Genomic DNA, 72,089 nt, shown 5'->3' on the forward strand with positions numbered 1-72,089 from the left:
AAACTCCTTGAAATTGAACTATTTACAATGTCTTTTGTTTAGACGCTTTGAGATCCCTCGCCCTCCTTGTCATAGATGTCTGCATTGAACAATGCCAACATCTCTCTGGTTGGCTCGAACTGGTGGCAGCAGATTCTATGCCTCTGCATGAAGGCCCGAATGCGGAGAATGTTCTCCAGAAGGCTGTCTTTCATTCTATTACGCAATTTTGTCTTGATCAAATTCATTTCTGAAAATGTGCGTTCCACAGCTGCGTTACTGAATGGCAATGCCAGAAGTGAGAGGGCAAATGATCCAAGCTCAGCAAAGTCCTTGTCACCGGCAGCATCCACGTGATTTTTCACCTCAATCCAAAACTGTTCAGTTCTGCAGCCTTCTGTGTTCTCCCACTGAAGCGTGTCCAGCACTCTCCACTGCTGATCGAGCTTGTCGAGGTTTCCTGTGTACAGGTGGAGAAATGACAGAGATGCAAGCTGGGGTTTTTTCTCAACACTGAGCACCGTAGATGGATTCAAAGCCCCGAGAGACTGGAGTTGCTGCATGTTATTAGGCAGACGTTGTTTCATTTGCCTCGCAAATTCAAGCAGGTATTCTTTGCAACGTAGCTTGACGTTCTCTGCTGCTGGTGCTTGTAAATTTGCTTTCTCCAGCTCCATCTGGACACGAATGCCATAATCAACAGCGGAAAGAGGCAGCTGGTTGGTTTCAATGGCCCCGTCAAAGGCCGCGATCTCTGTCCACTTTGAGCTGTCCAGGACCACGGTGCTGATTGTGGTGACTCTTCGTAGCAGGCTCAGATAGAACGTGATGAGTTCGTGGAAAAGCCTGCTTGGATTTGTGTTTTCCATCTGGAACATCTTGTTCACTCTGTTTGCCTCCTGGACGATGGGCTGAAGGAACAGTAAGTACAGTTTGTTGACTGGATCTGCGTACATCTGATAGACAATCTCCGCACTGTAGCATCGGTCCTTGTCTTTTGCCAATTGGAAGTGCAATCTGAGCTCTTCATATTGGTCGAGCACCCGATTCAGGCACGCACTGACAGCTAGCCACCTTGTCTCTGAAAGTTGGAGGCTTTTTAGTGGAGCTTCTCCAACGTTAATGGTTTCGTAGAGTCGCTGGTAGTTTTGCTGGCGGAGAGTGCTGTGTGAAAACCAGGCATAAGTTTGCGAAATCTGATACTCCACATTTCTCGGCAACACACGCATTGCATATGAGGAGCACAGTTGGATCGAGTGACACACACATTTCACAAACACGACGTTGGGGTTGTGCTCTCGAAATTTAGTGAGCAGCGAATGGTTCTTGCCGCACATAGTGTTGCATCCGTCGGTTGCGAGCCCCATGAATCTTTTTGGACACAGCTTGCATTCTTGCAAGAAATTCAGCAATGCATCTGTTATGGCATTGGCATCTCCGCCGTCTACATTTTTGATGCCAACAAAAGTAGACACAATGCGCTGCTGTGCTTGGCTGTAATACCTTATTACAATAGCAAGCTGCTTTTGCATGCCCACGTCGGTACTTTCATCGATAACTAAAGAATAAAGTTCTTCCCCTATATCCTTTAGAAGCTGGTTCTGCATGTCTGGGCCGATTACATGTTTGACTAGTGCAGAGCATTTTGTCCTGTGCAATTTAATGTCCCTCTGCGCAATTTGACCAACAAGCTCTCCCAGGTGATCCACGGTCAAAATGCTTGAATGGCAAGCAATGTGCGCTGCCATTCTAAGCTCAGATAACTTCACAGAGTGGTCAACTTTCACTGTGGTTATGCCACTGTCAAATAATGTACGAACCCGATTATTAGAGAACGGAGCAGCATTTCTTGCGTGTTTCTCCGTTTTGCTGTGATTTTCGAGATCACTGTGATGAGCGCGAATCTCGCTTCTGCAGTAGCGACAAAATACTTTGGAATCATCCCCAGCCACACGTTCTATCCATTCCTTTATTCCTTTTTCACTTCCCCATTCTTTCGTATACTTCTTCCCGTATTCAGCCCACTTTCCAAGTGGCATGTTTATAAATTCTACCAGCCAGGGGTTGCTAGCAGCTACACTCACTACCAGAGAGACCAGAGTTGAGATTGAGCCGTTGGTGTGTGGGACTCGTCACTCGTGGTCACTCACTCGTCATTCGTGGTCACTCACTCGTCATTCGTGGTCAGTCGCGGGAGACTGACTGAGAGCATGGTGCTTGTGTGTATGTGGGCGTGTACCATGTCGTGTCTTGTCGCCACCAGGTCTGTGTGACAAAACCAGCCCAATGGCCAGTCAAGTCCAACAGCATTGCCAAATGTATTGTAATATCTACAAAGTAACACCAAATGTTTAGAATGCCAGCATTAAAAGCAGTTATTTCACCTAGGTCCTAAATGGCCGTGTGTAGCCTACTTAGATACAGAATATTATTGTTAAGTCCACACACAGAGTTAAGGTTTATATCAAAATGAACTTTATTTGAGTAACAAAATAAAATAAAATGAAACAACTTCTCAAAAGGCAAATGAAACAACGTCTGCCTAACATGCAGCAACTCCAGTCTCTCGGGGCATTCAGTAACGCAGCTGTGGAATGTACAGGCCCAGGCACCAGCTTCTAAAGCAGGGCTCTTCAATTAGTTTGGAGCTGGGGCCGGTTCTTGAAACTGAGGCGAAGTCAGGGGCTGGAGTATATATGTAATCACGGTAACTTATAAAGAAAACGCATACCGCCACCCACTGCACGAGAGAGTGTACAATTAGCAATAGTCACAAACTGAATGAGGCTACCGGAGCTCACTCTGGGGGCCAGTCCAAAGCATCACAAGGGCCGGATCTGGCCCGCGGGCCGCCTATTGAAGAGCCCTGTTCTAAAGGATATAGGGAAATAACTTTATTCTTTAATGATTGATGAAAGTCCCGACGTGAGCATGCAAAAACAGCTTGCCAAGCACAGCAGCGCATTGTGTCTACTTTTGTTGGCATCCAAAATGTAGACGGTGGAGATGCCAATGCAATAACAGAACCATTGCTGAATTTCTAAAATTTAAAAAAATAAAAGCTGTGTCCAAAACGATGCATCTGGCTCGCAAGTGAGCCGACGGTAGTGATGGGAAGTTCGGATAATTTTACTGACTCGAATCTTTGAATCTCGTTCAGTAAAATGAACAAATCTTTTTTCGAGTCATTCGTTCAATTCGTTCATGGGGGCGGGGTGCTACTCAACATTTTTAAATTGTATAGCTAATTCACTGGCGTAAATACGTCGTATCATATTTGCATGGAGGTTACTACATGTAAACCAGCAGATACTAATTCCTGCATTCAAATAATATATTATGAAAGTTTGGATGAAATGGTCATTTATTATCACATAAGCATTTAATTATCACGGCAAACAATAACGCTGCACTGAACTGTAAGTAAAGTTTTAAAAAGTTAAAATAACTAAACCTGTAATTATTTCTTGTGAACTAATATCATTCACGTCTTACTAAACATAGACACTCGAAAGTGAACGAGGTTAATAAGTCCTTCCTGTTTCCTCTTCTGAGCCTATGCAGGTTACGTGAAAAAATATCCAGAGCCCCGTATCCGAAGACCCAGTCAAAATGAACGAAACATTTCGGTTTTCTCTAGCTTCCCATGCTGAGCCTATGCAGATCACGTGAAAAATGATCCAAATACTTGTAGCCGGCAGATGACCTAATCGTTCACGTCCTAATCGACTGGGTCTCTCGGATACGGGTCTTTGGATCATTTTTCACGTGACCTGCATTCAACAAATCATTTCTGTTTCCTTGGCTTAGCCAATGCAACAGTCCCAGTTGTCCCGATGCGCGGTCATGAACAAGAAAAAGAACAAATCTTTTTTTGAGAGGACTCGTTACTCTCGAGTCGTTGTAAGGATTCGTTCAAAACGAACAAATCGTTCACGAACGACACATCACTACCCGACGGATGCAACACTATGTGCGGCAAGAACCATTCGCTGCTCACTAAATTTCGAGAGCACAACCCCAACGTCGTGTTTGTAAAATGTCTGTCACTCGATCCAGCTGTGCTCCTCATATTCAATGCGTGTGTTGCCGAGACCTCTTCCAACTTTCAGACACAAGGTGGCTAGCTCCTAGCTGTTAGCGCGTGCCTGGCTCGGGTGCTTCCAGTTAGCCACAGTGCGGAGATTTTCTTTTCCACAAACTGTATATTCTTTCAGCCCATCGCCAAGGAGGCAAACCGAGTGAACAAGATGTTTCAGATGGAAAACACAAATCCAAGCAGGCTTTTCCACGAACTCATCACGTTGTCTTCTGAGCCTGCTACGAAGACTAGAGTCACAGTCAGCACCGTGTGGTCCTCCTCCTGCCTTCACTACTAGTCTAGCTTTCATGTGATCGAGCGGTGGGTCTGGGAGTCTCGTGGCAGACTGAGAGAATGGTGCTTGTGTGTATGTGGGCGTGTCCAATGTCGCGTCCCATGCCCCATGTGTGTACGTGCTGATCTGAAGTCCGTTTGGTAGGATTTGGGTATAAATAAATAATTTAATTTAAAATATGGATTTGTATTCATGTAATTTGCATGCAAAATAGGTCTTCGCGAACCAGCGGACAAAGAATTTCACCCGCGGCAACACTTCAAAAGAAGCCCAATTCCGCGGTAAAACCGCGTACCTGGCAACACTGCCAGTGAGAAGCAATGGTTAAAATAGGTGGAGGAGGCTAGGCAGTGTTTGGTGCGTCCCTCCTAGATTGCTGAAGTGACTCTCGTGCTCAAGGGCGTAACCATGGTATAGACATTGGGGGGGTCCAAATAAAAAATAAAAATGACGTGCATTGCCTACAATTCTATATTTATATATGAACATTCGCACATTTAGAACATAGTTTTTCGAGGACTACATTGACCACTTGAATTCACATCTAAAGGAATAGTTAATATCTCTGAGATATTATGTTCTAAATGTGCGAAAAGTAGGCCTAGATTAAAACTAATGTTATAAGTCTAGTCTTACATTCAAATTTCACACCTGATCACCCGCATGTCCAGAGCATGTCACTGTCTAGTCTGGCCAATGCTTTCAGCATGCCTGTCTTGTTACCACTTGTCATTTTATAAGAAGAACAGCGACTAACCTTCATGGCAGGGGCAAATCTAGGTTCCCATATTTTGGGTCGGCTAAGCTCCTAGATAAAACCTATTATTTTTCCTGTTACCCAGCAAAACTAGGGGGGTCAGGGGGCATGCTCCCCCATAAGATTTTTTTGAAAATATCCTTTTAAATAGTGTCCTTATATAATAAATATCCTTTTAAATAGTGTTGAAGACATCTGCTTAGAAAGGTGCTAATTATACTTTAGCGTGATAGGGATTTGCAGCTCAAGTGAGTAGGTTAACGTTGTAGGCTAGAGTTCACTAGCTCTATCTACCATTTGCTCGTGATGATTTAACAATTTAGTTTCTTTTACTATGTTAAACTTCATGTGCTTTACCTTTATATCCAGCATCTGGTTATGGCAGCTTTAACCAGCTTGGGTCAGGTCTCCTAAGTCTGTTTACTAGACGTTATCACTGACTGCACGCTAGCGAGGCTCACTCACGACCAAATCCGTGCACTTGCCACAATAATCTCATACAGGCGGGAGTCCTGTGCTTCTCGGGACTATTTCATTTCTAACTCTTAAAATTAAACAAAATAAGTTCACTAAATCGGTTGCAAGGTGCCCCTGGTTTATGATCTATCATTTTATATTCTGATTTTATGAGGCTACATGTTTTATCTGCTTACACATTAAGCTCGGTATCAACTTCCTTACTGTCTGGAAAAGTGTTAGGTAACCATGACAACGCAGAACGACGCAAGGTGGATTCAAACAAATTCACACAAGTGAGGAGGGGGGAGTCACACGCTTATGTTTTTCTTAACAAACGGAAATACATTGAAAATAAATAGGACATAACGGGAGACCGATCCATTGACAGGGTTCATAAAAGGAGAACAAATATTTAACATATTTTCTGTTGTATATTGGGGGGGACAGATTGGTACTTTCTCACGCCCTTGCTCGTGCTAGCTATCTTTTAGGAGGGGTATCTACAATGCTTGTGACACATTAGATATTTGCAGATTAAGATCAATTGCTTTATATTAGTGCTGTCAAACGATTAAAATATTTAATCGTGATTAATCACATTTTTGTCTTAGTTAACTCAAAATTAATCACGATTAATCGCAAATTTGTATCTATTTTAAATGTCCCTTCAATAATTTTTTTCCATCATTTTTATTTTATTTTAATGGAAAAGTGGATTGGCTTGCTTTATGCAATGTTTCATTTTATTGAAAAACAACATTGCCAAACAGAGCGGTACAAAATTAAATTATAAAGTGTTTCTTTTTTTCAAGTTTGCTGTGAACATGGAAGTCAGGCCTCTTATTTAAAAAACAATGAACCGTAACAGTTAGGTTACCAATAAAAGGTAAGCCTACTACTTCTGTGCTTTCAGCCAGCTGCCTGTTGACATTTTCATCCATTTTGCTGTATCGTGCTCAGCATTCACTCAAACCGTTACATTAGCCTACTACACAGTTTGCGAGGCCAAAAAGAACACGTTAATCGCGGGATAAAAAAATTGACGTAAATAAAGTGTTAAACTGACAGCACTACTTTATATATGTAATGTGATTATAGTTCCAAGTGCTTAGTGACTTAATTTTCCTTTGAGCAGTTTGTTTGCAAATATAGCCATTAGCCCATCTTTAGCACAAACTAGCCATTGCTTATGCTAGCCTTTTAGTCTTTAGCCATGGGCTAGCCTAGCTTGGTAGAAATGGCCACTGCATTTGCCATACATTTTTTGTTTGCATTAATGGGGTGTATAGTCCCTTTTCAAATAGTACCAATATTGGGCCAATATTAATGTGTTCGTATTGCTGATGATGTTTACTCTTCTTTTTGGCAATGATGTTACAACCTGCATTACAATTTAAAATGTGTTAAAACGGAAAATAATCCTGGTACCTCAATGCCTTACTTTAAATTGCTGTGGGTGTTTCTATGAAAGTTTGATCGCCTAGTCTGGATTCTTACATTGACCCTGGGTAGCTCTGCATACTATGGTCGGTTATCACCACCTTGTGGTGGAAAAATGTAATGTTTTTCTAAGATAAGCGCTTTCACAGGGAATTGTCCACCCTTATTTTAGTTTGAAAGCAAATCGCCTTCTATGCAAATTACTGATGAAGTTTATTTAGCTTTGCACATTGTGGGAGTTTTTTCTGGCTTTTTTAAAAATGAATTATTATTTATTTATTTTAAAATATACATATTTTTAAAATTGTTTTCCACTCTTCATTACGGAGAATTCAGGGATATACGTAATGTTTTGAAAGGTATTTATGTGTGTGGGGAATTGGCTTGTAGTGGTAAGAAACGGAATGAGTTTAGGTGGACAAAAGAATGTCTTTGGTAGCTTGCTGCTGTTTGCATCATTGTTTGGATACGGGTGATACGGGGGGGGGGGGGGTATATGGGTGATACTTTTTTGGAGCAGGCAGGGGATTATTTTATTTATTTTACTGACCTTAACTTTACTGACCTTGCTTTAAATATGTTACACATGATTTCTAGCCACTTTGTTTATGAGATAAATGGTTGCAAAGCACTAGGCGGCTGGTGGGTACAATACACTCACCCCTGCTCTTATGTCCTTGATAGTAATTCTGATGAGCTGCAACCTTAGGTTTTTAAGATGGAATGTAAAGGGATTAAACCATCCAGTGAAGAGAAACAGGGTCCTTTCACATCTGAGACAGTGAAAGACCGGTGTGGCTTTCTTACAGGAGACTCACCTACGACATAGTGACCATTCTCGCATCCACAAAAGCTGGGTGGGGCAGCTTTTCCATTCATCTTTCCAGGCGAAGACAAGAGGGGTGGCTATTCTGATTGATAAAGCTGTGTTGTTTGTCCCAAGCCAAGTTATAGCAGACAAAAATGGCAGGTTCATAATTGTCTCTGGTAAACTTGACACATTTGTTACTTTTGCTAACATCTATGCCCCAAATATAGATGATGTAAAGTTTTTCCAACATGTCCTGGGCATGCTTCCTGGTCTGAACTCCCAACCTCTTATAATTGGAGGAGACTTTAACTGTTGCTTGGATCCAGTCCTGGATCGCTCTTCTACTAGACCCCACGTGGTGAGTAGGGCTGCTTCCTATACCCGCGACTTCCTTTCAGAGTACAGCATAGGTGATCCATGGCGCTTTTTACACCCCACAGAGAAAGAATACTCCTTTTTTTCACATGTTCATTACTCATACTCAAGGATTGATTATTTCCTTATTGAGAATGTTATGATATCAAAGGTTCACTCTTGTGCATACCAGAGTATTGTTATTTCTGATCATGCCCCTCTGGCCTTAGATCTATCATTTCCCTGTGTAGCCAAACCAAGGAGGAACTGGCGGTTAAACTCAACCCTCCTAGCAAATGATGATTTTGTTGAATTCATTTCTGAACAGATCAGCTCTTTTCTAAGCATCAATATATCCCCAGAAGTTTCAAATGCAACTGCCTGGAAGGCCCTTAAGGCCTTTCTCAGAGGACAGATTATTTATTTTACAGCCAAAGAAAAAAATCGTAAATATCAGCAAACACACCTTATAAATCAAATGAAAGATATAGATAGGCAGTATGCAACCAACCCGACGCCATACCTGTACAGGGAACGTTTAAAAGTGAAAACTGAATTTGACCTTCGTTCCACCCAAGACACAGTTCACCTTTTGCAGAGGACTCGAAGTGGTTTTTATGAGCATGGGGAGAAGACAGGCAAACTTCTTGCCAGCCAATTAAGAGGGGCAAGAGCCAAACAAACTATAAGTGCTTTGAGACTTGATGATGGAGAAATTACCTCTGACCCAAATGTGATCAATTCTAAATTTAGAGAGTTCTTTAGTAACTTGTATACATCTGACTCTAAAGTGAATATTAATGAAATCGAGGATTTCCTTGGTGGTTTAAAAATCCCAGCTATATCTTCAGACTTTAAAGAACTCCTTGAACAACCCATTACACAGCAGGAGGTAATATCAGCTATATTCTCTATGCAGTCTCAAAGATCTCCCGGCCCAGATGGTTTTACTGTGGAGTTTTCCAAAGTTATCCAAAGACCAAAAGAACAAGGTGGCATGGCTCTTCCCAACTTTAAATACTACTACTGGGCAGCCAACCTACGGTGCGTGTTATACTGGTGGCGTTATCATCTCAACCTTGAATGTCCATCTTGGGTTTCCATGGAAAATAGTGCTTGTAGGCAGACCTCTTTGTCAGCATATTTGGGTGCTGCTCTTCCCGGGATTAGTCGTACGACAAACAACCCAGTGGTAAACCACTCTCTTAGGGTGTGGCTTCAGTTCAGGAAGATATTTGGCTTTCAGAGAGCGTCCCTACTAAGCCCCATAGCATCGAACCACTTCTTGTTCCATCGATGCAAGATAAGACATTTATGGCATGGCATGAACTAGGACTACACTGTTTTAAAGACCTATTTATAGATAAGACGTTTGCTTCTTTTGAGCAGTTGTCAAGACAGTATGGGCCCTATTTTAATGATCAGAAACGCAAGTAGGACAGCGCAAAACGCAAGTAGCTGTGTGGGCGGCTCTATGACACATTTGCTATTATAACGGCGGAAAAAACACACTTGCGCCCAGCGCAAATGTCAAATGGGTTGGTCCAAAGGAGGTTACTCAGCCATAGGTGTGGTTTGGGCGTAATATGCAATAAACCAATCAGAGTGCCATCTCACATACCCTTTAAGAGCGAGGAGCGCATATTCCATAGCGGCTTGTTATTATAATGGCGGAATTACCTGGAGGAAGACCGTGAGGCCACCAGAACGTGTGTTACCAGAAACAATCACGGCAATATTTTCCCATGCTTGTTTGGAGAAATGTTTCCACTTTTCATTTCTCGTTTGTATTTTTTCAGTTACTAGCATTCGTTTTTTGGTGGCAACATATTTGAAATAAAAGCCACAAAAACATACTTTCCGATGTTTTGGGTTCACCCTCACTGAATCACTAGGTTATGTATGCATGGTAATAATATTGCACCCATCGGCACATGCAGTTCAACCTCACGTCTTCTAAAGTCCTCTAATCTATCCTCATTTATGTCATTGACACATCCATGATTCATGGCAATGTTGTGTAAAACACTGGGGGGGCACGTATGTGAATATGGGTGCAGTCTATAGCGCCAAGGACCCCAGGGAACCCATACTTCTGTACCGGATTCAGCACCCTCCGTGGCAGATGCAGACCCCCTTGAGGGAGCGCGCACCACTGGCTTGATCGGAAAGGAAAGCAGTTTGCCTAAACAAACGCAGGGAAAAATACTATATTACGATTTCATTATTTGTGAAAGAGATGGAAGAGAAGAACACAAGTGATTACAGTCTTTAGAACTGTTCTAAAGAGTACAAACAACCAATGTTTTTCTTCCAAAAACCTCGGATAATAGCCAACGCAAAAGAACACCTTTTTGTTCTGTGGAAATATATAGCCTACCCCAGCCATGACTACAAAATTAATTAACTTAATTTTCCTTTGAGCAAGTTGAATGTATTTGACACGGCGTTTCACAAGACTAAATATCGAGGGGGTGCATCTGCCGCGGAGGGTTCTGAATCGGGTACAACACTGCCATTACAATTAACCTGAATCATTTGGGTCAATGTGTACGCTACATGTATGCCTATTTTTAAAATATCTTGGATATGGATATCACAATGATTTCCTCATGTGGTAAATACTTTATTTTCCTTGTAATTATATATGGCTTGCCAAAAAATTGGTGTAAATCTCTTGTGTAGACGAGAGAAGTAAAGTGTAGGCTACTGGGCAGCCAAGCACGCGTCCTTAAAATAGCGTTCTGAATACCCGCTACAGACTTTACACATTGCGCCTCTGACATTAGACTAGCTTTTTTCTGGTCAACAGCGCACGGCGCACGGCGTTGTTTTGAAACTGCAAAATACCACTTGCGCCAGAGAAACGCCTTCTCTGTTCCGCCCCCGCCCATGTCGGCGCAAGTTCATTTCGACGCGCGCCTCTGGAGGGAAAATCCCGCTGTGCGCCGGGTGCGAGATAGGAATGATACATGCGTCGGTGACAATGTCAATTGCGCTGGGTGCAAGATAGGGCCCTATGACTTGCCAAAAACACATTTTTCAGATTTCTCCAGGTGAGGCATTTTGTGCAGTGTCAAGTACCAAACTTCCCATCTATGCCACCTGTGAACCCTTTGGATGCCTTTCTCTCTGTTGACCCATTTGCTCGGGGATCTATTTCAAGATTGTACAAATTAATGTCGGGTCTGGACTCTCCACCTTTTGCTGCAGTCCGGGCAGCCTGGGATCAGGACTTATGTAAATGCCTTCCAGATAGTAGCTGGGAATCCATTCTTAGACAGGTACATGGATCCTCTATGTGTGCACGCCACTCCCTGATACAGTTTAAGGTTGTGCATCGTGTCCATCTGTCTAAGGTAAAACATATACCCGAAAATGTCTCCCAAATGCGATAAATGTAAAAGTGCAGATGCCTCCCTAATTCATATGTACTGGTCCTGCCCCTCTCTAGAAGATTTCTGGCGTTCAGTGTTTGAGACTCTCTCTGGAATTCTAAACCACAAGATTGACCCTGACCCTCTTGTGGCACTGTTTGGGGTTACCCCGGAGGGACTGCAACTACCTGTAGCAAAACGTAAGACACTGGACTTTGCTTCACTTTTGGCACGCGGGTTCCATCTTGTTGAAATGGAAAGAAGCTGCCCCACCCAAACACACCCACTGGGTCAAAGATATACTGACTTTTTTTCTCATTAGAGAAAACTAGATATAGTCTCAGAGGATCAGTGAATACATTCTATAAGATCTGGAGCCCTTTTCTTGACAGTGTCAGCACTTCAGACATAACTGAGGACTAGTCCTCTATAATTGATGGTTTACCTTACTGAGCACTGTGGCTTTTCTGATTTTGATCACAATAGAGTTCAAGTTTGGTCAGTTTTTTGTTGTTTTTTACTCTTTCTTTTTTTCCTGTATTGTTTCTCTGTGTGTTGATATTGTTTGGGGTGGGAGATGGTGGGATTTAAATTGTATACTGTATACATGTCTTGTTTGCAATGTGATGAGACCAAAGACCATTGATCAAAAAAACTCTCACTAACTGCCACTGGCACGCCCCCGTCCTCTGATCGCAAATATATATATATATATATATATATATATATATCCTTCGGAGGGGCAACTTCAGTCGAGGTGGGCAAACGGGCAGTTGCCCGAGCAACCTTAGCCCACTCCTGTGCACGTCGTCCCTGCTAAATAGAAAGCCAAATATGGCAGAAATAATGGATTATTATAAATATTTGGTAGTAGTTGGGTTAGGTTAAAGAAACCCTTTAATTGCAAACACAGAACACCGGCATATCTATGCTTTGACATTTTGAGGACACCTATGAGCATACTTGCCATCTCTCCTGTTTTTCCCCTGTATTCGGACCCACCTCCCGCCCCCCTCCCGTCTTGTAATTTCTCCCGGTAATCTCCCATATTTTACGAGGTCCAAACGTATTTTATTAATAATCAAATCAACATGTTTGTCCAATGTTCTAAGATGTCAGATCATGTATGAACAAAATAAATACACTATACCATTTTCAACTTATTTGTCAATCTGGCAACCTACATCCTATTACGAAGTTGATCTTTCTGCTTGTCGTATTGATTTCAATATAGGGCACAGCGGGGATTTCAATATAGGGAAAGATGAGCGCTTCATAGGCGAATGAAGGCATTACTTTGCATTTCAAATAGCAATGCCTCCTCAGAGAGGACTTTCAGTATGGTTAAAAAAATATAGTTAAAGAGAATAAAACAAGTTTGAACAACAGCACTTCGTGCTCTCTCTTGTCTTCCAAAATAAACTACACTATACTATAAGTACACCCAGTGGTGTAGTGGTCCCTGGAGAAGTGGGTATACTTTTTTTTAAGCAGCCCATACAGCACAGGATAAATGCCCTGTTTTGAGAAGTGGGTATACGTAATTGTTACGTGCCTGTCTAGGGCTTTAGGACGTAACAAAACATTTTAAAACACGGGCAGACAAAGGAGTAAAAATAACCGTGCATTTATTCCACAAATACTAAAATAATTAACTAAGGCTAAAAAATAACGCCACAAGCAAAAACACAAGGTCTCGAGATCAGGCCTCAACAGCCTGGCGCTCTCTCCCGGTCTCTCACTCCGGTGAGTAGCGAACATTATGGTAGAGGCGCGGGCAAGGCCAGAGGCTGGGCCTAGCAGCAACGAATGCTGGCAGACAACAGAAAATCGCTATCCCCAAAGCAAGCCCTGTGTGATGTCAACCAGCCACTTTTAAAGGGCCGGTACTTCTCTAAACCAATGGGATTAGAGCCCCAATCAGCAGAGCACCAAACCGCATGCAAGACACCAAAGACAAAACAGAACGCACAGGCAAAAATAGACACAGACCCACAGGGTCCTAACGGCAATGCTGACTGAAAAATAAGTGGGTTTACTCCGTATACCTGCGTATACCCTGGACTACACCACTGAGTTCAGCCCATATAAGAAAACACTTACTAAGTCAACTAATATGCACCACATTCTTCAAAACCAACATTTGCCTGCCTCTGCCATACATGACACCTTCAAAACTCTCCACCCACCACCTCCGCCGAAATCTCCCGGATTTTGCTACTCAAATGTTGGCAGGTATGCCTATGAGTCAAACTAACCCATGAACAATACACCATACGTTTGTAGCTAAAGTGCAAATCATAACATTTCAGTATTCCATTTGTAACAACATGTTAATGTTTAGGGGTGCACGATTCAGAAAATGTCACGATTCGATTCAATACCGATTTTTAGGCTCACGATTCGATTCAAAATCGATTTTCGATTCAAAAACGATTTTCGATTCAAAAACGATTCTCGATTAAAAAAATTGATTCACAGTATGTAAATGTTAGTGCTGTCAAACGATTAAAATATTTAATCGCGATTAATCGCATTTTTGTCATAGTTAACTCAAAATGAATCGCGATTAATCGCAAATTAATTCATCGCAGATTTTATTTTTATGCTCTTATCATGGAAAAGTGTATTGGCTTGCTTTATCCAATGTTTTATTTTATTGAAAAATAACATTGCCAAACAGGCAGTACAAAATAAAATTATAAAGTGCACATTTCAGACTCAGCCTATAGTGCAGTTAAACCATGGCTTAATATTTTCTTTTTTCAAGTTTGCTGTGAACATAGAAGTCAGGCCTCTTATTTCAAAAACAATGAACCGTAACAGTAAGGTTACCAATAAAAGGTAAACCTACTACTTCTGTGCTTTCAGCCAGCTGCCTGTTGACATTTTCAGACAACAGTGAAGCTTGCTTCTTTTGCACAACACAACTTTTAAAGGTAAACTTTCTATTCAGAAGCTTTTTATCAACCATTTCGCCGTATCGCGCTCACCATCACTCAAACCGTAACGTTAGCCTACTACACAGTTTGCGAAGCAAAAAAGAACGTTAATCTTTAAAAAAAAAAAATATAAATATGAACCGATTTTTGGAATTCTATGAATCGATTCTGAATCGGGAGCACTTGAATCGCGATACGATTGTGAATCGATTTTTTTGCACACCCCTATTAATGTTATTCTGTTTCATCTGGTCTGTTGATGCACACACCCTTTAAGATTTTGTGGCATATTTTAACAAACACAATTTTGTAGATATTCTCATTGCTTTTTACTTTCCAGCTACGTCACTTCTCAAAGTCCATTTTACAAACGTGCTGTGTAAAAGTTCACATCATCTTGTGTTGGTGTGGGGGAGAACTTGAAATCATCCACACAATGATAGTACTTTTTGAACATGGTACTTTCTGTGCTGCTAGTGGACATCCCCCACTTGTGGATTTTAGGCCACCATCAGCTTGGCTTCATGATGACCACCTTTTTATCTGTTTCACTCTTATCACTGGAGATAAGGTTTGAAGCGGTTTCCTGTAAAGCTGAAGAAAGCATTGTTTATGAATCAGGTCTTTTATGTGAAGACCAACTATTAAATATTCGATTCAGGTATAGTTTGAGGGGTGCAATCTTTAATCTTTCCACTAAAACTGATTTGTTGTGGGAGCCAATGACAGTGATGGTGTCTTAAAAACCCAAAACATTGTGAACAGCTGTGGGAAAGAAAGGGAGAGAGATATGGAATTGTGTTCAATGAAAGTGTGCACTTCATCAAGTAAAAATTACGGTTTCTGCAATTAACAACAGTTAAGACACACAACTGATGTGTGACCTTAAAAGCAACACTATGCAACAATTTGACACTTTTTGAGTAATGTTTTTTTAGGCAACTAGTTTTGGTACCATCCTCAAATTCATTTTGATAGCATATGTGAAGGACAGATACACTCCTATGTCTTTCCCACTAGCCATCCAGGAAATGCATTATGTAGTTCTTTGTTCCAGGCTGGAACACCCTGCAAAAATGGAAGAAAAGCTTTCACAACATGACATTGCCACCTATACTGCCAAAAGACCTCTATCCGAGCCAACTGGGCTAGTGGTGTTTGCAATGTTTTTGCATGCCTTTTAGGTAGTTAGTTTGCGAATTTTTCGAACAGAACGCTTTAAAAAGGATACATTTGGAACTTTAAAAAATGGGGAAAATACTGATTGCCAGGCTGTGATTGTGTAATAATAAGGGTTCTTAACGGGAGGAGTCAAAAGGTAAAAGTTGCGAAGATAATTTAGTTAGCAAGATCAGTCAACTTAGCTGACTAGCAAACTAAAATGTGCATTTCCATAAAAGTGCCCTTAATTGTACCTAGCAAGGTTGAGCGTGCCTTAAAGACTGTTACCAATAAATTACATTAGCTCGCTAGATAAAATGTACTCGTGTGAATGGTCGAGTAAACAGGCACATAGCCTACTTAAGGACTGGAGAAAAGAAAAACAGGGTTTCAACTCTTTGATTAAAATGTTATGTTAGCGTTAAATCTACTATAACTAATGTCAGCTATGTTTATTATACTTGCTATATATGCTGTAAGGCATAAAGAACAAAGTTAATGAACCTTATTGGTAGCAAGTAAAGTAAACCTGAAATGTGACTGGTTTACGGCAAACTTTTTTTAAACATAACGCTTATTTACAGGGTTTAACGTTGCATCAAAACGTTCTCTGTTAATACTCACCAAGCACACAATTAGATTTTTCCTTACCTGTCTAGCTGACATCTTCCCCACTGTCATGCGCTAGTGACGTGCCCTAGTTTGATGTTAATGGCCTGTGGTTTGTGTTTATCTGTTCCGGATATGTGAGCTAACACGTCTTGACTGAGGATACCTCTGGGTATTAACATTACATCTCATATTCCAGATACGGACCGATTACGCTCTGTGGGGTCGCATTAGAAGTAGGCCATCTTGTCAAAATATCTCTAGATACACGCCTTTCTCCCAGTGTCATCAATGATTTGCTGCACCATTTGCCTGTGCCTTAAGATTGATAAAAGTACAACGTTGTACCGTTTGCTGTCAGCAGTTGCGGATTAAGGTGGTCATGGGCCCCTAGGCTACTGTTTGTGTGCCCCCCACCCCTTACTCGTCATACTTTACCAGTTCTGCTGTGGCAAAATCACAACATATTTACAGACACAAATCAAACTGCTGAAAAATTCAAATAAAATATACATTAAACACAGCAGCAGCACTTAATAACAGCAATAATGCAACAGAGGCAAAATTATTAACATTAAATACTTATTCCTACCTGTTTCTAATCTAATCCAATTAGATTTTTCACCCAGTATGTACTCATATGTTCATGATTTGTATCTCAGCATGCAGCAGCAACAGGTTAGGTTTTTATTATTTATTTTTTATTGAATCCAGGTACAAATACAAAAAAATATTAATTAATACATTTCAAAATCTCTTTCCATTCACAGATATATTAGAAAACTGTACCACATTGAAAGTTAACAAGGGATTAACTAGTAACAACAAATGTTTTCTTCTATCAAAATTGTTTTAAATTGCCTGGCTTTATATAAATGTTAGCAACAGGTAAGGTGAGGCAGTCATGTAGGGATTTGTGGTGCTTACTTTAATTCCTGCTGTGTTGGTGGTTGGTCTTTGCCATACTTAATCCTGTTGCAGTTGTTTCAACCACTATCAATATTTGTGTTTTCGGTACATTTAAACTAAATAAAAAATGTTCTGGCTTTGTACACGTGGAGCCCTTTAAATTTAAACAAAGCTCCGCAATTACCACTTTGAGAACCATTTCTGTACAGGGGTACATTTCTGACAACAGAAAGCATACCTCTATTTCTCTGTGTGCACATATTATATTTATTTTTATAAATGATGATTCATGAATGATTTCAAAATAATATCAGCAGTTCCTTCATCTTATTTGTCTATGTGCATTTATTTGTGTCTTTGTGTGTGTGTGTGTGTGTGTGTGTGTGTGTGTGTGTGTGTGTGTGTGTGTGTGTGTGTGTGTGTGTGTGTGTGTGTGTGTGTGTGTGTGTGTGTGTGTGCATGCATATGCATTAGGGCCAAAGGCATAGGGGGTGGATGGCCTGCTGTCAGAACTCATGTGTGTTGGAAGCTCTTGGGAAGGGAGAAGGAATTTAGGGGAGGCCAGAGAAAAGAGAAAGAGGGAGTGAAGAGGGGGGTGGGTGATTACATCTATGCATCTTTAACTTTATGCACAAAGTGAGTGATGCTACTGCTGTGTTGTGAAGGGGAGATGTTTATGCTCTAAGGGTGTATGACATCTGGCTATTTAATAAAGAAATACAAATAATGTTATGTTTCTGTAGAGGATGAAACAAGAATTAGAAACTAGTGAACAGTACTTCTATTGTCTGGGCTTGGGTGATTGAAGCTTGAATTCTTCATGAATGCTCCCCCATTAAAGAACATTGACATGTGAGTTCCAACACTCCAATACATTCCAACACTCAGAAGTGATAATGGCCAAATGTAGATATTTTTGTGGACCAAAGGTCTGTGTTTTACTTTGTTCATTAGACCGATGTGAGAATGATAACTGTTGGTTGTTTCATGAACACCTTCTTTTGAGAAATGGTCCATATGGAGCTAAGGTGTATAGATTTTCAGAGGCCTTGTGGATTGAAAACACTCTGAACTACATTTGAATGGAAATACTATGTTGAATTTTGACTATTGTTCGACTAATGACTCTATGTATTAGAAGTTGGGATGTGAAACACAAAAATAAACATATTGCATTACAATCAAGTTCAAGTAGGTTGGACAATGTATTTTAAACAAATATCACCTCTTTTTATCTGAATCACTACTGCTGGTCAGCTCACAAAACGATTTGAGTTTGGTTCTCAGTAATGGATTTGAAGGAATCTAGTCCACCAGTCCATATACTGCCTCATCACACATGTTTCTTTATTCTCTCTTTGTCTTGGTCATCAGCAACATGATTATCACACATGATCAGGGGGAAGGTGTTATTTACCATTTAAAGTGTTTTGATTGAGCAAATTAAGCATTTTAGGACAAAGCATGCCATTTGTCAGAGCAGCTCAGTATTGTCTCTCACTCATTTCACAACCCAATGGTCTGGATACTTTTATTTAAGCATTAACTTGACAACGAAATCATTATATTAAAGTCATGTTTTTTATATGAAGTCTAAATATTTAGTATAATGGTTTACTGATATAAGCCGTCTGTCAGTCTAAGCTGGATGAGCCACAACCAGTCTGAATAGGTTTCTCTCCCCTCTCTCTATATCCTGTGACAAAACAGGTACGTTTTAATTTGATGTCCAACTATGTGAGGAATGTGAGGATTTGCAATTCATTCAATCCACTTTTTTGGAACTCATTATCATATACTGAAATTTGCAAGGGAAATATTACTGGGTTCAGTCTTTATTGAAGTTTTAATTAAACTACTGTATATAATATATTCTTCTGTAGTCATATTAGTTAGTCTTCTCAAAGTCAAATTTGACCACAAATAGAAATTCCCATTTAATGAAAAAATACTTTTTCACAACGTTTTCAGGCATTCACATACAGTATACCATACAGCTCAAGTCAAGTGGTCTATTTACTCTTATTACCAGCATTCATCCATGTGCTCCTCAGTGTGACAAACAAAGTTGTTTTCTTTTTGACAAAGTGGCAGCTGTTGCTGGCCCTGCTGTTTTGTAACATGCTGGTTCCAGCATCCTCAGAGGTAATAATGCCCTACCAAATCAGCAGTGGCTCGCCTGTCCTTTGTCATAGCAGAACAATAGGAGGAGAGTGGGAGGCCTCAAAAATCACATGTGCTGCTTTGATTCACAGCAGAAGCCTGTGTGGAGGAAACAAACAAGAAAAAAATAGTCAGAGAAATGATCCAAGGGCCAGATCATGTTTTTAAGCTTCAGTCAGAAAAATACATACTGTATAATTTATATTTTCATCTTTCAATATTAATTGACTCAAAGTGACAAATGAATCTAACAATCATATTCCACCAACTCAATTTAAGGAATTCTCTGATTTTGTGTGAAGGATTTGATGCCATTTTGTCATAAAAAAATAAATTAGGATAGTATGTCTATGTGACTCCTATATCAAAATGTACCTTAAGGTTCACAACAGGATTAGTTCACACATATGGCACTGTTAAGACGAAGTTATTTTTAGAAACTCGGTTAGTTTAACTTTCAACACAATTGGCTCCACTGGTTCAGAACATGTGTCAGAAGCTGTCAGAACACATGGAGAAAATTGTGCGAAAAGTAAAATGAATTGAGAACTTTGTCTCAACAGTAGGATGTGTAAAAGCATCTTCATTTGAACATGTTCAAAATAACATGAAACGATTTCATTCAATAAATTAAACATTAAGTCCCTTGTCCAGTAGTGTAACTAAGGTTCTGAGAAAAGAACTGGAGACAGAGTGTTGATGAATATGTTTGGAGGATTGAAGAGAGGATGGTAGTGGGGAAGGAGTAGTTCTTACTGCCACCACCAAAGTGCATTGTCCAAGGAGACAGAGGGAGAGAGTGACTGGTTTCCAGGCGGCTGCTGAGGCTGACAGTGGTCTGCGCTGGTCTGTTCCCTCTCTCACTGCTGCCAGCTGGTTGGGTAAACTAAGAGTCCTCTCTTTGGAGACCAACTCAGTTTGTGTCCCTTTCAAACATCATTCATGAACTATGAATACAGGCTAAAAGAGAGGCCAGGACCTACCAGAGATTAGAAGGGGGTAATTGTGGTTATTTTAGACATGTATATTGTATGCGTGTCTCTCTACTTTGCAGTATATGCGCTCAGCTTGCATATCATTACATTCACAGGCCTGCTCTAGTATCAGAGTATTGTAAAAGAAGACATCTTCCCTTTCAACTTCCAAGATCTCTGGAACCTAAGCATCAAATCCCTGCTGCTGTTTTTTGTATCTCTATTTCGGTAATATCAAATAGATTTCAGTTTCCATGTTTCAATGTTCCATGGAGACATTTATTTAAAAAAAAAAACATGCTTTAATACAAACATGTATACAAAGTGTCTTGAATAGTTTTTTTACTGAATGTGGTGATCCCAAACCCGACCCAGGTCAGAAACTGTTTTCATTTTATTTAACAGTGCAAGACATATTTTAGTATTCCTAATATAGTTTTATTGGACAGTGAACTGACATAAGGTACACTCCAGTATACTGGAAACCAGGTATGCAGAAAACAGAGTAATTACTTATCACATGTTGTGTGACAGAGACTATGGTGAAACTCTCTGTAATAACTGCAGAGATTTTCTTTTCGGGATATCCTCCAAAAGACACAATAGTGAACGTTTGTCTTACTAAACATGATTAAAATAGGGCATGTAAAGCACAACTGTATAAACTGAACATTTGGCTAATAGGCAGTTGTTTCTTACAACTACAGAACCGCGTCACAACACTGTAAGTTTGTGTCAGTTATGTACAGGACAAAAGGGAAGTTTAATGAATAGTCTGGAAAGAAGCACAAGCTGTTGAAAGGTTTGGGTGTGGGTGTTAGTGTGGGGGAAGGGCACAGGCAGGGGCTTTCTTTTTTTTTTTTTTTTTTTTTACATGTGTGATAAAAGTGGAAAGGGTCTTCACTACCTAGGGGAGGGTCAGTGTTTTATGAATGAATGTATCTGCACGGTTATAGTGTCAGCACATTAGACAGTTTGTATGTCATGCTTTTAAGGGTAAAATAAAAGACTCAAACACTAACTCTAACTGAGTCCCTTTCATATGTGATCCAGTGTTATTTATTCTAACCATCCTTCTACGATTTTTTAGCCTACAGTAAATTCCTGGCATTAAATGCATTGCCATGCCATTGCCCAAATGCAGGTGATGAAGAAAATGTAATGCAAATATGTGACGTTGTCGAAATTAAAGCGTAGTGCTGAACAAGTAATTAACGTTGGTGTGAAATTTAGGGTAATTCTACAGATACATTCTCTAGCAACACTTTATTGGCTAACTTCACTGAGTGAACACACAAGCCTTTACATTGGCCAATACAAACTCAGTTGAACTGAAATCCATAGGCTGTAGGCCTACGTTGCGTTACTACGAATATTTTAGAACAGGAAAGAAACAAATGACAAAGTAGGCTACCCTGCAACTAAATACGGTAATATCAAAAACATGCTAACATGCAATGACAACAAGACAGTTTTATCACGTCTTTAGTCACTAACGAGTAAAACTGGAAATTGAGCTTGTATTAAAACAATTGCTTGTGTCTAATTCGGCCCAGATTCCACATACCCCTTAGGTATACACATCGTTGGCCTATCCCAGACGAAGAGAGTAGCCTATATATACACACACATATACAAATCAAAAAGCGTTAACTATAAACTAGTTTTAAACTACAAGATTTCCTTGCACTTTTTGGGAATTTACAGGTGAAATGTCCTACTTAACTAGGTTTTAGCACCACCCACTTTTGTGATGAAAATTAATTAGATTGTCTAGCCCATATAATTGCAAAGTAAACCATTTAAGAAGGTGCACGCTTACATGTAAGCCACTGTTTTTTAGAATACGCTAGTATTATAAAAGCCTACCGAAATTTTAAAAGAGTAGATTTAGAAGGGCATTAACCTACCCCCACGTGACTGTGGGCTACTGTTGCGCCATGAACGCGCAGAGATATGCTGAGTGAGCGCGCTCAGTGCAACAGCTGCATAGTGAGAGATTTGCAAACATTGAATGCAAGCAATCTGGCTGGCTAACAATTGGCTAACTTAGCTAACCAGGACAAAACTTCAACGGACATTATAACGTTACTTATGATAAACTGACTTTACCATTGAATAGATTTCTATCAACCCTTGTTCTTATCGCATCTAAACGATTCTAAGAACCTGTTAGGTGAGTTTCCCCATTCTGTTAGACACTCTAAACACTTAACGTAAACGTTATAGCTAGCCCAAGTAACTTTTAAATGTGTCTTTCTTACAGAAGGGTTTTCTATAGTGTTCATTATGTATACCTCTAGTTATGGTTAATGTGTTCATTCATTTTCGTTAACATCAATTTGAAAGTGGAAGCTGATGTGGAACTTTAGAGCTCTTCTGCACTCAAAGCAGGAACTGTTTGTTGAATGCCCGTTTCATGCAATGAACTTCTATGGCTTAGTTCGCTTTTCTATCAGCCTCAAAACAACATAAAAGTTAGTAGTCGAAGTACTTTAACCCTAATTGTATAATAAACGTGAGCTTGAGCACGTACCCAAAATAAAACCTACCATCACTAATTTCTCGATTTACAATTGACCTAAGCCTAATTGATCAAACGATTCACCAGAGTCCGTCTACTCGGAAATCAGCCTCATCCATTGGACAAGTGTAAGGGGGCTTTGCTAGCAAGCTAGTAACTCGTTTGACCGTCTGTTTTACAGACAGGTATGGCCAACCTATTGGTCCAGATCATGTACACAATTGTATCAAATCTATCCTAAACCAGTTTTTTTTGTCATAGTTGTATTTAATAAGTAGTATTGGACATTGTATGTGAAAACTCCCAGGTGTCTTAATCTTTAAGTAATCTTTACTACCATGCTAGGTAGCTAACCCAATAACCGTTGAATTAGAGCATCAATTGTCCTTCTCATCATGTTGTTGTAAGAGACCCTGGAAGAGCTCTGGAATAACACATGCAAGAATGAGATTAGGCAAATACTGAAGTTCGTTCTCTTAATTTGACAAACATGCAGTATTTCAATGCCCGTTTACTCTGACACAAAATGTAAAAAATAAAGTAATATTATTTTGCTTTGGATGGGGCATTTGGTCACCTCGTAGTTTGTAGTCTTTTCGGTCGTATTTGCCTTGTGACTTATTGCCTTTACTGTGTTAACATTACATTCAATTCTGTGTATGTTTGAATATCGGAACGTTAACCGTTTTGGGTATGCAGAATAACCTGGGGCCATTTATCACAAATGGAAGAATAACTTTGTTCCAAACACGTCTCAACGCACGTGTCAGGAAGTGAATTCATATCAGATAATCTTAGTGTTTTTCTAGAGAATTTCTAATAGGGGTGACGGGCTCTGGTTCCACCTAGAGGGGGACGAATAATCAGGTAGGCTCCACATGAGAGAGCCAATATTAAGTGATTTGCCAGAGTCTGAGGTGTAATATTTGTATTCGTGTAATACATGTAAATCATTATCAGATAGGGTTCCTGGAGATCATACCGTTAAGCAGATACAACAATAGTTGTTATCTTAACTTTGACGTTCAGCGTTATGGATAGAGTAGACAGAATGTCCTATAAGTCACCACCGTTCTTTTGTATGTAAGTGGAAGGTTTGCTAAAGTTATCCTATAGAATAGAAGCCATCGATTCACGGGAAACAAAGCTTTTCAAGACTTCCGTTTCACCGTATGTAGCGAACTGTCTTTGTGAGTCTTTAAATACCAATGACTCTTAAGTTGTCCTTGCAAAAGAATACTAAAAGTTATTTGAGATCCAGTCAAAGACAACATTTTGAGATTATATATTTGAATAGGGCAGTTCTGGAAGCTACCAGTTGAAGTAAAATCACCGTCGATCTCAAGTGGCCAACCACGACACAACGTAGGTGCTGTGCCGTAAATTTGAATACGCTTGTGTTGGGTGTAGGCACAAACATGCTCGCTTACGTATGATGATGGTTATAGGTCTGGGCTGTCTCATAACAACGAACAGTGCGTAAACTGTAAAGCAATTGATTGCATCGGCGAGAGAACCACCTTTTTGAAGATTGTGTGAAATGTTCTGTCTGCTGATGGTTTCTATTCTCTCTATCTTTGACTTGTTAACACACTGTTATCAATGCTTAAGTGAGATTGGCCCTAGGAACAAGTTTAACCAGGAGTTTGCATTACTGCTTTGGCGTGTACACACGTTTTTGTAACTTGTCAGGTATATTACACATTAATGTAACCACATTAGAAATGCACTCTTCATTATGAACTATTTAGGAAGCTCCGTGTTTGTGAAGCCTAATTCGACATACTGACCTCTAATTCAAAGAGCCTTCTGTCTAGAAGTTACTGAAGTGGAACTGCCTTGTATGCTACAAATGAAATCTTTTTATTTCAAGTGACGCTGGCTGTGGTTAACCAATACATTTGTTGTTTTTTGCTAGACATGGTCTCTTAGACATGATTTAAAGAAAGCTGTTTGTTCAACTCCACTTAATGTTTTACCCAGAAAAAAATGTTTTGTCCCAAAAAATTACCCTAAAGTATTTCAGTATAGTAGGATCCACATTTCCGATGAATCTATACAAATTTATTTCATATTTGAACTGTTAAAAAAAGAAGTTAGCATTTAAGTTAGAAGTAAGCATTTAATGTAAGCCTGAGCTTTTCAGTATTTGGTATGGCTGCCATTTGTTTTGGTCACACCTTAAACACAGCCTGGTATGCACCACTGCAGTATTAAATAGACCTGGAGAGATTGACGGACTAGCATATCACCTCGCCTTAATTTGCGCCTGGTTTAATACTAGGAAATGAGTGGCATTGGCTTCTTTGTTTCAGCAAGCTTTCAATTGTTGGCGCAACGTGAAATTCAGTCACCTGATGAATGTTTTGCTCTCCTTTTGGCCAAAATGGAAGATAATTGGAACTGAATGGGTAATGAATATAAAGTAATTGAAGTGATTAAATTGCCATTTGGAGAGCATTCTAATAACACAATCAGGATAAAAAACTGACTCTGAGTCTGTGCAGAGAATTGCTCTTGCTAAGATTATTCATCTCTTGTATTTGTCTAGCATGGAGGTGTTGGCAGAAGTTACCAGAACAAACCTGTTCCTGTGGTGATTGATTTCCTTAAGCTTACTTGCAAAAGTTAGAAAGTGAAACTTTGAGGCAACAGCTTGATTTCTCAAGATACTTGCTGCTGTGTAAAATAATGGGGGTTCTGAGGTTTTGTAGTGTTTTGCCTATAGCTTGAATTGTGAGTACTGTCTTCAGGTTCCTGGCTTGTTTCCCGTGTATTCACAACAACATATATGTGTGTTTATTCAGGCTAGGAGTACTGGACCATAACACCAGGGGGGGACATCACGTAATCAAAAGATCTCATCCAACACTGACCCTTCTTGCCCTTCTTCACATCAAGCATAATTGCCTCAGTTTTTCCCACTTTTTAAATACCATTATGGCTAGCTGTAGAACCATGCTCCAACTTCTCTGGCAACAGTTAAACTGACTGTTCTGACATGACTTTTAACTGAAGTGAAGGGAGAAAAAAAATCCTTTATTGTCTATCCAAAAGTCTTCCTACTTTGACCATACATCGGAAGCAATTTGTAGTACTTTTTCAGTCAAGTAAGGGTGAAGAGGCATTCAGTCAAGCTGCAGTACCACTGGAGCTTGGCTTTTGAGGTGCGGAAAGATGCCCACTCACCCACTAATCCCATTCATGGAGAGTCCTGATGGATTAGGACAGGACTTCCTCAGCAACAGCAGTGCCAATATGCCTGGGGCCAGCTCCAGCATGACTCCTCATGCCAGCCTTGCACAGAAGAGCGATGTCCAGGTAGTCGGCACCACCCTACCAGTGGACTGCATGTTTTGTGAACAGAGCTTTCAGCAGCATGAGGAGCTGGGGCCACATGTATTGTCCGAGCACCCCACCACACTATTTGGCCCAGCTGTTTTACGGGTGGAGGCCGAGTTCCGCACCCCTGGGGAACGGCCACGTCCCAAACAACAAAATGTTTGTGGCCCAAATAGTCTCGAGGAGGAGCCACTGAGCTGTGTGGTGTGTGGACAGGAAGTGGTAGACTCAGCTGACCTGGAGATTCATATGAAGAGCCACAAGGACTGTTACAGCTACTGCTGCTCAATATGTGGCCGCCGTTTCAAGGAGCCCTGGTTCCTCAAGAACCATATGCGCACACATGGCGGTAAGGTGCGTGGCCGAAGCCTACAAGACCCTGACGGTCCAGTCACCATCAATGAGGTTGTGCAGGACCAGCCCCCGCCCACTGTGGTGTCATCCTACCGGTTGTGCATGATTTGTGGATTTTTTTTTGCTGACATTACAGCACTTACTGAGCACAGCAGGGTACACTGCCACAAGCCAGAGTCGTGTGAGGAAGAGGAGGAAGGGCCTTGTGAAAAACGCCCCGACCATGCGGAAGAGACCCCTACCTCCCAGGATGCATTCCTGGGGCTGTTCCAGCTGCAGCCAGCAGCTCAGACCGTGGAGCAGCAGGCCAGCCGAGGCATCGCCCTAAACCCCTTCAACACCTACCAGGCCTGGCAGCTGGCCACCAAGGGGAAAATCACAACAGGGGTGAACGTGGCTAAAGAGCTCAGCCCGGACTCCATATCAGACAATGAGGATTCCTGCTCGGACAAGGAGGAGCTTGGTAGAATCTGGGGCTCTGGACACGGGGGAAGAGAGGAGAGAGTCGGAAAGGATGGCCTTCGCAGTCACCTGAAACCCAGCGGAGCCGAGACGCCATCCCCAGAGCCAGACCAGAAAAGCCTCAGGAAGGACAAGCCCACACACTGCCTGGACTGTGGGAAGACTTTCCGCACCTACCACCAGCTGGTATTGCATTCTCGTATCCACAAGAGGGAGCGCGTCGGAGCGGAGAGCCCGACCCCTTCTCTGGAGGGGAAGGCCTACAGCACCGGCTCAGCGGACAGCTCCGTGTTGGACAGAGCAGACGAGTATGCAGAAGAGGGCTGTGAGGATGGCAGGCGAGGTCACACCTTCCTTTCAGGTAAGATGGTGGCCTTACACACACACATTTGCACTGCTGTAACCATCCAAAAAAAACACTTTACTAACATGTGGTGCATCCAAGTTTGGAAGGTTAGCCTTTTCATGTCTTTTATGGAAACATGCACTTTCATAGAAATATATCTGAAAATACAGAATTAATTAAAAAAAACCTTTATTAAATGGAAACACATAAGCTAAATAAGGAGTGTGTTTTGTGAATAGCCCCTGATCTGATTTTATACCAGAAGTTCTGCCGGTATTTCTAAACCCAGTACATACATTTGGGCAGCCATGGCCTACTGGTTAGGGTTTCGGGCTGGTAACCGGAGGGTGGCCGGTTCGATCCCCGACGAGTAGGAAAAATGTGGGCGGGTGAAGTGGTAGAGCACTGCTCTCCCATGCCCACATCCACGGCTGAGGTGCCCTTGAGCAAGGCACCAAACCCCGATCACTGCTCCTCGGGCGCTGCTGAAGGAAGCTCACTGCTCCGGGTTAGTGTGCATCACTGTGTATATCACTACCCTGGATGGGTAAATTGCAGAGATAGAATTCAGAGTGTGTGTGTGTCACTATCTCTGCCATTAACATAGTCACTAGTCACTAGGGCTAATTTCCATCCATTCCATTTCCATTCCATAAATGTGATGGATGTTTCACAAGACATAAAAAGGTGTGTCAAATCAAGAGCAAACAAAACCTGTCGATCTTGATCATCTAAAGCCTTCCAGCACATCTGTCCTGAAAACATTTGCTGTGCTGAGACAAGTCTGTCAACCTGTTTGGTGAAAGGACAATGCACTACAATGTACAAAACTTCACTTAAAGAAGCATTCCGGATCAATTGCTATTTGCTAACGATATGCTTGCGGGTAAAACTAACGAAATCTCTTTAAATGTGCTGACTTTGACATTATGACAAACTAGTTACTCAACAACTGCCCTAACACAGTCAAACATCAAGCAAGTGCAACACAAGACAAAGCAAGACGGCAAATAAGCTACTTACTAGTTCGGCAGACAGTAGAAAGCCGGGCAGCGTCAGGCAATCTTACATTTAGCAGTTATAAGCCTATGGACCCTGGTATAGCAATGGCACGGAGGCGATTCTCCATATTAAAAGTCATTGTAGCGGCCCCATTTTTTTCAAGCTGTTATTTTAAGGTAAAACTGCTTATTCTAACCCTAATCCTGAAGTATAATTGTTGCATAGTGTTACTTTAACAGGGAAGTCAGAAAATAGACAATATAGAGTAATGCTAGTTTCTCAATTTAATCTCAACAGCTACCAAAATGTTTAAGGTCATTTGATAGGTCTGGGTTTGTTTGTTCACAATGTCTAATGAATATAAGCCATCCAAGTTCAGAAAACGCATCTTGCTTTCTTGTCTTGTCTGTAATTGTTTTGGGTGCAATTCTAACATTTGTTACACCACATCATTTGAAAGAAATGAGCTCCACTGCATGGTCATGCAGATGTCATAATTTCCCTTTCCTCACTATTAGATAAAAAAGATGACAAAATGAAACTGAAGATCCTCGCACCCTCACGCACATGCACATATTGTGGCAAGACCTTTCGCTCCAACTATTACCTCAACATTCATCTCAGGACACATACGGGTGAGTGCAAACAAATCCCTCCAGTCAGTTCATGTAATATAAACAAGTCTGCAACCAAAGTTGTATGTGTATTAAATGTGCACCTGTCTCTGTGTACCTGTCTATAATTTTGCACCAATCACTAATGAACTTTAAATTTTGAATTCTAGTCTCTTAATCAATTTTGTGCTTTCTAGTGATGTAGGCTACGAATAATAAGGTTTGTGGGTTTGTGAACAGGTCTGAGGAAGTGAAACTATTGAGAAGATTAAGCCTAAATGTTTTTTTTGTCCTCCCCAGGTGAGAAGCCATATAAATGTGGGTACTGTGATTATGCAGCAGCTCAGAAGACCTCACTGAGGTACCACCTGGACCGCCGCCACAGAGACAAGCCTTACACTGAGATTCCAAACATCCCTGTGTCATACACTGCCTTCACACCCAGTGCCAAGGAGATGGAGCCTTCCCCCAACATGACCCAGAAGTGCCTGTCCCCCAGTGTCCCCAGCACCGGGGACACTAAGCCCGATGCCTGTGATGGTCTGTGTCAGCAAGGCACCACGGTCAGCGGTAGCCCACGGTCACAGGTGAAGTCTGAGCCGGCAGACAGGGTGTCAGAGGGTACCACAGCATTGAAGCCTACAGCCAAAGATGAGCAAAACCTGAAAGTTGAGGGCAATGAGGAGTGCAAGTCCCCACTGGACTTGTCCCTGAGAGTGGCGGTGGTGGTGGCGGCGTCTGGTTCTGACCTTTGCAGCCAGCTGCCCACCAACACCTGCTCGTCCTGCCCCTTCACCTCCCTCTACCCAGAGGTCCTGCTGATGCACCAGAAGCTGGTCCACAAAGAGAAGCTGGAGCAGATCAAGCGCCAAGCGGGCAGAGCCACCAGCACGGCCCTAAAACTGAGACGTCACACAGGATGCCCCCCAGCTCTTGAGGGAAGAGATGTGAGCCCATTGATCACTGCGGATCGCAAGCACCCCCGGCGGACCTCTTCTCCCCCACCCCTTCCAGCACTGCCCCCTAAAGCTACTGAGAGGAGTCAACTTAAACAAGTCTCTCAGTCTCTGCCTAAATGCTCCCCTCTCAAAAAGCCAGAGCTGGACAGACAAGGCACCAGGTTGATTGTCCCCCACACCACCCATGGCCCCTCAAAACTGGGTCAGGGGCCTGTTGACTCGCCGTCTGACGGTGGTAATAAGCAAGGTGCGATGCGGCTGGACCGGGACAGAGGAGCGAACCAAAGGGGCAGTGCAGTGGCTTCGGCTCACAGTGGGGTGGTGTGGCCTTCTGATGCGGTGCGTCTCTGCCTGTCCAGCAGGTTTGCTCGGCTGCCACAGAGGGACTACCATGAGCCTGTCACCAAGCGGTCTAAGCACTGTGACTCTGCATTGGATCTGCCTAGAGCCAGACGGCCACCAGAGGAGCACCCTCATCTCCGGTCCCCAGACATGGGCAATGTGGCCTCCGCAGTTGGCCTAGGAGGCAAAGCAGCGCCCTCTGCTGGCCCAGTGTCACGAGAGTCAGACTGGAGTGTGATCAACCTATTGCGCTCTTACACGCCCAGTGACCTGGCCTCCCTGTATCGCAGCAGCCCCAGCCATGCCAGCCCACATGGAACAGGTACAGCCCTGCACGTCTCATACACACACTCTCTCACACACACACACACACTCCTCACACACACACGCTCTCAAACACACACTCTCTTACTCAAGCTCACAGTGAAAGCTGAGTACAACGCTGTAGTGAAGCTTGCCAAATGAGTTCAAATATAAAGATGCACTCTTACATTAATTAATTATCAAATACCCTTTACCTGATTTAGAAAGACTTACACTGAAGTTGACTCACCTCATAGACAGAGTGTCCCAAAATGACTTCATGCTGAAAATATTGAACACTTCTTGAGAAATGCCATTAATATGTAGCCAAGATAATGTGAGACACCGTTGAAACAGTGACTGACTGGCTCTACTAAGCTATTGGGGATGTTAGCTAGCCAACTCTGGCCTACATGATATGGTTGAACAAAGTAAAGAATTATGTTGAAAAGAATTGCTTAGCATGTTTTTTTAATTGTATTTGACTAATCGTCTGACTGATTCCCACTGCACAATACTCCTATAGTATCCATGGTAACAAACAACATGAGTACTGAATCTTCAGCTCTTTTAGTAACTATTCCTTTTCTTCTGTGAAGTGAACAGACCCATGATGTACTCTCAGTACCCCGGCAGCCTACTGCAGAGGACAGAGGCCCCGCGGCCAGTCGGTCAGGAGCCCAAGCGCTGCCAACCCTCAGAGAAGAGCTCTTAGCACCCATCATGGTGAGTTCACCCCACATACATATAAGACACTAGCTTATAGCCTACTTACCGGATGTATGTGTCTTAATTATCTGATGAATTAACAGTATTAGAGGATTTAGTTCATTCTTAAGAATTGGGCTATTGTTACAGATGAGGTGTCAGTGACACAATATGGTTATATTGATTAAATTGGCTAGTTTGGGAGCTAAGTCTTGTTTGATTGCCAGGGGCTAGTGTGCATTGAGCGCACACGAATATTAAATGTTATGGTTGTACAAAATGACACTTAATATGCTGCCAAACTTACATTAGAGAAGACATGTTAGTTCATTACAGTCTAATGTCTCTCGGTATCTCTTAAACAGCAAATAACTTGCGACTGCATAAAAAGCACATAGTTGGCTGTTGTGCCACACACAGACATTAGTGATGGTACTCGGAGATAAAATGAACGATACAAATAAACATTTCAGTCAGCTGATTCATTACTGGGATCTTTGGATGCTGCATTAGTTGTAGTTCTGGCAACCAGTGCTTTGATCCTAATCACTGAAATAAATGTATAGGTTATATTTTAAAAATGCCTTTTTCAGAGGACATAGTGAGGCTGCCTTTAAAAAAAAGTTGTTTCTTTTCTTCTCTTCAGGTCTTTAGTGTGCAAACCATTCCATGCCAAAAACCTCACCTACTTAAACGGGACTGGAAGCAAGGTTTACACCTCTACTAACAAGCTGTGACCTTTTTTTTCTGTGTGTGCACATGTATCTCAACTATTTTATGAGAAGTGGTTGAGAGTCTGGTAGTTCTATGATTGTGGTTGTCAGTGGATGAACAGTGTATGGAACAGACATGGGCGCGTGCACTGGCGTGGTTGAACCTGAAACCTTCTCAGTCTCTCCTCACTGCTGCTGATGTGTTTAGGTGTATAGTCTATCATCAGCAATAGGCATGCTCCTCTTGAAGCCTCTTTATTCCATTCATCTTGCAGATGACCGTATTGGGAATATGAGTTACATTTGAGAAGGGTCCATCTAAATAAATGAACTACACATCGTTTTGATGGATGCAGAATCTCTTTTGATCACCTCTTTACAAAACTAAGCTTTATATGCACAGTCTACTTGTAATAATGTTGAATTAATCAGGAAACGCAATTCTATTCTTCTTTTCAGTAAAACAATGATGTTGGTTTGAGATGAGGTTTACCAAAATGTAATGAAGACAACAAAATATAAAATTCAAATATATCTGTCAACTCTTATCCATACATAATAACCCTCTCATTCTTCAGAAACGTTTGTGTGTGTGTGTGTGTGTGTGTGTGTGTGTGTGTGTGTGTGTGTGTGTGTGTGTGTGTGTGTGTGTGTGTGTGTGTGTGTGTGTGTGTGTGTGTGTGTGTGTGTGTGATTAGATGGTCAGCTTAGGAGCTGTGTATCTTGTGCATTGGATGGAAACGAGAATGAGGGAGATGTTAAAACCTGTAGCTCTGTCTGGAGGCTCCCTAAAGTCCAGCTCTGACTCCTGCAGCACCTATTGGGGAGCAGAGCTTGTTGTTTTTCAGTCCTTTAATCATCTGTTCCATAGCAGTGAACATACCAGCCTTTTATTTAAAGTCAAAGTGTTACATATCTCATTGTTTCTGTTTCTGTTCTATGTATATTTATTTTCAGTATGTGGTGTGGTTTTCTACTTGTCGATGTGAATGTATGCTTGATGTGGTCTGTATCATTTTTAGGGTAAGCTCTGTAGTGTGTCACTAGTCTGTTTCACCGGTACAGGGTTTACCTCTCAATCTCCACCAGACAGGCCGATCCGGTCATGTCATATGTGGACAGTCTAAGAACATTGACAGACTCATGCCTATCCTAGCCTTCTTGCAGCCTGATTTATACTTGAAACCAGCGTATCTGCATCAATCTGAGAAGAATATTACTTTGGTTTTTACTTGTGTTGATTGATTTTGTAACTGTACGTGTAATGTTGCCCAGCCAAGAGGATGTTTTCGAGCTAAAGCAGCCTGGCATGAACCTGCTATGTCTGGAGTGACTACTGAGGTACAGACTGATGCTATGGCAGAGGGACTGTTTACTGGATGGAGGGTCTGTTTGACCCTGTGCTGCTTGTACATCTGAATTGTGTTCCTTGTCTCTAATATTGCATGGCCTGTCTGAATGGACTGTTGTTAACTTCCACTGTCACATTAGTTACCCCTGTATCTCCACCTTGAGCCCTGGTAAAGAAGACATGCTGGTGTGGTTGTTTGTCTTGACATGGCACTTTCATTAGGCTGTTTCTTGTTTTTTTGTTAGTTTTTTTTTGTATTTTCTTTTTTTTTTATGAACAAAATGTCCTCCCTCTGCTATACATGGCACTGCTTCCAGAGTGATGCCAAACAGTCTGGGCCAGCTCTGGAATTATTGAAACTCTGTTGTAGATTTAGGGGGGGAATCTGAAGGACAGTAATTTATTTTCCATTTATTAAAAATGGGAAGTTTGTAGAATTGTCCCCTTTGGTAGGATAGAACTGTCCTGTTTCCCCCCCCCCAGATTAGGACCTGTTGTGTTACAATGCTGCAACTTTGCTTAATGTCTGAGATGTGGATGAGGCATGTGCCTGAGTGACTGTCAGTGTTATACACTGATGGCTTTTGAATTTGTTTTTCTCTTGTTGTTTTGAAACATGGGGACCACTTGAGTATTGTTTCTATCCTGTGACATGCTGTCATCTTCTGTGAACCTTTTCTATATGTTTAAGCATCTATGGTTGCATTAGTTTGTGTAAATATTCCTTTAGTTTTGATACATTTTCTTCGGGATGCCTTGAGTGTGTCATTTGTAGTACAGATGTGTCATAGAGTGCACAAGGCCATCAGGGCCTGTGAGCGGTTGGTGTGGAGGAGAACATTGCAGATGTTGGTGTCAAGTCCTATCCATTAAATTGATGTAAACAGTTTTGGTGTTTAAATGTATGTTCAGCATTCAAGAACAAAGTCCATTATTTCAAATGTTGCCAATGAATAATGAAACTGATTTGGACTTCGACATTTCCTTCTTTTATCAAGTAAAAGAAAATGTGTCCACGTGGTGATAATGGTGCAAGTGAGATGAAGTTGGAAATAAATATGATGACCTGACCAAGTGGCTGCTTTCTTCAGAAGTGGCTGTTATGACACAGGGCGTACTCTAGAGGGCACTGCTGGCAAAGTTTTTACAATTGTGCTGAAGCAACAAAGAGAGCGGCATACACAGTGTTTGGGCATAGTCAGACTTGAACTCCGTCATAAAGCATAAAGATGCGTCACTTCTACATTATTGGTAGATTGCACAAGCATCCAGAATACCTTTTTCAAATGTTTTTCTATTTTCATGGTGTATTTTAAATTCAAATGTTGTTATGTTTTTAGTTCCATGATGGCACAGGTTTGAAGAAATGCTCCCACATTTGCTCTGTGGGTGGCATACTGGCATCTGGGCATACCACAGTCCATGTGACCCCACACTCAGAGGTGACTGGCAGAGAACATCATAATGGTGCATTGTGTCAACTGTAAATTGCATGGGGCAGTCTCCACATTAAAACACACCCCACACACACTCCCCCCCCCCCCCAACTCTTGCCTGCTTTTCTTTTTTAGTGTAGCACATCTGTTTTGTGTCTCCTCCCCAGGGCCTGTGCAGTGTAATCTATTGCATTAGCTCACATTAGTGCATATTGCCCATGGGCCTCCATAATCACACAACGCAAAATGAGCATTTCACTTAGCATCACCCTCACAGGCACACACACACACACACACACACACAACCATGCAGACGCTTGCCACTAAGGGAGGAGGAGGCCCAGACGCAGCTGGACGTCACACGCTCTCTGTTGTCACGGCTCCCAGTCAGGGACAATGCCCTTGAATTCTTTCAGCTTTCAGAACCCGCTCAAGGATTTACTGACAGACATTTGACTTTAATGAGGCAGGATCTTCTCTCTCTGCTTGATGAGTTCTGCTATGCTAGTTGGAGAACTGGCATAGATGCATATTAGCAGTTTGTTTAATTCGATGTCATCAGATACTATGTCATCAATTACATTTGTTGTGCCTCCTTAATATAGGAATTTGTATTTTCCCACCAATATGGTCCCAAACTGTATGGAGTATATCATAGTTTACTTAGATCACCTATTGCATATGAAATTAGTGATATGTATGCAAGGCCCTATTTGTATTAAAATAGATGAGTTGATGCATGAGTTCATATACAGTATATGTTTGCTTCTGATTTCTAGTGATTGCTTATGGTCTGTTTTGCTGAGGTTCCTCTTGCCTGTGGCCTTTGTGGGCAGACCGGCTGTGTTTCCTTCTCCTGGTGGCTACTGCTCCTGCTGATACAGGACCGAAGTCAGCAGCCCCGACTCCCACACCATAAAGCCAACAGCAGGTACAGGCCCAGAATAGCAGAACAACATCTTAATTAGACTCCTGTGGCACACACACGTGGAGCTGCAACACAACAGCTTGTCCCACCCATCATTTAGTAAAAGAAAAAGAAACGCCTCAGGATGGAACTTCTCCCAAGACACAGTGAGGTCATGTATGACCATGAATTCCATTCAAGCCTCTTAAAGAAAATATTATGCACGTTAAGTCAAGCATTCCCCCCATATGTTAATCCTGACCCTTAGTCTCACTCTTTCAATCTGTCACATTGTTGGACATTTCTATAACATAGCCTCTGAAGTAGGTTTTGCATTATCACATGCATACACAGATGTTGGCATAAGGTGTTGAGATCTGTTGGAATTACCAATTCTATGCACATCCAATGTATTGTGTTAGACCAAGGTTTCTATATTTCAGAGAAAGTCGAGTGAGGGGTAAACATGTGAAGTCACTGGTTTGACACTGGATAATGATGTGGCTAAGTGTCGGTCCCTTATTCACGTGGGTCTCTGGGCAAGGATTCCACCATTTGTGTTGGTACTCTTCTTTTTAGTCTGTCCTCACTGAACCTATCATGCCATGCCAACTCGCTGAGCTAGTGGACAGATTGCCTGCAGTAGACTGGGACAGTTCATCATCATCACCGTCGCTCAACCCCATAGAGGAAGAGCTGTAGCCATGTGGTGCACCCGGAAGCAGAACCCTGGCTACCCGAAACCCCACCCCGTCTCCGAGCATCGGGGAAGGGACTTAGGCGTCAAGAGACGGCCAGGACCATATGGAGCAGGCAGAGATAGCGCAATTCCTGTGCTGAGAATAATGGATGATGTGTCATGTTTCATGTCGCAGGGAAGCCATCAAGAGACCCAGAGCAGGGAAATCAAACCACGTTGCCAACAGCCAAAGCGACTTCTGCAGCATTTAAAGATTTTGGTCCCCCCCCCCCCCCCCCCCCACCTCCCAAGGCTGTATCTCAGAGAGAGGCCCATGGCATGAAGTTTTGTCTTCGAAAGTTGATCTGGCGGTACATAGCTGTGCTGTATGTCTTATCGTGAGTAATGGCTGTCTGGTAAGTGTTTCGAGCACTGATGAGAAAGTACAAAAGCAAAGGTGTACCTCTACATTCTGAATAACATTGAAAGTTTTGAACTGTTGTGATTTTCATGCTAACACGTGGGCATCAAAATGCAGTTAACAGAGAGACACAGATGAGTAAATAAATAGATAAATAAATATTTACAAAATGTTTAAATAAATACATTTTACAGTGAGTGATAAGCAAGATCAAAAAGATATGTCTTAAGTGCATGTTTAAATGTTTCAACCGTTTCAGCCATTCTTAGGTATTCTGGCAGAGTGTTCCGAAGGCTGGGGTCATAGAAGCTAAAAGCTGCTCTCCCATGTCTTTTAGTCCTGGCTTTTGGAACTGTTAGGAGATCAGTGCCGGAGGACCTCAGGGATCTACTGGGTGAGTACCTTGAGAGCATGTCTGTTATATATTCAGGTGCATGACTATGGAGTGATTTATAGACCAGTAAGAGAATCTTGAAATCTGTTCTAAAACTAACAGGTAACCATTGCAGGGATTCGATGTTGAGCCTCCTTATTACACTACCAAGGGGTAACATGTATAGACTGAAAATACTCATACTCATCTGTAGTAGACATACATGTTTCCATAGGTCTATTATACTCATCTGTAGTAGGCATACATGTTTCCATATGCCTATTATACTCATCTGTAGTAGGCATACATGTTTCCATATGTCTATTATACTCATGTGTAGTAGGCATACATGTTTCCATAGGTCTATTATACTCATGTGTAGTAGGCATACATGTTTCCATAGGTCTATTATACTCATGTGTAGTAGGAATACATGTTTCTCACGCCCTTTTGTAATCTTCTGATTCTGCTCATGTTCATCTTGTCCTCCCTGCCCATATAGCCAAATGGTGTTGAGAACTGAGAGCCTTGCACCTCCCGTGATTCCACTGTTTCCTCTCTGTGCCTCTGGCTTCCCCCGCACTCCTACTCAGCTGTTCTGCTCCTCACACGGCTCTTATGCCTATTATCTAATTCACCCTTAACTCATTTCAATCTGCAAAAAGGAGAGAGAAGGAGTGTATGACAGGAGCAGCAAATCTCTTCTTTCTCCCTTCCGGTCTGCAAGGCACGGGATGGGGGAGGAAGTCAACGGGGACATTTTTTTGCCAGCGGGAAAGACCACATGCTTGTTAAGTACCCCTCCCTCTCTCCTCTCGTCCCCACCCTCCTTCTCTTGTTCTTTCTTTTCTTTGCCTTGCGCCCCCCACCTGCATGAGAAACCCGTCGCGCCCCTCCCCACTCTGGCGCGCCCCAGTGTCAGAATTACACTTAAGTGCTGTTGGCAATACACATGAGTAAGCCCTATAAAAGCCCAGGCATGGGCCCGCGCGTTATTGTTTCTCGCGGATGATTGATTGATGGATGGCTGCTGACACTTCAATGAAGCTGTTTCCACTGCCATCTCTATCCCATGATGTGCAGCGTATATTCGCTATCCACGCCTCATTGCTCGGCTGTGTCATTCCTGGAAGTTCATTTACACCGCCTACCCTGAAGGACCTTCTCTCCTCTTTTTTTCTCTTCCCCCTCTTTCTCATTCTCTCTCTCTCTCTGTATCATGTCTTCTTTTTGTCTGCTCTTTTCCCCTCCCTCTATTGTGTCAAAATGTTTCATTTCTTGTCGTCTCTGCAGGGGCTGGAATCATTTGCTTGGGACAATAAGACAAAAGGTGCAGAGAGGTTATGTACAGGGAATGTGTGTCTAGCATGGCTCTACTGTCCGTGTGTGTGTGTGTGTGTGTGTGTGCGTGTGTGTGTGTGTGTGTGTGCATGTGCACGTGAGTGTGTGATTGTGGACTAGGGGGTACAGTCCCAGCTTGAGGCTACAGTAAAATGTTACAAAAACCTACCTCTTTTACACAGGTACCTGAAAGATACAAAAAGTCAAATATCCGAATCATTATTTCTCCATCTTCAATGCCGGAATGCTTTACTCATAATGCGTAGCGCTTAAGAACTGTTACTGTGCTGCAGTAGGAGAGAGTGTGTGTGTTTTTTTTTTTTTTTTTAAAGACAATTGCTCATTTTTCTCTCATATGAGGAGCAGATGGTGGACTAGCATCGGAGCAGTGGCTTTCTGGGATGGCAGCCATGAGATGCCCCCTCAGGTGCCATCCAGTCCCACACACAGGGAGCATGATGGGTAGGACATGGCACCTCCTCTCAAATCATGCCCGTCTGTTCACTTTGCTATTTTCCTCACGCACTTTAAACACTTCAACAAAAAAAAAGAACCTCATGGACTCTACACGGCTGACTTTGATTCATATTGTTTGATTTAAGTCGGTTGCCTGATTGGTCTTGTTTAGGTCACCTCTATTTAACAGACAGAGACAAACCGAGGACACTTCATGCTATCATTTTCTTAATAGCCTTCTGGCTTTTGCACATTGGCACAAATTAGCTATGCGTTCGACTGATTCATGCTCTTTTTGTCATAACCTTTAGTTTGATGAATGATTCTCATCACACTGAAAGATGCGAGCAGTCTTGATGCGTCAGGGTTTTGCTGCGTTGTTGCAGCTGTGCAGGTGACATTTCAGGGGGCTAACGTGCAAGCTCACAGCTCAGGAGGAAGAGGAGAACAACAAGCTCACAGCTCAGGAGGAAGAGGAGAACAACAAGCTCACAGCTCAGGAGGAAGAGGAGAACAACAAGCTCACAGCTCAGGAGGAAGAGGAGAACAACAAGCTCACAGCTCAGGAGGAAGAGGAGAACAACAAGCTCACAGCTCGTGAAGAAGAGGAAAACGACATACACCGTGAGGACGCAGGCTGAGAGCACAGAGAGGCGTTTCAGGAAGGCCTGTTTGATTCAGTCTAGTGGAGAGACATGCTTAGATGTCCTTCATGGTCCTGACCGCAGGTGTCAGGGGACTCATTTCAGAGCAGAGACCTTTGATATTTCATAGAAACGTGGGGGTCTGGAAATGAGTCCTTTCAGTAAATGATGTTGATGGGGTAGGGGATGGGGATGCTGGGTTGAGTGTGTGTGTAGGTGTGTGTGTTTGTGTGTGTGTGTGTGTGTGTGTGTGTGTGTGTGTTGTGTGTGTGTGTGTGTGGTGTGTGTGTGTGTGTGTGTGTGTGTGTGTGTGGTGTGTGTGTGTGTGTGTGTGTGTGTGTGCAGGCGTTGCTGTGTATGTGTGTTTAGGTGCTTTGTGATTGGAAGGGGGGTTGCTGCTCTGCCTGTATTCGGTCTCCCTGCCCGTGCCCTGGCTCTGGCCTGAGAGGAGATGAGGGGTCCCCTAAGGAGAGGGAATAGGTCTCTACTTCACTGATATTTATACATTAGACCTCCCCACTGAGAAAAGGAGAGAGAAAGACAGAGAGAGAGAGTGAGTAGAAACAGGAGATTGAACCCTCGGCTGCATTTCCCACGTGCCTCTGCTTGAGTGTCATTCTTTACCCATAATCACTTCAGTGGGAGTGGGGCTCTCAAGCGCTGCTGACCTCACTCTCATCACCGCCTGCAGTGGTGGAGGCCATCCATAACTATGCAGTGCATTATGGGCCGTAATGATGGGGACCGACTCCCTGCCCTGGGCTGTTGATGTGCTGGAATTTGGTGTGTGTGTGTGTGTGTGAGTGTGAGTGTGAGTGTGTGTGTGTGTGTGTGTGTGTGTGTGTGAATGTGTGTGTGCGTGTGTGTGTGTGTGTGTGTGTGTGAGTGTGAGTGTGTGTGTGTGTGTGTGTGTGTGTGTGTGTGTGTGTGTGTGTGGGTGTGAGTGTGTGAGTGTGTGGGTGTGTGGGTGTGTGGGTGTGAGTGTGAGTGTGAGTGTGGGTGTGGGTGTGGGTGTGTGTGTGTGTGTGGGTGTGGGTGTGGGTGTGGGTGTGAGTGTGAGTGTGTGTGTGTGTGTGTGTGTGTGTGTGTGTGTGTGTGTGGAGTGTAGAAAGGATGAAAACGACATCAGTGCAGCCCAGCATTGCAGAGGGCCCATAGGAGAGCTGCCACACAAGGTCTGTGTGTTGTTCCCAAGCTGGACTGATGGTGCTGGCCCACACCCTGGGGAGGGGGGGAGCAGCACACACCAGGGCCACACCAGGCTGGAGCACTTATTTCATTCCCAACACATCAGGGGAAAGAGTTCATAGGCTGTTAAAGATCAAGCTAAGAGTTTACCCAAATCAAAACAGCGACTCAATGTTTAGAAAACAAGACTCTGAATAAATCAGTATTTTATAAATAGGAGCACTGTTATTGATGTCAGGATTTGGAAAAAAGGTCTTAATCTCTTAGAAAACAAGTACAGTTAAATGTGCTGTTTCTACACGCGAAAATTGACAAATATGATAAAAATGGGTTTCTTATTTTATGTATTTTGATACTGAAATATTCTTAAACATCACTTTTGTATATGACAATTTGTATTTTCTAAAATAATTAAAGTTAGGAGTTATACACTTGTGCTCAGTAATGTAGTTCTTCACACACTGATTCATGCATCAATGAAAGAATAATTGTTAACTTATCATGTCAATTTAAGTGGACTATATTCAAAAATGTGAATCAATACATTTTAACTGCTTGTTTCTTTACAATTCTTTTGTACATCTTGAAAATACTCATCAGTGTCCTTTTTTTGTTAATAGATAGTGACATACATTTATGAATACACTTGATTGCTATGTTACTTTTAATGAAAGTTGTACAGTATGTACAGTGTGCAAAGTAATTTTCTTTGTTGTCAGAAAATATAATTATTTAATGATACAATTTCTTGCAGTTTAAATAGAATTATCTCATAGCGAAGCTAAATATTTGTATCCAGATCTGTATATCAGCAACAACTTTCTAATTAAAAGAACTTTACTTAATTCGTTACTTATCCAGAGTTTTGGTTCTCAAACAATAAGTCACCTCATTTGGCCTTCCTATGGGAGTTTCATGTGTCCTTCATAGAAAGACAGCATCTTATTGACTTCCTTTAAGAGCCGGCTCTTCTGACTGACAGACTTGTGTGACTTCCTGATAGGGGCTTTGAAGAAGAGGAAAAGAAGTCTGCAGTCCCCCGGCTGTTAAATAACGACCCCTTGCTAAACGCTGAATAGTGCTAACCCCAAAATAGAAAAAAGGTAAATTGGGTTATGTGTCTTTACCTGCCCAGCTGATTAGAACCTTACGTGTAGATCTCTGGGGAAGAGGAAATGTGATTACAGAAAGCAAAAGTGGGCCTGTCATTCAGGGGGGAAGGGGATGGGGTTTGGGTGCAGGATGTGTGATGTGTGTGTGCTCAGGTAGCCTTAAGCAGGCGAAAACACAATACTTGACTACTCACCCAGCTAAGCGTATTAACTGAGGGATTGGTTAGCATCAAGACCCTTAGGTGAGAGGAAAGAGGAGACCTTGTTAGAGAGAGAAAGAGGGGGGGGGGGGAGAGAGGAGGTGAAAGACTCAATAGTTCATGAAAAAGTGAAGTGAAGGCCTCACCAGAGTGAGTTGTCATTCATCTCTCTTTCTCTTCTGCTTTGTGATTTTCCCCTCTTCGTATTGTTTACGGCCGCTGTGCATCCACCTGTGAGTGTGTGCCGTGTGAGTGTGCAGACAAAGGGCCTACAGCTGTAAGTAAAGAACAAAGGCTGTCACTCAAGCTGCTTGATCTGGCTTATCCTTGGGCCGAGGGCTGAATGCTGGGCCGGAGTGGAAGCTGGATGTTTATGTGCCTGTCAGGTCTCTCCTCCTCCTCTAAATCAAACGATACAGCTCTTAGATACACCTCTCACGGCTCTTTATGCCAGTTGCCCTAGTGAGCTGGACAGGGAGTTTTTTTACCCCCACAGACTCACAGTTTTTATTTCTCTCTCTCACATAGCAGAATACATTCTGGGGATATGCATCAGATATAAGATTGGCATCCTCATGTCTCCTTTGTCCTAAGTTTAAATATCACATTATTAAAAAAAAAAAAAATGAATTTGTATTTAATTGCCAGGGAGAGTATGTTTTAAAGTGAGGAGTTTGTGTGCAGGTCGGGCCCTAAACCAACCATTGAAATGTGGTGTTTGTCAGAGCGACTGTCTGTGAGACCGGCTTCAGTGTCTGAGTAATGCATGTCCCAGTCAAGTCTCCCTAGGCAATAATGGACCCCCGGGTGTGCATCATTGTTTGCCTATTCCCCTCATTGACACATGAGGACTATGTGAGGGCAGACAGTGTGGGTGCAACAGTAATCCCCCCCCCCCACCTCCTCATCCTGAACATTTCCTTCAACAGTAAGCTGCACTACACCTCAGGATCATAAATTAAGTGGCCAGTGCTGCACAAGATGTCCGCCTTCCAGTGAGACCCTACCCTGAGCAATAAACTTTGACATTGGGGCTTTGAAAAACGGCAGCTCTTTTTCATTGTCAAGTGTTACAAATTGATGAAATGAGTTCATCGATGTTCCCCGGTCATTATCTGTGTGCCAGCACTTTGTTTTACAGACAGCAAGGAAAAGGGACAGCACAGATTAGGCGGTCGGGCCACAGTTTATCAAACAAGATCTAATATCATCCATAAGAAGCGGGGGAATCTGGAAATCAATACTTCATTACTAAATTGTTAGTGGGGGGATGAAGAGCGATGCGTGAGTTCAGAGATGTGCCTGGCTGGCCGGGGCACGGGAAGTTCAATGTCACCCGAGAAGTGATAAGTAAAGGCAGTGATGGGAAGAAACACTTTCTGTAATGGTGGGAGGGGGGAGAGAGGGAAGAGGAGTGGAGAGATGGGGGGTGAACAGACAATAGAAGCAGCCGGAATCTGTGATTAAGCTCGTGCTACACAGATGACAGAAGATAGGGGCCAAACACTCCGTCACTGCACCTGCCTTGCTCTTACTAGCACAAGGCTCTCTATTCCAGCGGCTTGCCATCCTCATTACAAATTAGAGATTCGATCTGTGGATACAATCATTCATTCATTATGAATTAGTTACTGCCATTATTTAGGAAAGCTATTTTGCCAGTTTTCTCTGTACATGTGTTGATGCCTATAGCCGATGCCCAAGCAAGCAAATGAAAGTGTCTGCCTACACTGACCTGGGCCTTCTAATGTATGCAGATCTTCAGGGTGCAGACAGCAATTTGCAGTAGATACCAAACGTAGTCCCATAAAACTCCAGCATTTGAAGTCGGGTAGGTTAAAGATATGTTTTGGATGGCATTTTGGTATGACACACATGGCGGACTGAATATTACTATTTCTTATTGTGTCATACATGCTTACATTATTTTGTATTATCTTACTCTGTAACCCATTTTCCTGGTTATGTACTCTGTCATTGTCTCAGTCAGTATGTTTACATGATGGCAAACCCGATTTTGGCCAAAGCCCGACTTCTCTATCCATGGGGGGTTAACTGCGTTATCTCACGGTACATGGCAGTGACAAATCCAGATCTTGTCCGAAAGCATGTCATATCCCACTACAATAGGTGGCGCTGTTTTCATTACAGCTAATGCGCAAAAGTTGTTGTTGTCCAGTTCTAATCTAGTTTCAAAAGTTACAAGCGAGCGATTTCAAACCAAATCCGATCACTTCTCTGGGGGTGTAAATCTGATTTCAGTCGGACACAGGAAATCTAGATTAGGGGAGTTGAAAATGAAATGGATCTTCGATTGAAACCTGACTACGCTCGAAAACTGGACACATGTAACCGCACTGAATTAATAGCTGACTAGACTCATTAGCATTCAAATGGCTTATGGGGGAATCCAGGCTCTTCCACATGCATTTGAACTCCCCCCCACCCCCCAAATAGCCCTTTTCCTGCTATGAACAACCCCCCTCTTTCACCTTTTGTCCCCCCCTCCCCCTCCCCCCTCCAAAGAGTAAAATCCCCCATTGCCATAAACTTAAGACCACACCCTATAATGCTTTATCACTCCCCTGTATTCTCCCACCTGACTGAACGGTAGAAATGACAACACATTCTGACTGTCAGGTAGGCCATTCTCTGAGCAATATGATTAGAGGGTGTCTCAATGCTGAAATAAACTCGAAAAACCTGACTACGTCTTCCAGTCCATTCTTCAAGTGTGGCGTGCTGATTAGATTCTATCACACACCTTAGAGGAAATGTGCAGAAAGTATATATCTAGGGCTGACACAATCAGAGTTACTATTGCCAGAACACATCTAGTATGTTTTGTGCTATGGATGCAGGACAATGATTTAGGATGGTAAAGCACCCCGGATAATCATTGCTTAATGTTTTGGTTTTAAGAGCACCAGTGTGTCCCTTCAGTTATCACAAATATACAGTGTGTGTTTACTTTCTAGAATTCTTGTTCAATCCTCCATTTTGTGTTCTTTCCTCCCAAGGACAGTATTTAATACTGGTGTATTGTTTTGCTAATTAAGGGCATGCTGCTGGGCTGGGACTTTGAAAAATCACCAATGGGAGTTGTTGATGCCCTAACAAGACATTATTACTGCAGCTTCTTGGATCTTCACATGCTGAAACCTTCAATCTGCACTCTGCGTGGTCTGAAAAGCCCCCTTTCTGTGCGGGTGACGAAGACAAACGTTTTTTATGGCTATCTTTGACGTCGGCAGAGGGAAGTTGACAGTCCAGTTTCACAGGCCCCTCTGCTAATGATTTTTGAGAAGCCCCCAACTGATTCCTAAATGTCTGCAATATCCATAAACAACTCCATACTGTCCAATTAGGCAGACAGAGATGTACTGGGCTGTCACAGATTTGCATGGCTAAGCACCTGAGATCCAAAGGATGATTGGGGTGTGTGTGTGTGTGTGCATGGAGGGGGAAGTGGGGTGGCATGTCGGCGAGGGAGAGAATGAGCACAACGGATGACTTTCATTACGGCATTACAGCCGTACCCTCACCCAATTACTGCCACGATTAATTGATTAGCTTACCTTTCCCTCTGCTGAAAAAGACTGTTGTCTTCTCTCCTCTCCTCTTCTCTTCTGTTCCCTGTTCTCCACTACTCTGTTTTTGTCCACTCGTTGTTTTTGCAGTATTCCTTCCTAGTTATTCAAAATTCTTTCATATTTAGTAGTTCTTTGCGATATTGTTACTACACCCACCTAAGCGCATGATTGTGGCATGGAGATGGTGTGGTGGCATTTACTGGGGAGTACAAAGCTCTGATCTCCATGCTACCCTTATCTGCACTCTCCTCCCTACAGATGCCATCTTCCTTTACCTCCAGTCCCCTCCCCACCCCATGCTGAGAACTGAGTGAGGCCCACCAGAGCAGAACTCACAACTCATTTAAATCAAGAGAATGGAGAGAGAATCATAGTGCTTTTACTCAGCACACCCCTGCAGTGTCCACCCCCCCAACACCCCCCATCCCTTTTCACTGTTCACTGTTTCCCCCTTCTCTCTCTCTCTCTCTCTCTCATTCTCTCTCTCTCTCTGTCTCTCTGAGTGTATTGACATGTATTCATTTAGAAGACACTTTAGTCTAGAGTACAGATATACATTTTCAGGTCAAACCCATGATCTTGGTGTTGTTAGCACTTTGGTCTACCAGTCAAGCCACAGGAACATTAGCATGCGTCCATCACCTTACCCTCTGTGATAATAGCATAGTGTATGGGGAGATAGATGCATGATGGAGAGATGCATGATAGAGAGACGCATGCAAAGGTGTATGGCCAGAGGGATGCATGCAAAGGTGTCCATCTCTACCTAATTAATGAAAAAGTTTCCAATGCCCCAATTAATGGCAACATCTGTTAAAGTTGCAACCAGCAAGTAGTTCAGTGCAGCAGTCCTGCCACTCCGTGGGGCTTTGGAGTAGTATCATGGTAGGGCTTTGGAGTAGTATCATGACATGGCATAGCATAGGGCAAACAAATATGAATTCTTCCTGTAACCAGGCTGAATGGCTGTTACCCCTCATAATGGCATATTTTGAAAGACTGTTTTTATTCTATGAACTACAAGTATATGTGTTTTTATTCTTTATTGCTGTATATGTACAGCAACAACAGTTTAGAGACTGAAAAAAAGTTGAATCTTATCACAGCTTGTCTTCCGTCAAATAAACCCATGTAGAGGGAGAGAGAGAGAGAGAGAGAGAGAGAGAGAGAGGAAGATACACATAGACAGAAAGTAGACAGGAGATGTCCCATGAATGTACTTGCTTGCTGCACATAATCACTTTTGTGTGACAAAAAACTAATTGAACTCACGCTGTGTTGTGTACATGAGTATGACAAGAGCTAATAGGATCATTTAAAATACAAACGAGTCCTTACTATCTCTCCATTAATTACCTCTAATTATACCAGCACACACCCTCATGCTGAAGCAGCCCTTACTGTATTCCACATGTGAGTAATGAGGCCCTGGACTCAGATTAGGTGTGCACTGCATCCACTAAATCCTTCAAAAAATAATATTTTAGTTTTGTTTGTTTATATTTACACACTTTGATCTTACTTTTTTTGTGTCATGTTTTGTTGTTTGTTAAAGAATATGGCTTAAATGTATGCATAGGTGCATGGCACATTATTACAAAAGTAAATCAATGTTGAAGGCGGAAATGTCACCTCTTGTGGTTAAAGGACTGCTCCTGTCATTTTGCAGTTTTTTATAGAAATAGTGAAATAACTGTACCTCCTGTTCTAGTTATAGAAATATTGACTCAGTTGCTGATTATAATAATGTTGTCATAAAAGCCCAATGTAAGTACATTAGGTTTCACATTTATTGCACAATTCTTATAAAATGAATAGTGCTAAAACAAATTGAAATTCCTTGATTGTGCAACAATCAGAAATGTCAATTTATCAACAAACCCAGCTTATTAAACTAAATAAACAACCAACCAACTAAAACAAATCATTTGAATAACATTTCTAAAACACTGCAATTAGTATCAAATTTTACAAATAGTAAAACCCATAAAGAGCGGGGAAGGCGTGCACCAGTCCTTTGGGGTTAGCTGTGTTGCATCAGGTCTGTCTGCATGTTTAATTGTTGTTTTTCTGCCCTGTAGGTGTCCTTGGGGAGGCTGCTCAGTGGCATGGAAAGGTTAGCTCTCCCTGATGCAACCATGCCTCTGGATTTCATTCGAATGCACGTCTGTTTCTGTGAACCTTTGCAATGCTTTTCATGAATGTCACCTACTGCCACTCACGGCCACTAAATGGGGAAAAACTCTATTCATTTTTCAATTTCTTTTTTTTTAAACGGTTGTTTTTCTGCCACTGTTCAAGGATTCATTCATAATCAAGGGTTAATTTCACAGCCCAGTGAATCACCTGCTTGAATCTTCATCCACAGTAATTACATTTGTCCAATAAATTGAGCCCTCTCCTCTTTGTTCTTCCCTCTTTTTATAGTTTTACACCCATACATCTCATTTCTCCATCCCCATACCTCTCCAGCCAGCTCCACAGACCTATCACCTCTTTCTCTCTCTCTCTCTCTCTCTCACACACTCACACACACACACACACACACACACACACACACACACACACACACACACACACACACACACACTCTCTCTCTCTTCAATTGTTTTTTTATTTCAGTTATTTCTGGCCTCTGAATTGTGAAGATCTAACCCTGTCAATCAGAGCCAGTGACAGGTTTAATCATGATGTGCCCTGCACCAAATCATGGCTAAATAAGAATGCAAATAATGGAGAAGCCATCCCTCTTCTACATTCTAATCAACTGACAGGGCCACAGCTATCCTACACTTAAGGAATCGCTGAAACTTACTTTCTCTTTATTTTCATTCTCTCTGTGTCATGGACCAGTCCCCACAGTCCTGTCCACAGATGAAGATGGACAGAAGGGGTAGGACGGACACTCATCCTCACTCACACTTAACCCAAGGCTTTTCCTTTTTACTTCCCTCTTAGGTTTTTCCGCATTGAAGTCTTGCTGGAGTTTGATCTATTTACACGGGTGTAACATGTCAATTATGAATCCTTTGGTGTCATGGTGTATTTATCTTCAACTTTTCCCCCTCTTCAGAGCCAAAAGAAGAGAGGATTCTTCCCTCAGCCTCGTAAAGGGTAGCGTCTGATAACGTCTCCCTCTTCTCTCAGCTCTTTTCATGATGGAGAGGCAGCCTCTCTCTGAGCCATGTAAATGAAGGCTTGCCAATGGCTCTGTGATCCGCCACAGAAGAGGGTAGAGCGCCGCTGTAAAGACTTTGAAATGTTGATTTAGCCCAGTTTGAGGACAGAGGGTCTCTGCACACTGTACCTTTAAAAAATACGATTGATCTAAGTTTTCATGTGCGCTTCAAAGTTTGTGAAGGTTGCCCCTCTCTTCATTTCTCACTCCAGTCCCCTACAGCAACACCCCCCTCCCCTCACCAGCTTCCATAAACTGAGATACCAACACTACATGTTAGGTTCTACTTCGCCTTAGCAGCACATTGTGCAAGGCATTATTCTTTGAGGTTAGCAGAGAACAAAGGACAAGAGACTCTGCTCTCATTTTATAACGATAAGTGCTTGGAGTATAGGTAATACATCCATATGTATGTCAATTAAATATTTTCTCTATACCTTTACCATTTAGTTTGTTAATGGGCTCACCACAAAGGTAGACTGCTCCAAGACTGCATGCTCAGCTCCAAGGGTTTAAGGTCATATGATATTTTTGGAATCATGCAAAGCTGTTTTTTAATTCTTCATGTTTGTTGGCTGCAGTTTAATAGTGGGAAGAGTGAAGGGAAACCAAAATGAATCTGTCTCCATTTACAGAGCGAGGCAAGCTGAGGAGCACATGACTTTCTCCTCAGAAGCAGTTCATTTCTAAATCAATAATTCATCATCAAAAAAGCTCTTTCCACATAGGAATAACATTTAGCTGTAATTGTAAATGATTCCATCTGCTGGGGTTTGTCAGTCAGCATTAGAGGGTGGATACAGCCATGTAAACAGGATCTAACATCTTAAAAACTATCAGTGGCAAACCCCATTTCCGACTCAAAATGATGGGTTTACACACCAATCCTCCTGGGGCCATCTTGAGTGCTCGTGATTCCTTGCATCTCTGGGTTGCCACGTAACACAGTCTGGCAATGCCAAAGGGGAAAACAAAAGCATGCAGAGCGAAGGAGAAACAGATATTGTCAGATACTTCTGAAAATGTAAACATCCCCACTGTAAATCTGACTACTATTCCCCAGTGAGTTCTCTGTGAGTATCCATTTTCCCTGCACTCTTTATATGTTGTGAAGTTATTCATACCACTTTACCAATCATGGCTTCACTGACAAATCTTCCATGAAATCTGAAATACTAAAACATGCATGCATTCATTTCCCCTGAAATCTGAAATTCCAGACTCTTGTCTAGTAACTATGCAGCTCAATCACAAGCTCCAGTAAAGAAAATCCAACCAACACGTTTTCAGTTTTCAATCCACTTCCTCTTTCTTTATAGATATCATGCCATTAGGCATATGTACTGTCCAAAGGCACTTTACAAAGCCCAAGGCCTGAACCCCTAAGAGCAACTTCCACATGGAGAGAATCAAAAACTCCCTTTGCACAAGAGGAAAGCTTAAGCCCCTGGCAGCTTCCATCGGTATTGTTTGGGCATCGTGAGAAGAATGAGATGATGGCTTGTGCAGTCCAATCTGTGTCTGTATTCCGTCAGATCAGGCGCACTTCAGACTAGACTTGAGAGTAGAGGGGGATGTTTGCGGTCAGCTGTTGTTAGGGTTTATCAAATGTCATAACACCTCAGTGGACCCAAACACCACCATTAGCACCACAAACCAGACGTGCATATCCCACTGGATCAAGACCACCCAGGCAACATCTAACCTGCCTTGTCTCTCAGGTGACAGCTGGAAGGAAGGAAGTAGACCTGGCAGCTCCAAGCAGGGGGTTGATCAGGAGTTAGCTACGTAGCACACCAGCCAAACCATGCCTGACACACATAGAACTAGAAAGAATCTGTCTGTGGTCCACTTGTCTGCCTCTATAGCCTGCTCTCAGAACAGAGTGAAGCTTCTCTACCTGTCTGTGGTCCACTTGTCTGCCTCTATAGCCTGCTCTCAGAACAGAGTGAAGCTTCTCTACCTGTCTGTGGTCCACTTGTCTGCCTCTATAGCCTGCTCTTAGAACAGAGTGAAGCTTCTCTACCTGTCTGTGGTCCACTTGTCTGCCTCTATAGCCTGCTCTTAGAACAGAGTGAAGCTTCTCTACCTGTCTGTGGTCCACTTGTCTGCCTCTATAGCCTGCTCTCAGAACAGAGTGAAGCTTCTCTACCTGTCTGTGGTCCACTTGTCTGCCTCTATAGCCTGCTCTCAGAACAGAGTGAAGCCTAAAACCCTCACGCTGCTGATGGGGCTTCTGCTGGTGTATTTTTATAATAATAATAATAATAATAATTCATTTTATTTTTAACACTGTATGTTCAAATGTATTCCATCAATTTCTGTTTTAAAAGACAGAATTGAACATATTTTACGTTATAGTGCTTAGCGCAGTTTTTAGTTTTATAGTTTTAGTTTTTATTGTAGTTTTTTGAGCAGAGTCCTATATGCTGAACTCTTGTAGGAACTTCACACTAAACCTGGGGCCGTATTCACAAAGAATCTTAGGGCTAAAAGTAGCTCATAAGTGGCGAATTTAGGAGAAACTCCTAAAAATAATGGGCGTGTCAGTCTTAAATGTAGGACTCCTAATTTTTTTTACTAAGAGCAATTCACAAAATATTTTATCCCTAAAAGTAGCACCTAAGTCTAGGACAGCTTAAAACTCCTCATGATGACTCCTAAGTCACTAAGACCTATTCACAAAAAATCGTAAGATGGCTGCAGCCGACTTGGAATTGATAAAAGACATTGCTTAAACCGTGAAGGTATTAATATTGTCGTAGAATTAGCGCGGGATGCAATGACGCCTTTAAACAACGATGTGTCCTGAAGTGAAATGTTTGGAAACATAAAGATAGCCTATTTGGCTTCGCAGAAAACGCAAATGACGACACTGGGGATCATCATTCAGCCGTTTAATTCATCAAACTATCAACGCACTGTAGACCCCACATCATCCAACAGTTGGATGTACCGATGACTTGTGCATTTCAACGGAGAGCGGTCTGGTTTTTGAGAACTTACCAGCTGGATGCCGCTGGGGTGACAGTGGCTATTGGTCCTGGGACCAGTAGGCTTTCGCTTAGGCTATACGTTTCACGTTCGTTTCGCTTTGATCAATTAAGATTGGAGGGCTTAAAGGGCCGCATGTGCTGATATTTGAAGTGGTCAAGGGCTGGAAATATAATAGCCTTACAGTTTGCTGGGTGCTTTAATTATTACTGCCTTGATTACATGCAATTGCCATATTTTATATTGATCGCTTTATATTTCTCTTAACGTGCAAAGTGTCATTCCCGTTGGATGCACAAACTTGTCATCATGCGTGTGCATTCTGCTAACTGCACTGTCCATAACTATTTAATATGACTTAATTTGAAGCCTAGGTTATTCTCTTATTTTCAGTCGATATAGTGGGATTGTTAGAGAGACGTCACGAATGAGTTTTTAATGAGAGAGCCTGTCAACAACCAATCACCGTCCTCACCCCTTCTAAACTCGTGCATGAGAAGCGACGTCATCCATAGCAACGGAGTTTTTATCTTAAGCTTAGGAGTTGGTATTATCCTTAGTATGAGTAGGTCTCAGAGCCGTTGTGAATCACTTTTAAGAAATTACTCCTACGTAAAAGGTTTTAGCGCGAGTTAGGAGCACTCCTAGTGGTAAGATAAAAGGCTTTGTGAATACGGCCCCTGGACACTGTTTTGTGGCAGTAGCACATTAATGTCTTTAAAATTAAGAGTAAATTTTGTAAAGTAGTAAAAGCCATTTCTTCATTCCAGTACTGTACCCACATTTTAATTTGAGTGAATATTTGATTGAATTCAAATGACACATTTAAGAAACATTAAATATCTTGTAACAGAATGCAACAACATAGTAACAATCAGGTGTGCTGGCAAAGAATGATCATATGACCATGTATGGAAAACACTTCACAACTAGGTCAGCTCTGTGGAGTCCATCCGTCCATGTGTGTGTGTGTGTGTGTGTGTGTGTGTGTGTGTGTGTGTGTGTGTGTGTGTGTGTGTGTGGTGTCTCTGTCTCTGAAGCCCACAGGCCTTTCTCAGCTTTGCTTTCTGGAAAGTCAAACCTGCATAATGAAGGAAAATGTGCAACTTCACTGAGCCTCATGCTATAGTATTCCCTCCCTCGGTCTATCCAGCTCTTTGTCTGTCCCGCCCTTTAAAGACAACTCTTAACACTTTTGTTTACCTTCATATGTGCCAGGGAATGCCAGCATGCCACGTGGGTGCCACTCACACTGAGGTAGAGGTGCAAAGTGCACCACCAAAGGGACAGAGGGAAGGAGGAGGAGGGGGACTCAGTGCTGGCTGGCAGTGATGCCTGGTATTAATAGCACTTGAGCCGATAAGGGGGGTGAAAGTGACAGGCTGACCTAATGATGTCTGGTAAGGTGGCATAATATACTACTGTGGAAACCTGGGCACTGCTCATCACACCAATGGAGACGATAGCTTTATGCATCCCTCTTTGTCTTCAACCCCAACACACACACACACACACACATACCTGCACACGTAAATACACCTACATGCGCGTGGTGCTTGGGGTGGAGGGGCTTGCATTCCTTTGAAAATGGAATTGCCTGGCAAGGGATAGCAGGCCCGCTGTCTGTCAGGAGGAGTGAATTCACATCTCCTGTTCTTTATCCTTTCCCCTTGCAGCCACGTGTGATCAGCTTCATTGAGAGTCTTACAACAACACTGTCTTTAATTCTCCTCTCTCGAAATGTAAATGTTTAAGTGTGTCAATTTATCTCACTTTGTTGTTTTCTTCCTCATAGTCTCTGTGTATTTTCTTACTTGTGTATTGACATTTCAGTGATATTCCCTGGAATGGCCTTTACTGAGCGTCTGGGGGTCCTCTCCTCCCCTTTCCCCTCTTCTCCGTGGCATTCAGTCCCACCTGTCAGTGTGTGTATGCGTCTGAATCTCCATGCGTGTCTCTGCATCCATCTGTCCCTCTAATTGACTGCGGAAGGCTGGAGTCACTCCTCTCCCATGGTGCATGGGACCTGCATTAGTGGCGTGGCGTTCCACCAAATCTCTCTGTGCCGTCTCTTCCCGTTGCTGAGGAAGTATGGCGGGGCTGGCTGGCATGATTTATCTATGCCACTTACTTGTTTTCATTTTGCCCGGGGGCAGCTGCCAGCATCGAGGGCGCGTTCTTCCTGTGACAGCTGCATCTCCTGAGAGAGGAGTCCCCATGCAAAGAAAAACACAGACACACACACACACACAAACATACACCCATGCACACACACATGCAGGCTGCATCAAAACAAATAAAGCCCAAACCACTTAAGGGATGGGAGCGTTGATCACGACCCCCTTTCACAACATGTCATGTGGATGATGCTGGAGTAGGGGGCAGAGAGTGCAGAGAGATGCAAGCATGACTCTGGCACCGTTTACCATTGCTTCTCAAGCTTTTGCACTTTCCTCCATAGCATGGCTCTTTTACGCTTTATACAATTTTTTTAGTTTTGGTGTGTGGAGAAAGGTTAGGAGGTACAAAAAAAGAAAGCCAAGCCATTCAGAATTGTACTCATCAGCAATAGGCAGCAAATCTTCAGGCCGTTTCTGTCTCTTTTTTCTGTTTGTCACCCTTTCACAGGAACAGGTTGCTACCTTTACCCTCCTGTGAGGTAAAAAAAAAAAAAGACCCCATCATCAGTGCTGCCAACCAACCCCTTTTCTCTGTGCCCCTGCTTCCCATCCCCAAATCCTGCTGGCGTCAGGACGCTCCTGTACCTTAACGAAGAGCTGTCACCCACGGCAACACTCTGCAATGAAGCATTTATTCTGCCTCACATTTCCTGGCACTCAGAATTATTTCCTTCATGCCTGATAACCAAATTACAATATGGCAGCAGGCAGCTCTCTCCCCCTGGAGTCAGGGAATTGTTAGAGCTCGCTCAGAACACGCTCCTAGCCTGTGTGGCACATCATGTACAGCTGTCAATCAACATCTGTGGCAGGCCAGGATGGAAATGAGGGCGGGCCTGACGGTGTTCAATTACGACTAAGAGCCTTGCTAAATCCCCCCAGCTCTCCTGTGTGACTGACAGCTGAAGCTTCCCCTGGCCCATCTAAGGCCTGGGCCTTCCTTCAGCACCTAGGAGCGTGCTGGGGACTACATCAGAGGGGAAGACTGAGAGAGGGAGCAGTGTCAGTTTCATTTGGGTCAAAAGGGTTTACACCTGAACTAGAGCTAGAGGTTTTGGTTTGCTACGATGTGTTCTGTGTTGTGGCAAACAATCTCTCAACACAACCAAGGGGAGAGGAATATGTAGCTGAACACAACCAAGAGGAGAGGAATCTGTATCTTATGTTAGCATCCTGCATTGGCCAGGAATTGAACCCTGGTGGATAGCTTGGTGTGGGGCGTCACAAACCACGGCACCACCAACACCTGTAAGCCTCTCACAGGAGCAACACCTCTTACTAAACCTGCTTCAATGTCTGTATGTCCATGTCAGGTCATGTCAGTGCCAACCACATTTGAAGCACTTTCTGTCCCTCCTACACGGTAATGAGTCACCTACTGTATGTTCAAATAGTGTGAACCTAAGAGAACACAGCCAACAGATTGGAGACAGTGGGCTGTCTGCCGTCTCATGACCAAAGGTGTCTAAGCAGAGAACTTTTTGTCATATCCAGAAAACATCACCAAGCATTTAATGATGTTTACAGTTAGCACACTGAGCTGTGTTTGAAAAATGGGATACTATTTGTGTTTGAAGGAGGACTTTGGGGGGTAGGGGGGATAATAACCCACCAAATTATGGCAAACCCATTTTTCAGATTGCTTGACTTCAATCCTTTTTTCCTCAATTCTGCCTTGCCTTTTAATTATAGTCCTCTGTTTTCCATACACTGATCTCTCTCTATCTTCTTTTTTGTCCTCTCTTCGGCAGCAAACTGGCACTTTTGTTGCATTTCAAGAGGTTGATAAATCAATCCATCAAAAAATTCTTCGCGGTGAAACTCAATCAAGAAAGGTCATGTCGGCGGGAAAAGAACAGATTAAATTAGCATTGAATTAGACATGGAAAGTGAGCTCTGTCAAAACCATCTCTGTGCTCAGCACAATTAGAATATGTTAATTATGCATTTCATTAAGGGCCCTGGCTCCCTTTGAATGTGAGATGAAATGTCACTGGTGTAGGCAGCCGAAAAATGGGAGATTGCCAGACACAACTTTCTTTGTGCAGTGTGTGACACCTTCATTAACATCAGGGATTGCGGCTCTGATTAGACTTTTTGTATTAGCTGAAGCCTTCAGGCTCCTTCTCTCTTGCTCTAGTTTTGATCTGGCAGCTCCCGGCTGGCAGATATTGTCTGTGACTCGTTCTTTTACTGGTGTAGATTTACCAATATAATGCTGTGACACCGGATACAACCGGATACAACATTGACTATTAAGTCAAGTAACATATTTTGAGATTCAGTGTTTTTAGTGTAACACATACAAAAATATCTATACACATACACACACACACACACACACACACTCAAACACACACATGTCTTATACGTCAAATTATATAATAGCTCTTAAGATTTGAATTAAAGATTCCTACTCTTACATTCAGCATAAGTCAATGGTGTCAAATGTGTTATGCATGTTGCTATTGGCTGGTAGGTTAAAACGTTTTATGGATGTTGCTATGGCTGGTAGGTTAAAACATGTTATGCATGTTGCTATTGGCTGGTAGGTTAAAACATGTTATGCATGTTGCTATTGGCTGGTAGGTTAAAACATGTTATGCATGTTGCTAATGGCTGGTAGGCTCAGGCATGTATAAATGTTGTGGAGCATTACTTGAAATTGGGCATTAGGGTGGATTTCCGTTACTGCAGAACAGAAAAATAGCTAGCTGAATCACTGAGGGCACAAAAGAGAGGGAACTTGCATCTTAGGTGGCCCGTCACAATGTTTCATGTCACGCAAAAATACTTACAAAACCGAACATAATAGAATTCAGATTTATTTTCATTTGACTTTAAATGTTTATATACAAATATTCAAACACTTTTTATTGGACCAATTTTAGATGCAATGTAGTGACATATCAAGACAACTGGAGGGGCAGTGCCCTCCCCTTCCCACGAAATTTCTGCCTTTACTGGCTTACCTGCAGGTAGCTAGCTAGGCAGAGCCAACTTCAACCAAAAAATTACAAGGGAAAAACACACCAAATTATATTTACATTTTGGTTGATTAACAAAAGATTTACATAATAAATCATGTTTTAAATATTTTTTTGGTAGCTTGAAACCGGGATAAAGTAGCACGGTAAGTAGCTTATTGAAAGGTTGGGCCAAAGTCTTAAGACAGATATAGAGACTTATAGAAGATGTGTCCACTCTTATTTTTCTGTTTAGGTTCATATTCAGTGTTTTCCCATCCCCTGTATATTGAATCATGCAAGGGCTTCCCATTGGTTTTAGGATAAAAACGGGACTTCACTTATTGGGTTTTCACAACTCAACCAGGTTCTGTGTTACGGTCTGTATGGCAAACCGCCTCCAGAGAACCAGTTTGTTCCCAAGTTATCTTAAAGTAAATCCAGCACAACACTATGAGTTCGAGAGAGAGAGAGAGAGAGAGAGAGACAGAGAGAGAGACAGAGACAGAGACAGAGACAGAGACAGAGAGAGAAAGAAAGAAAGAAAGAAAGAGAGAGAGAGATTCTGGTCAGTCTGTGCAATGCATGGAGATTCTTTCTTCTTTGAGGCAGGGGACAGAGAAAGGGACATCTATGAACCAATGTATTTGATATTCCAAATCACAGCATTATGAATGACAGGGTGGCACTGCCTGATCTCTGGTCAGTAAGAGAAGGGCAATGACAGTCCCCTACCCCACCATGAATGCATGTGTTGGCCTGAGAGTGAACCCATAGCCATGTGACACATGATTGATGCCCTGCAGGCTGAGGACTCCTTACACTGATAGATGTGTGCCTGGGTCTGGCCAGACTCAAGCCTGACACGTATGTGTGTATAGATTCATGCCTGGAGCCAGGGAAGGAACCACAGGATATTTGACTCAATTTCGTGTCAGCTTTATCTTATAACTGTACATTCTTTTTATTATGCCGCAAATTGATTGAAATTTTTCTTAAAAGATATGAGCTATGGCATAATGGACCAAGACGGACATAAAAATGTGACAATTCCACTGTCCACTGACAGTTTCAATGTGCAAAATACAGTACAGTATGTAAAATGACCTGAGACGGAATAGTTTCAAGCAGTAGTAGTTGATTGGGGTCCTGGTCCATAAAAACGCTACCTGCCTGATGTTTGGCATTCCCTGGGTTTCCTCAGCATGTATGGACTTTTGATTTTTTTTCTGCATTACACAACCCAGTCCTGACCACAACAAACTTTGGATGTTCATCCCAACAGTTATGGTGATGTTATTGTATCTCTTTGGGTACTATTGTTTACTTAAACAAGTTACTTTCTTTATGTTATCCACTTGTGGTCTCCCTTCATGTTAGCGTACAAAACAAGCCTGGTGCATGTAACTGTCATATTGAACCAATGAAATAGGTGTTTCCAGCTGAGATGCTATGTGGATGAAAATCTCTATCGAGTCCTTTGGTATATCTGTCCTCCTGCATGTGGTGAAATAAGCGCGTTGAAGAACAACATTTCTGTCAGTAGTTTGAGCACTTCAGCGCAAACATGATTCAGTTGGAATTTATCAACATGACTATATATTACACAACAGGGAGATTCTGGAAATATTTTAGCTTTACCGGAGTCAGAACCCAAAACTGTCCTCTGCTGACCATGTTAATCAGTCTTGTAGGGAATGAAGAGTAACAGCTTGCCTATACCATTACCCATGTTACACCTGTCAGTAAAATTGTTTTGAAGCATTTAAACTATTTTGAATCTTCATACATGTCATAATTCCTATTATTCATAGTCTGATGGGCTCTAAACATCAGGACAGTTTATGTTTGACAAGAGGGGCTTCTGCCAGTTTTCTTTCTCTATTTTTGCTGTAAAAACTCACTAATAGTTACACTGCGAAATCAAATTATACATATAAGTAGGCTTGCATCAGAGACAGTGCAGTGAAAACCGAACTGGATAAAATTGATGCCAGTTCGCATTTGCAAATACTCTGTCAATCTGTCGTTAAACATGTTATCAAATAATGATAAGGATACGGTTCTCGCTTGTGCTGGCATGCTCAGCTCTGATGCTGATGTGCCTTAATAGGGCAATTGTGCACTGGAATTCTCCTGCTTGGCTACACATGGAACATCCTACATCCACATTTGACTCTCCCTGAGAAGTTGCATTAGGGACTTCTGTATTATTTCAAATTTAGGAATACAAAGAGAAAAGTAAGTGCTGTGTCCATGGTCAAGAAACTCTTTGATTTATTTAACGCAGTCATTCAGTCATTCTATTCCTGCAATTAGATATGGTGGTTGAGTCTCATTATATGAATGTGTTCAATGCTGAAGTTACAAAACAATCAGCAGTTAACCTTTAAAGAAAATGTCCCCTTACCCTGATTTACTCAGCAATTTAGTTTGCCCTGGTGATTGACTTGTAGAAATGAAGCACAAAGAAGATGTGATTGTAGAAAATGGTTTCAATTTAAAATAAAGGATATGTTTGTTGATTGCTGAGTAACACATTTTCAAATCTGCCCAGTCTTCGAAAAAAAGTTACCACTTTACCGTTGATCTCATGCACTTCAACAGGCCCACATCCAAACCTGACTTGAATATGGCCACACAAGTTAGCTCCTCTTGATAGTGTTAGTTTCCTCTCAGTCCTTAGTTAACCTAGTTAACAAAGTCATATGAATTTGAATTCATTTAAGGGATAATTACACATTTCATAGCCCAAGACTATGAAGGGCCACCTAACCTGCTCTTTTTTCAGTTGAAAAGAAAAGAGTGTGTCACTTCTGCTTTTCTCTACTTTCTCTCTCTATGGCTCTTCCATAGCTTCTCTCTCTCTCTCTCTCTCTCTCTCTCTCTCTCTCTCGCTCTCTCAGAAAGTTCTGCTTGTAATGGTTGTCTTTAAATATTCATTGTGTTTCATCGTTGTGCTGCATGCGTGGCTGGCCCAAAAAGACACGGCATATGATTGAGCTGCGTCTACATTTCTCTTTTACCTGGAAGAGAACATTTGAAAGGCTTTGGCAAAGTGTCACTCAATTCAAGTCACCTTTCAAGAGTGATGCTTGTAGAGAGTACTGCCGCATCAGCAAGCACTGCACAGAGCCCATGTGTGCAGTCAGCCCCTTTATATATACTTCACACATACCCGTGCACATACACACACACACGCCAATTCTTGTTGTACTGATCACAGCCCTCGCTATATTCTTATACTATTGCATATAATTCTGGGACATAATATGACAACCAGAAATTAGCGATCTATCCAATAATATCAGTGTATCATGTGTCAATAACACTGTGGTTTGCAGATAAATACTTACCACACTGCCATCAGATAGCTTAAAGAGTTTTGTCTAAAACTAGTGTGCTAACTAGCTATAAGCTAACATTCTTGGCTCACCAACATCGATGGCACTGATAAAAGCTTACTTGCTAACTGATGCATTTTAGTGATATTGGCTGACCTGCTGTAATTGGTGTTCTTTTTGTGCTTGGTTTCTGAGTCGCAGCACAACACTACATAATGGACCACCTGGACATCTAAGGAAATGCCATGTGTGTTTTTCTTTGCTTAATATTAGCATGTATCATCAAAATGAATATGAAAATATTGTAGAAACTAGCTATCTACAAAACCATACCTTATGAACCAGGGAAACCTGCAGTAAGTAAAAGCGGACACACACTACAACTTTTCATACTGGTGAATGATGTGAAAACTCACACTTCATATATCAATTGATCTTTCTGCACGGACAAAAACGTACCATTGCTGTGCTCACACTGAGGGAAATCGGATCATGGCACAACTCACTGCAAATGAGCAGACAAATATTTAAGACATGCCAGAAATCCAACCTGATCGTTCAGGAGTTGGAATGTTGATTGTTCAGGCTGTTAATTGAGCATTTAGATCCTGCTCAAACGGGATGATAAACGACAACTGATCGGCCCGATTCTAAAATGTGTTGGGATCGATGAATCAGGGCCAAAATTGGGCCAAAATCTATATGGCTGTTTTAAGCAGTTTGGTTATCTTTTGTAGTCATCAGAATATATCTAGTATCATACATTTGATGCCCATTTCAACCCCTGCATTTCTGTTATTATCACTTGGGGCTCATGGAAACACAGGCCACACTATATGGTCCTGTATCACAAACACAGGGCGGGACTGCTGACAGTAGCAGTGTTGGCCAATGTCTGAAAATCCCCGTCTCCCATCATGTTTTGGTAGGGGAGCTCTGACTTGATTGCCAATAGTTCATCAGTGCATTTTTCAGATGTGTCATGGAGGCTTGCCTGCAAGGGCAAGAGAGCAGGCTCAAACTGGAGCTGACACTGCCCCAAATCACACATTTTTATTGATGGCCTAATCCTGGTCCAGCCTTACTGCAAACATCAGCATAATAATGCCTGCTTTCCTACACACACACACACACACACACACACACACACACACACACACACACACACACACACACACAAACACACACACACAGACACACAGACACACAGACACAAACACAAACACAAACACACACACACACACACACACACGCACACACACACGCAAACGCAAACACACATCAAAAACACACAAACGCATACACACATCTCTGATACCTACTGACGCCACTGATATCTATCTTGCTACGTAGCTAGATATGCACAGTATATCTCTGTGTTTATGTTCACAGTGTGGATTTAAAGCTGTGACCTGAACTAGTGATAAGGCACATTTATAATGTTTTTATTTATTTATTTATCTATCTATTTATTTCCATAGCAGGGAGATTTTCAATCCAACAAAATAACAAAATAGTTAAAATTTACAGGTATATGCTTTTCCACTTCCGTTCATGCTCACCTGTTGTCTAACTGCATTTCATTTATAGGGTCCATTCCACTCCAGAAGAGTCAAGCACTAACATGCATTCTTATTGGTGAGATCAGCCTTTGAAAGCCACCAATTCACTTGAGGAGATGAATCTACAACACTGTTCATTTGAAGGAGATTAGTAATCAGTTCCAGGATTAGGACCAGTACAGTCAGACTCAGCTCAGCTTTCAACCAGATCCAGTCACAGTTTTGTGAGGGTTTGTTGTGTAGGTTTTATACTGTTTAACCTGGCAGTTGTACTCCTAAGTAATAATACGTAAAAAAAAAAAACAAGAATCCGGGGACAGTATATTTGTAAATTATCTCCAAAGGCATATGATATGTGATGGGGGATGGGTGGTGTATGTGTAAGTGTGTAAAAGAGAGAACATTTAAAAAACACTATGAAGAAAGCTCAGTGCATGTATGAAAGCCTACAAATGAAATAATGTTCAAAATCTAGCCACTTTAAGTTTCTTTTATTGATTATCACACCATATTTGCGTATGCGATTTGATTTGTGTGTGAGTGGTGTGTGTGTGTGTGTGTAAAAGAGAGAGCAGGAGATGTATGCGATTTGATTTGTGTGTGTGTGTGTGTGTGTGTCTTTGTGTGTCACAGGCCAGTAGGTTGTTTCTGTTCATCTCTGTGTGCTATGTAATATGTCGGCCTATCATTCTTACCGCCTGCAGCTTATCTGTCACTCACTGAGACACAAATCACCAGCGACAGCAGCAGATTTCAGTCATTTCCCTACACACCACAAACACATGCAGGGGTCACTGACCTAAAGCCCAAAACTCCATCTGTTTCCCACCCTGACCTCCCACCGCAGTCTCTGTGCTGCAGGCTCTCCTCAGCACCAGTCTCTGGCAGCTTGTCTGTGCCTAAGCTTTTCTTTAAGAATAAAAAAAAAAAAGTGAATGTGAATCCTACATAAATTGACTCAAGGTAGCAATTATGCTCAAACTGATTATTATTACTGTAGTGTGACGTGTTCAAAGTTAAATTATATCTCATATACTAAATAAAGCAAAGCATAAATTAGTATATTGACAGTCCATTTTTACCGACATCACGCACTTCTCCATTTTGCGCTGTACACTGCTTAAATTATGAATCACCCAGGACAGTGCACTACGTTTAAACAATATGGGTATTGATTCAATGGACATTTAGTTTTTTATTATCAAACTAATCATCCTCCATTGGTGCCTGTATTCCAATATCAGTACAGTCAATTACACTGATTACTACCTAGTCCTATAAGATCAACTACTCAAAGCATTGAGGGAACCTGACATTGCTGCAAAACCCATTCTAATGTTGGCCTTCGTGCTATCACAGAATCAGGTTTCTTTGGCCTCAGATTTTGTATTGATGGTGCACATAACAACAGGCAAGAAACACTGATATAGAAATGCGGAAAACAGGAGAGAGGTCTAATCTCACTAACACACATAGGTTTCTACATGACACACAGACTAAAATAAAAACAGTAATACGCGTTAATATTAACACAAAAGGGAGTCACAGCAACATTCTAAAACCAGACACTTACACAGACTGAGACATTTACATGGAACACACTAAATTATGGGAACTACACTACATCACATTCACAGCTGCACTGCCCCCTACATGCTACAACAAGATAATCAGGTGATCCCTGCCCATACAATTGGCATGATAGAAACATAATACATGCATGAGAATTCCTGACCACAGAAATGATTGATACACACATAGTTTAGGCATGTTGCATCACTGTTAGTTCCTCTTGGTGTTGCTAATCTGCAAATGACAATTATTATGCGTACGCCACCTCGAGACCATGCATAGAGGTAGAAGTGAAGTTGACTGACCCCCCTTCCTTCCATCTAGCCAGTTAGTTTTACTTCTGGCAGACATTCATGTTGCAAATGAGTATCTCCCCATTTCTCAGTTGATAAAGCCTGTTAAGTCTATTCAAAGGGAAAATCAATATAAACAACATTAATAAGATGATGCTCATTTTAGCCAATGTCTGGGAAAAACGTATTCACTTACCTTGCTAGCTGACGCTAGCTAGCTAACTCATCCACAAACCTGTTTCTCCTGTGCTTTTTGCTCATAGTGTAAAAATATAAAAAACATTTAAAAAAAAAAAAAAAAAAAAAGAGGATCACAGTTATCCAGATTTAATTTGAACATCAGAGGGCTTGAATATCAGAATATTTGTAAACACAACAATATCCTTTATCTAGTAAACAGAGGCGTAGAAAGCCTACATAAAGATTACTGCTGTGCAAAGATTGATTTTTTAACTAAGATATATACAGCCGCGGAAAAAATTAAGAGACCACTTCAAAATTATCAGTTTCTCTGGTTTTACTATTTATTGGTATGTGTTAAAGTAAAATGTACATTTTAGTTTTATTCTATAACCTACTGGCAACATTCCTACCAAATTTCAAATAAAAATATTGTCATTTAGATCATTTATTTGCAGAAAAATGACAATTGGTCAAAATAGCAAAAATGATGCAGTGTCTTCAGATCTCGAATAATGCAAAGAAAACAAGCTCATATTCATTTTTAAACTACACAATACTAATGCTTACACTTAGGAAGAGTTCAGAAATCAATATTTGGTGGAATAACCTTGATTTAAAATCACAACTTTCATGTGTCTTGGCATGCTCTCCACCAGTCTTTCACATTGCCGTTGGGTGACTTTATGCTACTCCTGGCGCAAGAATTCAAGCAGCTCGGCTTCTTTTCATGGCTTGTGACCATCCATCTTCCTCTTGATCACATTTCAGAGGTTTTTTATAGGATTCAGGTCTCGAAATTGGGCTGGCCATGACAGGGTCCTGATCTGGTGGTACTCCATCCACACCTTTACTGGCCTGGCTGTGTGGCATGGAGCATTGCCCTGCTGGAAAAAACACTTCTCAGAGTTGGGGAACATTGTCAGAGCAAAAGGGAGCAAGTTTTTCTTCCGGGACAACGTTGTACTTTGCCTGGCTGAGGTTTGTAAAAGACCATAAGGATTGAAAAAGCGGACTGGAGGTTCTTCTAAGTTCGTCTTCTCTGATGAGTCCGATTTCACAGTAGGTGCAAGACTCTCTGGCTTGTAGGCCTCTCCAGGTCTCCGTCTAACCATCAGACGACCATGTGTTGGGCAAAGCTGAAAATTGGACTCATCAGAGAAGACGAACTAGAAGACCCTCCAGTCCGCTTTTTTCAATCCTTATGGTCTTTTACAAACCTCAGCCAGGCAAAGTACAACGTTGTCCCGGAAGAAAAACTTGCTTCCTTTTGCTCTGACAATGTTCCCCAACTCTGAGAAGTGTTTTTTCCAGCAGGGCAATGCTCCATGCCACACAGCCAGGCCAGTAAAGGTGTGGATGGAGTACCACCAGATCAGGACCCTGTCATGGCCAGCCCAATTTCGAGACCTGAATCCTATAAAAAACCTCTGAAATGTGATCAAGAGGAAGATGGATGGTCACAAGCCATGAAAAGAAGCCGAGCTGCTTGAATTCTTGCGCCAGGAGTAGCATAAAGTCACCCAACGGCAATGTGAAAGACTGGTGGAGAGCATGCCAAGACACATGAAAGTTGTGATTTTAAATCAAGGTTATTCCACCAAATATTGATTTCTGAACTCTTCCTAAGTGTAAGCATTAGTATTGTGTAGTTTAAAAATGAATATGAGCTTGTTTTCTTTGCATTATTCGAGATCTGAAGACACTGCATCATTTTTGCTATTTTGACCAATTGTCATTTTTCTGCAAATAAATGATCTAAAGGACAATATTTTTATTTGAAATTTGGTAGGAATGTTGCCAGTAGGTTATAGAATAAAACTAAAATGTACATTTTACTTTAACACATACCAATAAATAGTAAAACCAGAGAAACTGATAATTTTGAAGTGGTCTCTTAATTTTTTCCGCGGCTGTATATGTTGAGTCTAGTTCGTTCTTGTTTTGTCTGACTACATTGGGCCCAGTGTGATAATGGGCTTTTTGCCCAGCTTTTTAGTTGATCTTCATGAACTTTGAGCTGTCCAGTTCTGATCAGATCACCCACGACGCATATCAATGCCAGGTGTAAACAGCCTCTTGGGGTTGTACTTTGTAAACAAGCTAACCAACCCACAATTCCCAGATTAGAAGTATATGCTGCTGTGATGGCCACCGAGATTAGAAGTATATGCTGCTTCGATGGCCACTGAGATTGTACAATTTAAAGTGGAAGAGCTGGACCTCAAGGTTGATTCTAACAGCCCCACTTTTAAAGACAACTTGGTTTACCCATGATCCTCAAAACATCAAATTCCATTGGACCCCACTGCTGACCTCCGTTAGCTTGACCGATGGTGACAGCACACTTGGACATCTCCAACAGGCTCCAGGCGTTTTGAAACCCTGCCCCGTTGGCACTCACTTGTGGGCACTCCTATAATTCACAACAGCATCCTATAATTCACATAGCCCCTTGTGAAAAATATCCTTCAGACTAAGTTGGAAAAGGCTAATAGTGGTGGCCATTGTGCTTAATCTAGGGGGTTCTGGCCTTGGGCTCTGGAAAGCCCGCTGAGACGATGTCCATTGTTAATGGCACTATATACATCAATTGAATAGAATTTAACTCATTTCAGGCAAATATAAATGCTGAGCCATCAGCGTTAGAGGGTGCACAGACTTGCAGACACCTTTTGGGTGAGACAGCACCATGGGGGTTGAAATAGCGGGGAGGCGGTTGGTGTTAAACACCCACTTTCGCTGAAACACAATTCTATCCCCTCACTTTTTTGTGAGATTAAGTTAAACTAAAATCTACAAAGAAAAACTCCAGAGAAGGATTTCTGTATCTGAAAACACACACACACACACACACACACACACACACACACACACACACACAGACACACACACACACACACACACACACACAAACACACACACACGTTGTGATTGATTGAACGGCCATTGAAGGTATAGTTCCTAACTTGCTTACTGTATTCAACTGTATACTGTGGTTCAAATGACATATCTAACTGATTGATATGTCCAACTGATTGCACATCAGCCTCTATTTTACAATATTTGATACACAAAGACTTTCAAAAATATTTGAAAAATGATTTCTCCCAGATATATTAGTGATGTGACAAACCAAATGCAGTTATTGTGCAGTTTCAATTCTCAATTCAGTTCAGGCTTTCTCCTAGTCTGCCACTTAATTAGGTGCAGGAGTGACACTTTTCAAGTGGCAGCCTGACAAGCCCAATCCCAAGCACAGGCACAGGCCATGGGGGGAGAGGCAGACTGAAGTGCAGGAAGCATCACTGTTTATTTACACATAGGCCTAGTTGCAACACACATCACAGCTGAAGTGATTGGATTGTGTGTACAGAGAAAGACTGTCCGTTTCAGCTGTAGAATCTGCTGGTATATTCCATTCCAGCCTTGCAACAAAAAATTGTGAATTTGTTTTCCAATTTGTTTTCCAGTGTATGAAAAATGGATTGGGCTACTAATGTGAATGTGTCATACACCAAAACAAACTGAGCTGCATTTCTGCTATTTGTATGTATTAAAAGTAGTTTTCACTATTTTCAGTTTGATTGTAAATGTGGCAATAAATCTAGAATGATTTTGAAATATTCACTTGAATTGATATTAGAAAACAGCTAATTTCCTCCATCTTATGATAATGTAAATATTTCTTCTAAGCTCCTAGTGAGAGTGGCTTTTTCAGACAATTCCATGCTCTTCTGTTCTTCTTCCACATCCAATCTAGTGGTCATATAAACACACACCCTTGACTGCAGCCCTTTAGTGGCCTGTCTCTGACTTACAGCATCTGCAGTAAGAATTAATTAGTCCCCATACATTCATGTCTTAATGTCTAAATTTAAATTAAGAAGCACAAACGGTTGTGATATAGCATTCATTTTCCCACAATGTTGAGACAAAGATCTTAAATCATTCAGAGTACTGCCTTTAAAAGTGCTTGTTTTTTTTCAGAAGACCGGTGGACTGCGGAGAGGAAGCAGGGGATCCACCGGTGAGGCGAGGCTCTAAATAATTTATGGCTTTAATCTGCTCAGTGAGGTGTGTGCGCTACCGCCCGTAATTATAAATGCAAGAAGAAATTATGGCTGAATACTTTAGAACTCATCAGATGAACAAATGTGATTGGCTGCTCATCTCCAACAATAGAGGGCAAGCTGATGTCAGGATATTCAAATCACCGTGGTGCTCATTCGCCTTTCTTCCATTTAGCATCAAATGTCAGCTGCCTGCGCTAAAACAGATATGATGGTCGCTGGTAATTGAGGAGTTGATTGCTTAGAAAGAGAGAGAGAGAGAGAGGTTGAGAGGGGGGAGGTGAGATTGGATTTAGAAATCATTATTTTTAATAGTGCTAAAATAAGAGCACAGTGGAAGGTGTTTATTGGTATACCGATGTACAAAAGACTTTTCATAGAATCAACTGATTATCTGAAATTTAGGCTTACATGAAAATACAACGATTAGGAAAAATTAAAATAGACTTAGATTAAAAAAAGGTGAAAAGGGAGAAAGAAAAATTACCTTTGCTGAGGTGCAATTCTGTTTGTATATAACCTTATCTTTGATACCTACAAAGACAGCTAATATTTCTATGATTTCTTAGTGTCATGGCTGCTATGATTTCACTTTTTGATGCATAACATGCATGAACAGACACAAAAGATGCACATGAACTTCCAGAGAGCTATACAGAAAACTACACTGTGCTAAATAACTGGAGGTTTTTTTTGGGATAGGTGATCTACTTTCTGTCATAATTTAATACAAAATGAAGTGAACTCAGATGACTCCATCTTCAACTGAACCATTCTCAGCTATATGAAATACAGAACAGATTAAACATCAGTTATCATGTTTAAGTCATGGGCCATGTAGTTAACATAGAAACGACCTACATGATTTTCTGTCAGCATAACATGTTTAAAACCATAGCCTTTGTCGAGGAAAACTATACTGATTGCAGTCCAGTATCAAATATTTGAAAGAACGTGGTTAACAATAATTTATTTCCATTTTGTTTTGTTACCATGTTTACCTTTTCCAACCATTATCCAATAATTTAGGCAGTGAGTATAAATCAGTGAAAAGCAGGTCTAAAAAAAGCAAACACAGATTGGTAGAAAATGTTAATGTTTTATTTATATTGGTATAAAAGTTGCAGGGTCCCCTCTCCTCTCAAAATTCTTCACAAGATCAGACACTTCTCTTTGCCACAATGCTATATGTACATTTTCTATGGGACAACATTTATTTTCCAAACCTTCCAAGACCTGTAAGCTCATGTACCGATTCTGAGCCTGATGGTGACGGGTGATTAAACATTTATTAAAGTGCTTTCCTTATCTATCATTTGCAACACAAAATATTTACAGAGCAAACATACTGTACATTTGGGTAAATGTGCTACCGTGGATCGGGCCACCCGCTGGCACCTCAGTGCTTCATGCAGGTGTTTTACTAGAGTTGGAAATTACAATTAATGAACAAAACAGTCTTTGTTTAACAAAGTTATAAAATAAAAATTGCCATATCATACAAATAAATAGTAGTCATAGCCAGAGCTATTGCATGCAAACATCAGCAATTATGTTTCAAGCAGTATTACAGTTCGTTACTGGTGAAGCACATGAGCAGGGTGCACACATCAGTTGATGAATTTACACAAAAGAAATGAAAACTTTCACTTCATTTCAGTCCAACTTCCATGTCCATATAATCCTCTATGGTTTTCTATAATTTGTATCTTAAATTTGAATAAGCACATAACTTACTGCTGAAAGAAAAGTCAAGGGGCAATTGTGGAAATGTGACCCGTGTTTCCTGTAACAAAACCAAATCAAGGAAAAGTAGAGCAATGACACCGAAGGATCAATAAAAGTGTAGGTGGTAAAAAGACACGGACATACTACTCTTTGTCCATTTCAACAAACTGTGAATGATTCTCTGGTGATTTGCTGTGAGTTTTACTCAGGTGGAGCTTGACAGCATGGTTGCTAGCAAATGTCCGACTGCAGAGCTTGCATCTGAACTTGGACTCCCCATCCTCCTCCGCAGTCACAGACTCCAAGGCCCGCGCAGTCAGAGCCTTGGGCAGTTCAGGCTCTGTCACAACTTTAGTCTGGTGATCCACGGGCAATTTATTCATGTCTTTGATCTGAAAGCCAAGGTGAGACTCCAGGTGGATTATGAAAGCTGAAGGTGTCCTGAACTGGGATGCACAGTCGTTGCAGTAAAATATTGGGTGTCCTGTGTCCATGTTCTTCAGAAACTTGGTCCCACCTGTTTTGCGGAGCTGGTACTTCACATTGGCTAGCCAGTGACTTATGGTTGTCATTGAGAGTCCAGTAAACTTTGAGATATGCATTCTCTCCTGCGGGCCCAGGTCTGCTAGAAGGTACTTACCCTCAGATGTCAGAAAGAGGCTGGAGGCAAACTGGGCTTGCAGGATAAGGAGGTGCTGGGGGTTCCAATTGGACTGTCTGCCCTTCCGTTTGTGAACAGAGTAAACCTCACTGGAGACATCCTCAAATCGCCTCACATCCGTCTCAAGCTTCAAAGCGGGAATCCTGGATGGCATGGAAGGCTTTGGGGTGGTGGCCTTAGGGAGGATCTTCACCATGTCAGCGATGTCTGACAGTGCATGCTTCTGGGGCATGGGAGTGGATGTCTGCACATGAGACGAGCTTCTCTTGCTGGTCTTATACTTGGTTAAGTCTATTGGCTGGTCGCTGTTTGTGAACATAAAGGTGTTTCTAGAGGAACCAAGGATAGATACAGATTTTTCAAGGCCCCTGCTCAGTTCTGAAAATATGGACTGTGTGCGGGCAGATAGAGTGCTTTCAGCTCTTGGATTGGCTGGCTTATTAGCTTTACCCAAGTGATTGTTCAAGACAGACTGTAGAGCACTTAGCGGGTTGATGCTAAGGACTTCCTGGGAGTCACTGAGGACCTCTGAGGCACCACTGTGACCGTTGCTGGCAGGGGGGCTTGGGGATGTTTTGCCTCTCTCTGAGAGTGTTGGGCTCTGCTTGTCTTTGATCACATCTCTCCCTTCAGTCCCACAGTCTGCGTCCAGCTTTGAAGAGGAGGACGAATCGTCCTGACAGTCGCTGTCGACATTCTCTTCCAGATCTAAGTCCAGGCTGTGGCTCTCCTTTGCATCAATGTTACCCACTTTCTCCTTCTTGATGTCAGAGCCATGATGTCCCTTCAATCCTTCAAGGCCCCCAATTCCCTGATAAAGTTTTGCCTTGGGCGCAATGGGCCTCAGCTTGGGGTTAAAAGTCTGTTTTAGTGAAATGGGAGGAGATGCTGCGAGGGGTGTGCTCTTGATTACCCCTGAGAGCTGATAGGCTGCATGGATACTTGGGTAGGCACTCCAGCTTGGAGTTCCTGTTTGGGCTTTGTTGATGGCAGAGGCTACTGTGTTAGCTAAAGATTTTAATATGTCCTCGCCTCCACCCGACCCACCCTGCTCCAAATCCTCCTCCCGTAGGTATGCATATTTCAAAGATCCATCAATCTGCTTCTGATCTTCCTTCAATTCCTTCTCTTCATTTTCCTCATCTTTTTCTTCCAGTGTTTTTTCCTTCTGGTCACCTTTCTCTATATCTCCTGAGGCAACACTTTTTGGAGAAGTCTTTCCTCCCTCATTCTCAATGCAGGCAGGCTCAGCTAGGAGTTGCATCTTCTCTATGGCTAGTGGATCAAGTGCTAACTGCTTTCCCTTCTTGGAGGCAGAACTGGTCACTTTGATGAAGTGTCCAGTGACCATCATGTGGCTGGTTAGCTGCTGTAGGGTCTCATGGGAACTTCCACACTCCATGCACTTCAGTATTTGGGACTTGCATGTCTCAAACTGCCATGTGTAGCTAGCCCCATTCTGGTAGCCATAGCGGTTGTTGGGAGTATTAGAAGGGAGGCCTGAGGAGGCCCTTTGGGCGTCAGTGTAGCCTGCTGCCCCAGTTGTTGAGTCAGGAGAGCATGGCCTATTGACCTCAAACACACGTTTCTTTGCTGGTGGGACTAATTTATGGGTGATAACTGGAATTGGTTCTTTCAAAGGCACTTTCTGGTAATGTTTAGTTTTGATCATGTGGA

At 42.1% G+C, this 72,089-nt stretch overlaps 2 protein-coding genes across 2 annotated transcripts in view; one reads left to right on the forward strand and one right to left on the reverse strand.

Annotated features, from left to right (window-relative positions):
* Nucleotides 1-26,012: 26,012 nt before the first annotated feature.
* znf217 (zinc finger protein 217) lies at nucleotides 26,013-31,274 on the forward strand (the record flags this gene model as incomplete). The annotated part of the gene is made up of 4 exons (XM_080853284.1): nucleotides 26,013-27,354; nucleotides 28,860-28,976; nucleotides 29,256-30,578; nucleotides 31,159-31,274. The coding sequence occupies 4 exons, from the start codon at nucleotides 26,013-26,015 to the stop codon at nucleotides 31,272-31,274; spliced, it is 2,898 nt and encodes a 965-aa protein (XP_080709410.1).
* Nucleotides 31,275-69,894: 38,620 nt separating this feature from the next.
* Nucleotides 69,895-72,089, reverse strand: part of tshz2 (teashirt zinc finger homeobox 2) — a gene marked incomplete at its 3' end in the record, with an annotated part of 39,867 nt that continues 37,672 nt past the window's right edge. The window contains exon 2 of the mRNA XM_080853357.1: nucleotides 69,895-72,089. This exon is cut by the window's right edge and continues 858 nt beyond it. Coding sequence (XP_080709483.1) covers nucleotides 69,895-72,089 — 2,195 coding nt within the window.

This window comes from Sprattus sprattus (genome assembly GCF_963457725.1).
Source record: "Sprattus sprattus genome assembly, chromosome: 16".
Classification (NCBI taxonomy): domain Eukaryota; kingdom Metazoa; phylum Chordata; class Actinopteri; order Clupeiformes; family Clupeidae; genus Sprattus; species Sprattus sprattus.